Below are 72,089 nucleotides of genomic sequence, written 5' to 3'. Positions count from 1 at the left end.
CAAATTCCTCATCAAGATTCCTCCGTGTTTTCTGGGGCACCTGAGTGGCTCAGTCAGTTAAGTGTCTGACTTCAGCTCAGGTCGTGATCTCATGGTTTGTGAGTTCGAGCCGCACATCAGGCTCTGTGCTGACAGCTGGGAACTTGGAGCTTGTTTCAGATTCTCTCTCTCTCTCTTTCTCCTTCTCTCTCTCTCTCCCTCCTCTACTTGTGCAGGCTCTCTAAATAAATAAAAAAACTAAAAAAAAAAAATGCCTGCTTCTTTTCTAGATCATTATTGGAATTTAATCTATAATAGCTCGCAACCCTGCCCATGCTGTATGATCAATGCTGTTAGCAGGGGTGAAAGCGAAGAGGGGAAAAAATCAGTTGAGGAGAATTACTATCATCAAACAATATAGCGATACTAAGGAACCCTCTTATGGGAAAACTGAAATCACAAAGGATAAATAAAGGACTTCGGGCAACCACTGAACAAGTGGCCGAAACAGTAGCAACATAGAAAGAGTTGGAATCTCAAACTGACCAGGGCAATCCTTGAGTGAATTCTTTAATCTCTTTAAGCATCATCACACTCATGTTACAACTGACATATCATTACAAAAATCAGAATTTTGATGAGGAATATGTGAGGTGATATGAAATAGCCCAAGACAAGTGTGGTTCAAAATATTTTTCTCTCACTGTCTTTCCTCTCCGAGCGATTAGGTTAGAACCACAGATTGTCATGCACACACATTCAACCAGCAGAAAAACTAAGGAAATAAAGAAGAAGATACATAACATGTATTTGACAAGTATGATCAGGTAAATAACAATTTGTTTGTTACATTATTAGCATGTTACAATTAGCATGTTTGTCTACAAAGTGTACTCAAACGATTACTTTATTTTTTGGTATTATTGAATCCAAATTATGTGTACTTTTTGGATCGTGCTGTCCATAAAGGAATAGAAGGTCTTACACGTAACTACAAGTTACTATCATATGTTCAAATCTTCTCTTAGTGTAACAGAATGTAGATAAACTCACCATAGTTGACTCAGATAAAACTATTTTAGGAAGGCAGATGTTTTGAAATAAAAGAAAACAATTTGTTATTGTACATATTCAAGTATAAGCTGGTCTGTTTGTTAATAGTATTATGAAGGATGCCGTTAAACAAGAGTTGGGGACACGATGAAATTCACTGCCCACTTAAAAATGCTTTATCTAGCTCTACTCCTATGCCCCAGAAAGGGGATTTTGCTTGTAGGTAATGTGCAATTGAAACTAAAGGATGCCAAAACATTGTTATCGTAATCTAATTATCCTATGCTGCAAAAGAAGTTATAGCCCTCAAATGAAATTATATAGAAGAAATACAAAGCACACATAATTGGGGCACCTGGGTGGCTCAGTCAGTTAAGTGTCTGACTCTTGATTTCAGCTCAGGTCATGATCTCAGTGTCGTGAGTTCGAGCCCCGCGTTGGGCTCTGTGCTGTCAGCTTGAGATTCTCCCTCTCTCTCTGCCTCTCCGATGCCCCCACTCCCTCTTTCTCAAAAAACAAAAGAAAGAAACAAAATACTTAAAAACTCTCTCTCTCTCTCTCTCTCTCTCTCTCTCTCTCTCTCTGTCTCACAAACACATACGCACACACAATTAGCCTAGCACATGTGTCGTGTGACCGTTCCCAAACCAAGGTGACAAGGGTAATTCACTAACCATGAGATCGAGTGGCTGTCGGGTTAGCTTGGGCATGCATCAGGTAGCATTCCGTCCTCGGACACTCACTCTGCCAGTTTGTCTCTAGCACCGAAATCTGGAATACATTGCAGAGCGTTTACAAACCCATAATTCGAACACGTTCAGGTTAATTCTCTGCAAATATCAGGAAAATTTCAACATGTCTCAAACCTTCTACAGTTTACCAGGGAAGCGGACTTCAAATATTCACTAAGACGAAGTGATGAAGAAGTGGATCTTCAGCCCCCAGAAAAGCAGGAATATTGAAGGCTGATTTAACTTCTTCGTAAGAGTTCGGAAGAAAAAATAAGCAACATGGAATTTTATATTCCTGCAAAGCTAACACAGTATTTAGGTCCCAGGAATCGTGCATTTATTTTATGTCTACACCCGAGGACAGTTTGGTTCAGAGGAACAGAATACAAACTGACGCGGCAAGAATTAATAGGTCTTTGAAAGCTCTGTGTAATTATATTCCCAAAGGCATTTCTAGACCGATCTTAGCCCAAGTGCTGCCAAAGCCACCGTCGATAGTAATGTGCTTGGTGCTCTTGGGTATGAACTTTCCATATTTGCCTCTTTGGAAAACAACTTGGCCCGTTTCCCCTGCAGGCCCAAAAAGGCTACAGTCAAAGCAATTCGTGAAACCCTGGCTGCCCTGTGTTCTTCCAAATTTCTGAGGAATAGGAGGGAAAGTTTAGGCTGTACTAGGGTCAGGTTCTCTTTCTGGAAAATCTGAGATGAGGTAGGACAAGGAGAACCAAAGATGGCCACTTACAGTCCTTTTGCGGGGATTATCAAGATCCTTGGTGTGCGGAGCAGATAGATAAATAAAATCAATGACTTGTGATATCATACTTGGTATGAGGTTACCATTGATGACATACATGTTGAAAAATGGAAGACAAAAGAAAAGATAAGAGTAAACATCTCTTCCTCATAACTTGGCAAGGAGGAAAAACAAACATGATATGGAAAAATCAGAGAAGGGAGCAAAGAACCACAGAGCTTTTATTGTGTTTAACATCCGGTTCTTTCTCTGCTCACTGACTCTTCACATGTCGTTCAGACTCAGTCTCTTCTGCAGGCACTGAAACCAGACAGTCTCTCTCTACCACTCATGTAAAGTTTTCTCACGCAAAAAATGTCAGAAAATCAAATATTATAATGTTTAATCTGTTTCAGATCCAACAACTTAGCCAAACAGTAGCAAAAATACACTGAGAGATGATTGGGCGGATCGGGTTCATCATATTATTCAATGCTTATAATAACACATATTTTGACACAAATATTATTAGCTTTACTGGTGGATAAAAACACGGAAGGTCCTGGAGGTTAAGTAACTAGCTCAACTACCCCTAAAGATCTGAAGCAAGAAAACGTGTTGTTCTAAGTTTAGCGCTTGCTTCCAGGCTTTAAAAGGTTAAGAACCCTGAGTAAATGAAAGATTCTACAACTTCAGCATCAAGGACATCAGGACCCAGTGATTTCCAACTAGTCTACCTCAACGTTATGCCCAGTGTTGACTGAGCTGTACTCAAAAGCTAGCCTGTAGCAATCTACAGCGGGAGATAGCCAGTCGTATCTCTAACCTTGCCCTGTACACACCTTCAGAGACAGCTACTAGTTGCATTTACATCTGCCACTATTTAGCTCATCTGTCTTTATATAGTAGTACTCCTGCATAGTCTTAATATTGATGAAGCACAAATCATCTTTTTTTACAGACACTTTTGCTCCACACGTTTAGAAAAATTTTGTCTCCAATTCAAGGTCACAAAGATCTTCTACGTGTTACTCTACATGTCTTGTACCTTTACATTTCAACAACATTCATATTGCATTCATACATCTAGTCTTCCTGAATGACATGACACCACGAGTGTGAATTACATGTAAGACATGGACCCTCGAGCCTGAGGGTGGGGAATCCTAAGCAGAAGAATGGCTGAAGTAAAGCCACAGAGCTGATAGGTTCTAGAATATGTTTGGAGAATGCACGTGGACCCAGTGTACCTGGATGAAAGCTTCTGAGCTTAGGGACACACAGAGAGAAAAGCAAACAAAAGAAAAATAACTCACATGAGGTTCGGGTAGCCACGTGGCGTGCTAAAACTTCACACGTGTTAGCCAAGGTAATATTACATCTTTGCGAAGTACAACATCTTTTTAAGAGACTAATATAATTAGAGCACAATGTCAAGACCCAGAGATAAAAGCTGTCAGGAATCACCCAGCTCTCCCTGACCCTAAAGCCTATCATTATAATAACACACTTTCTACCAACCTAGTGATTTCTGAGATCGGCAAAGTAGACTCAGATAACTTACGGAAGATTTCTAACAAGCAGGAAGGTTGGATTTCATTCCAAGGAAAATGGGATTTCTTACAAACTTTTGGAGAGGGGAGTGATAGGATCAGAGAGATGCTTCAGGACATTTTTAGCTTCCTCACATGCAAGTGGGCACACGTGGAACCAGCTGGACCTTTTAAGGTGCAGATTGTAATCTGATACCCAGTAACTTGTTTCTTTGGCTCATGTGACAGCAGACATGGGTAATTTAGCCCAAGTGTCCAGACAAAGCTTATGTACTTTCTACAACACCTCAAATGTTAAATGCCTCTGCTACACAGGATCAAAAGCACGATGATTATCACTTATGTACATGAATTCTGAATGGGCCATTTTAGACCATGCCTTCCGCATGCTGGTTTTCATCTCCATGTTTCTCAGGGTAGAGATGAGACGATTCAGCATGGAGGCAATCACTGTGTAAAACCCCATATGTAGAACATAAGGATAGACACAGGGGGCAAAGAACAAAACTACCACCGTTATGTGAGAGTTGCAGGTGGAGCTTTGCAGTACCCTGAAGAGGAGCGGGTCTTAAGTTTAAATCACACGAGTAGGTAAGAAGCCAGCAGGGCAACAAAATGTCTGCCACCAACATCCCAGAATTAGCAATCGTGAAGATGCTAACCACACAAATATCTTTGCATACCTGTTTCAAAAGGGGCGTCACATCACAGATGTGGTGATCTACCTGGTTAGGATCCCCGAAAGGTAAGTTGAGTAAATTTGGTTAAAAGCAACACATTAAATAAATGGTAAAGCCTGAACTTTTAAATATGGCAATATTTTTGTTTTATTAGTAACGTGACAAACTGATTATTTGTCCAATTTCTCTGTTATAAAAACTATTGAATTACGTCTTCCTCATAAACTTTTCTACTTTTCTATCCTTCTGTATATAAGGCCTTTATAATCATCGTAATTTTAGTATTGCATCTACATAGGCTAAAACTATTCGTATATTTTCATTGTCATTCTGTTCATATAATCTGGTTACACAATCTCTTCCATTTTGTGATATTTCCTGTTTTCAAAGAAAGCATTTATTTTTGCATCTTATTAGAGATACAAATGAACACATTTCATCAAGTTTGTTTCAGGTTCTTCTAGAGAATCCTCATGTTTGTTTCAAAGATGATCTGTCATTTCCACTCATTTCCGTGATTTGTATCAGAGGGTTTTTTGATTGAAGTTTGTTTGTTTGAACTCACTTCTTGTGTAAATAAGAAAGACTCTGGATCTTATAAATAGTGTCCGTCCTCCTAATTTCTGGCATTTTATGATTCAGTTCCTGTATGGATTTTTTTAATGGACCAATATGTAGAAAATCAGTGAGTGTGTTTTTAATATCTTGAGTCATTGATTTCACTCTATGTTTACTAGTTTATTTCTTATCATTAAAAAAAATTTAAGTGTATTTATTTATTTTGAGAGAGAGAAAGAGAGAGAGTGAGCACAGTGGCGGGGTGGGTTGGGGTGGGGGGGCAGACAGGAGAGACAGAATCCCCAGCAGGCTCCACACCACCAGCCCAGAGCTCAACACGGGGCCCAAACCCATAAACGGCAAGACCACAACAAGAGCTGAGACCAAGAGTCAGACACCCAACTGACTGCACCACCCAGGTGCCCCTTTACTAGTTTATTTTTATTTCCAATGTGAAGTCCAGAGTTAAAACCACAGAATCACTTTAAATCATATTTCATTATGCCCACTTCTTGCTATGTAATTAATTTCTAAATACTTCTGGAGTTCATTTAGGTGACGATCCTATCATAAACCAAAATTTGGTCTTAAAATCGTGGACTTTAACTGTCTCTTTGCCATACAGAAGGGCTCATCGTGTGGTCTAGCCACCAAACCTGCATTTTCTAACGCAAGATAACTCCAATTTTCTTTTTCACATCACAATTCTCGGCTCCTATAATATTGTCTTAACTATGCATATAACTGATTTTGTGCATGTCAACCTGTTCATAACATCTCAAAGCCCGCAAAATGAACTAAGTTTTAAGCTTATATTCTGTATAGATGACTTACTATTTCTTTTTAGTCACTATGAAACTCCAAGTCCTATTTCTGTCACTCATAAAATGTTACCAGTGGAAAAATTACTCTGTGAGATGGTTTCCTGTCTCCCCTATCCGTATCTAGCTGCCCCTCTGTTTTTTATAAAAGATATTGAGCTCCAGTGTTTGATTGCAGACATTTCTCATGGCGTTTTTCATCTCTGAGTTCCTCAGAGTGTAGATGAAGGGATTGAACATCGGAGCAATGATGGTGTAAAACAGAGCAAATACCTTATCCTCAGGGAAAGTGGTTGGAGGCCGAAGGTAGGCAAAGATCGAAGGCCCAAAAAATAAAACTATGACAGTGATATGCGACCCACAGGTAGAGAGGGCTTTGCGCCTTCCTTTGGCTGAATGATTTCTTAAAGTGAATAATATAATGACATAAGAAAAAAACAAGACCACAAATTACACTAAGGTAACCATTCCTGAATTGGCAACCAAAAGGACACCGGTGACATAGGTGTCAGCACAGGCAACTTTTAGCAAAGGAAAAATGTCACAAAAATAGTGATCAATCTCATTAGGACCACAGAAGGGCAACCTGATTACCAGAAAAAATTGAGGAAAGGAGTGCGCGGCCCCACCAGCCCAAGCAGCTAAGACGAGGAGATTGCACCTTGCTCTGTTCATGACAAGCAGGTAGTGGAGAGGCTTGCAGATGGCAGCATAGCGATCAAAAGCCATGACGGTGAGGATTAAGACTTCAATCATTCCGAAGAAGTGCATGGTAAAGACTTGTAACATACAGTTACCATAGGAGGTGGCTTTTCTTCCCACTAGGAGGTCAGCCATGAATTTGGGTGTAATGCTAGAGGTGAAGCAGATGTCCATACAGGATAAGTGGCTGAGGAAATAGTACATTGGTTGGTGGAAAAGAGGGCTGCATCGAATCGAGATAAGGATCAGAAGGTTTCCTACCAAGAGAGCAGCATAACAGAATAAGAAGAACACAAAGCAAAATATTTGTGTGCGATGGTCATACGAAAGTCCCAAAAGAATGAATTCTGAGACATTCCTCTGACTCTCCATCTGTTTCAGACTGGCGTATATTATAAACGAATGGGTTAAACACCTGAAAAGAAAGAAAACATGAATCTTTATAAAAACAATTAGCATGGCAACAATAATTAAAATTCACTAAAAAAGTAAATTGACGCCATTGAATGAGTAAAATTAATTATTCCTGATACATAGATTTACACTTCTTTTTATTTTATTTTAGTCTAGTCTAGTTTAGTTTAGTTTAGTTTCAGTTTATTCATTTAATATTTCTGAGAGAGAGAGGATGAGAGCACAAGCAAGGGAGGGGCAGAGAGAGAGAGGGAGACAAGGATCCGAAGCAGGCTCCAGGCTCTGAGCTGTCCGCACAGAGCCCAACGTGGGGCTTGAACTCACAAACTGTGAGATCATGACCTGAGCAAAAGCCAGATGATAACTGACTGAGCCACCCAGGCACCCCTATTTCTCTCATTTTAGAAATCTATTGTAAATAATTCTATAATGGAGAAAATGATGTTAACTTTTCAACATTAACAATAATGATTATGGAACATTTAAATGTTAGTTTGATGTTAAAAAATGAGCTATTGTTAATTTTGTAAATTAGATAACAAAAAGAGTATAATTTACATCCTTTAAAAAATTGTGCACATTTTAGGGGCACCTGGGTGGCGCAGTCGGTTAAGCGTCCGACTTCAGCCAGGTCATGATCTCGCGGTCCGTGAGTTCGAGCCCCGCGTCGGGCTCTGGGCTGATGGCTCAGAGCCTGGAGCCTGTTTCCGATTCTGTGTCTCCCTCTCTCTCTGCCCCTCCCCTGTTCATGCTCTGTCTCTCTCTGTCCCAAAAAATAAACGTTGAAAAAAAAATTTATAAAAAATTGTGCACATTTTAAAATGTATGCTTTTACCCATAGGGTCAACTTTTTTTTTTTTTTTTTCAGAATGATCTGGACAAATTTCCTGTTTGATATGGGAGTATCCTTGGGAATAAAAATTTATCAAAAATATGTCAGTTTGTTCTCTATAGTTAAGAGTCTGCTTCTTGGTTTTCTCTTTTTCCTCCCCTGTGTTCATCTGTTTTGTTTCTTAAATTCCACATATGGGGATTAAGGACGGCACTTGCTGTGATGAGCACAGGGTGTTGTATGTAAATGTTGAATTGCTAGCTTCTACTCCTGAAACTAACATTACACTGTGTGTCAACTAATTACAATTTGATAAAAAGCTTGAAAAAAAAAGGAAAGAAATACATCAGCTTGAATTGTTTAATTTGTTTAAAGGATGAACTTCCTTGTCCTGTCAATAAACATACCAGTTGCACACCTTATACTAAAATAGTTTTAGGTACATTAAAAGCAAAGAAAGGTTGAACACTAAGCAGCAAATAGACTGACAATGGATTAAAGTTGTAAGAAATAAAGCCAATTTATTCATTTATCCAATTTACAGTTTACAAGTTAAATTTTAAAAAATGGTTAAAATTAATCTAAATTTGTGATGGCAAGTGATAAATGAAAGATAAAAAGAAATTGCCCAAGCATACGTGCATTGTTCATATTTCATGACTTTTCCTAAGAATTTCACTCTAGGCGATAAAATTCAACAAAGGAAGATGATACAGAATGTAGCTCCAAGACAGATTTGTTTCAACACTCAGCAACTAGATGTTGTATTAATGAATGGATCAAAGATTCGCAAATTTGCATCTTTTGGACAACCTTGAGATATTATTTATGTAGGGGGAAATAGTGTGTAGGATAGAGAGAATGCGCTCCGGGAGCCGTTTTCTCCAGTGCTGAGGACTGACCTGACACTCCATGAGATGCAAACACTATTCCACACTTTCCACCTTTGTCTGACCCGATGTAGCCACCTTATCTTGGCTCTCTGGATGACTATTAAGAAAACAGAGACTATAGGGCACCTGGGTGGCTCAGTTGGTTAAGTGTCTGACTTGGGCTCAGGACACAATCTCACGGTTCACGAGTGTGAGCTCGGGGTCTGGCTCTCTGCTGTCAGCGTAGAGCCCACTTCAGAGCCTCTGTCCCCCCTCTCTCTGCCCCTCCCCTGCTTGCTCTGTCATTCTCTCTCTCTCTCTCAAAAATAAATAAACATTTTTTAAAAACCACCAAATGCTACTGTAGCAAAACTATTTAGAAGCCATCAAATCCCATGACACACAAATTCAAACTTTTGTCCTTAAGATCAGTTTAGATGGTGAGTGGGTAATTGGTGTAGCATTTAAAATGGTCTATACTATGAGAAACGAATTCTGTTTTAAATTACCATTCAACCTCATTTCATCAAGAAGAAAAAAACTCAGTCTCTTCCCGCGATGACTTATTATTGCTACAAGGCTTCCTAACCTCTGTATTGTTCTTAACAAACCAAAAATAATTATCAAGTTCATCGTGTTCAATAGTGACCTGTTCTTAAGTAGAGGTTCATAATTTTATGATTTATTGATCAATTTTCTCCTTACCTTATTATAGTTAATGCTGATTCCTAATGTAGGAGATGGCATGCTGTGTACCTGACAGATAGATGTGTTTGCCTAAAACAAATTGACTTAAAGTTAATTGTGAGATAAGTCGGTTGGTCAACAACGTAAAATGGATATCACTTGACGTATCCAAACCCCTGATTTTCAATAAAAGAGACTCAGATCAAGATATTCTAAGTAATTTATTAACATCAGAAAGTAATATTCTGTGGAGGACAGATATCTGGATTCCCAGTCAGTCAGGGGCTGTATCCCACGCTTGTGAGCAGAGCAAGAAAACGGGGTGTTCCAGAGGCCAGCAGTGAGGGGAAACACTTTGAATCGCATCCCAATTTTAAAAAGTATGCAAGGTCACAGATTACCAATCACCCAGTCTATGTTTATGAATATTTGGGGGGATATAAACATGGGGTCTAGCCTTCTTGATTCCAAATCATTTTGAAATAATTTTAGGTCATTTTTAGCAAAATGTGTATTCCTTCAGATAGGATTTTGGCTTGTTTTCTAGATTATCACAGATGTTTCATCCACAAGCTCTTAAACTCTGATCCTGAAATCTGGGGAATGTGCTATTATAATCACTGCTATTAGTTGAAGTAAAAGGGACATGTGGATGCAGCCCAGTGAGAGGATTATTGTCGTTGAAACATGCAGTAGATTCTTGACCACATCTTCCAATTTGTCAAATAATTGAAATCATAAGTGATGAGAGGAAGAAATATTATGCACTCCTTCTAAAGGTGGTTGGAATCACAGAACAAGAAAGATGTAGAAACATGGAGAAGTATAATTACTGAATGGTGAACTGTTTTGATTCAAATTGTGCTTCTATACAGTAATAATTTGAACGTAAAAAGAAAACCAATTACCTAAATATGTCTACAATATGAAGTGAAATATGCCCTTATATTTGCCTTATTTCACTTTAAATATAGTTATTTAGAATTGAAGTGTAGAGTTTAAAATCTGGGTAATCTGGCCCATGTTCTGTGAGAAGTCAATCACCCCATTTGAGTAAAGACACTATGCAAACGTTTTTCTTACTAGCTTTTATAGGAAATTATCTGGTACAAAATAACAAAAATAGCTAGAACTTATTGAGAGTTTGTTTTGCGCTTTAACTTCCTCGTATCGTTTTATCTCACAACTGAACATATTGTGAGATAAATAGAGTTAGTTCTGTGGTTCCGATAAGAACACGAGCTTCCAGAGGTTACAAAGATTCACTCAAAGGGCTACCAAATGAGCATAAGAAAAAGAACGCTGTGCCTTCTGTGTGTGAAAGAAACAAGTTTTTACGTGTTTACTGCTGGCTTCCAGGCTTTTAAAGTAGAGTAACCCTGAGGAAATGAGAGACTCTAGCATGTCAGAATGATGGATATCAGAGCTCATGTTTTACTGGTTGTCCATTTCAGTATAATGCATCTTGTTGACCAAGCTTCACTCAAGCTGGCTTGTGTCAACACACAGAAGGAGGTAGCTGGTCATATCTCTACCCATAACACAAAAACACAGGATCATCCTTATTAGACATGTGTATAAGTGACTCACTTACAACCACAATCCCTGCATTTGTCTCAGTTCTCTGCTGAGTATTGATTTTGTTCTTTTTATCCCTCTTTTCTAATCCCCTTCTAAAACCTTCTGTTTTATGGAGTACATGGATTTACTTATAAAACCGAGATTTTAGGGGTGCCTGGGTGGTTCAGTTGCTTAAGTGTCTGACTTCAGCTCAGGTCATGATCTCATAGTTAATGAGTTCGAGCCCCACGTTGGGCTCTGTGCTGACAGCTCAGATCCTGGAGCCTTCTCTAGATTCTGTGTCTCCCTCTTCCTCTGCCCCTCTCCTACTCACGCTGTCCCTCTCTCAAAAATAAATAAACATTTTTAAAAAGATTTAAAAAAATGAGATTCCACGTATTTTTGAAGTTATTAAATATTGTTCTACAGACTGGAAAGAGAATTCTAGAAAGAACAACTTATAACTGGATAACTAAGTTATCCAGTGTGTGTGTGTGTGTATATACATATATACACACACACACACACTGGATAACATATATATATATATATATATATATATATATATACACACAAAATATAGCTCAATATATTTTTGGTGGGCTTACTATATAAAACAGTCATAATTTTTTGCCAATAAAATGTTATGAATTCTTGAGAAAAAAACAAATGATAAGAAAATATTTTGGTTTTGTTGTGTAGCATTCTTTCTGATGGGTCAAGTATTTCCTCTGACCCATCCTCAAGACCATCAACCTGCCCCCTACTACACACACACACACACACACACACACACACACAGAATTATCACACATACACAGGAACAAATATACACACTACATTTCTTTTTTTTTTAATTTTTTTAACGTTTATTTATTTTTGAGACAGAGAGAGACAGAGCATGAATGGGGGAGGGTCAGAGAGAGAGGGAGACACAGAATCTGAAACAGGCTCCAGGCTCTGAGTTGTCAGCACAGAGCCCGACACGGGGCTCGAACTCACGGACTGCGAGATCATGACCTGAGCCGAAGTCAGACACCCAACCGACTGAGCCACCCAGGCGCCCCACACACTACATTTCTGTATTAAAAATAATCCAAATATTCTTTGGAGAATTACTATATTAAGCCAGTTCAAACCAAACTATGACTAGACAGACTTGATTTCCTATGAAATAAAATGTTTATCTTTGATAAGCCACAGGTTTTCCTGGATCCATGAAGAACAAAAAAGTAATTCGATGTGTGAAAAGTTCTAAAAATAGAACTATCAAAGGAAGATTTCCTGACATTAGAGCAAACAGTATCTCATTTATGTTTTGTCCTGGACTTCTCATTGGCTCTGGGGCAGGAGTAATTCAATCGAGGAAACTGTGAAAACGATGCAATCGTTCTGCTGAGAAAGGCAAATACTTTCGCAGAGAGAAATGTCTACACAAATGGGAACCAAGACCCAGGCTATGTGATTCAGAGGACAAAGAATAACTGAAAATTAAAATAGTAGTACCTCAAATTGCAGAAAATAAGAAAAAAGATATTATAGGGGGCTGGGAGTCTGTTGGACTTCATCCCTGATTGCTACAGGGAATGTATGTTGAAGTTTTAACCTTTCTGGCATTACACATTTTATTATTAATGCATGATAGCTCATAATATAAGGGGAAGTGCTGGATATGTGAGAACAATGTATAAAGGCCAATAAAAAGAGAAGATAGGATCTTTGAAAGTAATTCATTACCTGTTAACTTCTTAATTTGCATGGGTTTATTGCTAGAAAACAGATAAAAGAAAATAAATATATACCACTTCTTTGAGTTGGCTCAATCAAACTGGAAAAACAGATAAGAAGAAACACTAATATGGGGCACAGGATTGTTTTAAAAGGAGTAGATGTACAGTTTCATATCAACAAAAGAACAGTTTCATATCAACAAAAGAACAGATCAGAAATGCTTCTGGTCTGTCCATGAGTCAGCAAAATCTTCTGGAATAAGAAAACATCAAGAGTCTGACTTAGAGGTAAGACATGAACACTAAGGCATAGTGGGGGCAACATTATAAGCAGAGAAGAGAGAAGAAATAGTCATAGCGCTGACAGACTTTAGAGTATGTTTGGAGAATGTAGAGAAGTCCAGTGCAGCTGGTTGAAAGCATCCAAGCACAGGGAATAAATGAAGAAAGGTAGAGAAAGAACAAAAATATGTAACGTTTCCAGCAGCCATATGCCCTGCTAAATCTTCACATGTGTTAGTCAAAGTAATATTGCAACTTTCTAAAGTACAATAGTACTCATTTCATAGATATTTTAGAAAAGAGGAGGCATATGAGGCACTGGGGTGGCTCAGTTGATTAAGCGTTGGACTTCAGCTCAGGTCATAATCTCACAGTTCATGAGTTTCAGGCCCATGTCTGGCTCTGTGCTGACAGCTCAGACCTGGAGCCTGCTTCGGATTCTGTGTCTCCCTCTCTCTCTGCCCCTCCCTCGCTTGCACTACCTCTCTCTCTCTCACTATCTCTCCCTCTCTCTCAAAATTAACTAAATATTTAAAAAGGGGGGAGGATGCATATATGAAGCAAATTAACAAGACACAGAGATAAAAACACACCAGAGTCAATAATCATTCAACTCTCCCTGGCCCCAATATCTTTCATTGTAACACCATGCTTTATACCAATGTAGTGACTTCTGACATTAGCAAGTTTGGCCAGGAGAAATTTTCACAAACAGTGAGAAGTTTGGATTTTGTTCCAAGGAATATAGGGTTTTTGCATATCTTTGGAGAGAGTAGTGATATGATTGGGCATGTGTTTTAGAAAGGCATTTCTAGCATTCCTCAAACCCACGCAACCATATCTGGAACCAGTTGGAAAGTTGAGTGCAGACTACAATCTGAACTGCAGCGACTTCCTTCTTTGGCTCTTCTATGTTGAGGCCATTTGGTCCAGCTTCCCCCCAAAAGTTATATGTTTTCTGTAACACCTGAAATAATATGCTCTGGGGACACAAAGTTGGAAGTGCAGTTAATAACACCTTTACTGGAAATTTGAATGTGCCATTTTAGACCACACCTTCCACATGGCGGTTTTCATCTCCGTGTTTCTCAGGGTATAGATGAGAGGATTCAGCATGGGGGCAATCACAGTGTAAAACACGGAGATTTCCTTATCCTTGTTCTCGCTCCCCGCAGGTAGAACATAGATATAGATACAAGGCACAAAGAATAAAACCACCACCATTACGTGAGAGCTGCAGGTGGAGAGAGCTTTGCGCCGCCCTGCGGAGGAGCGGGTCCTAAGATTATATAATATGAGTATGTAAGAAGACACCAGGACAAGAAAAATGAAAACCGCCACCATCCCTGAATTAGCAATCGCTAAGATACTAACAACACGAATGTCTCTGCACACCAGTTTCAAAAGAGGCTTCACATCACATACGTAGTGATCTATCTGATTAGGACCACAGAAAGGTAAGCTGAGTACCATGAGCAACAGAGCAATGGAGTGCCAAAAACCCACAGCCCAGGCCGTGAAGATCAACATGTTACACCTCTGCCGGTTCATGAGGACCGTGTAGTGCAGGGGCTTGACAATGGCAACATAGCGGTCAAAAGCCATGGACACCAAGATGAATATCTCCACACCCGCCAGCAAGTGGGCAGCGAAGAGCTGGGTCATGCAATTGTTATAGGAGATGTTTCTTCTGGCGGCGCCTAAGTCCCTGAGTAGCCTGGGGACCACGGTGGAGGTGTAGCAGAGATCCATGAGGGAAAGGTGACAGAGAAAGTAGTACATCGGCTGTTGGATTAAATGGCTGCAGGTGATTGTGAGTAAGATAATGAAGTTGCCCATTAAGATTGCCAAGTAACAGAGCAGGAACCAGAAAAAGAACAGGAGCTCCATTTGCTTATTTCCCCACAGACCCATGAAAACAAATTCTGTGACGTTGTTCTGATTTTCCATGAAGTTGAGGTGAGTCCAGAGTTAAACAGAAAGCTAATTCATCTGAAACGATACAGAACATACATTGTCAATAGCACCTTCTGAGTTTGGGGGTATTTACACACTAAAAAAAGACGCAGGTCATAGAGAATTTGTCACAGGCTCAATCTTTGAAATCCTTTCGGGTTAAGGGAGTCATTATATTTCAAATGATATTTGTTTAATTTTTTCTTTCTTCAAATTTTTACTTACATTCCAATTAGTTAACATACGATATAATGTTAATTTCAGTTGTAGAATTTAGTGATTCGTCCCTTACATACAACCCCTGGTGCTCATCCCATTGGGGTCCTTAACACCCATTCACCCATTTAACCCACCCCCACCCACCTCCCCTCCAGTAGCCATCAGTCTGTTTTCTATAATTAAGAGTCTGTTTCCTGATTTGTCTCTCTGATTCCCATTATTTTCATTTGTTTTGTTTCTTAAATTCCAAATATGACTGAAATAATATGGTATGAATCTCAAACTGACTTATTTTGCTTAGGACAATACTCTCTGGCTCCCTCCATGTCATTGCTCTATATACCCCACATCTTCTCTATCCATTCACGAGTCAATGGACATTTGGACTCTTTCCATAATTTGACTATTGTTGATAAAGTGCTATAAACATCAGGGTGCACGTGTCTTTTCAAATTGGCATTTTTATATCCTTAGGGTAAATAGTAGTGCAATTGCTGGGTATTAGGGTAGTTCTATTTTTTAACTTTTGGAGGAGCCTCCATATTGTTTTCCAGAGTGGCTGTACCAGTAGGGACTGTAAATGGTATTCACTGAAAGCATATTGTCTGTTTGAAACTCTTGTGAGCATTTTGCATTCATTTAATTCATAACAGACCAATGGTTACTATGCTGATACTCATTTTACATGTGGGGAAACAGAAAAATAGGTGGGTTCAGTTAGTCCCACCAAATCGTTAAGGTATCAAGTAGCAACCAAAGATATGAACCTGTTTCAGATGCCATGTCCATGCTCTTGACAACTCTGCCATATTACCCACTGAGCAAATGGACTTCCAGCTGTTTTCCATCTCCTTAAAAGATATGGGTTTTACCTATCTCTACCATTTACTACCTGTATAACTTTAAACAAGTCCCTCCCCTTCTCTATGCTGTATATAATTTATATATAGTGTCCCAATACACACAAACATTGCATGTATCCATTGAAACTGAAGATATATTCTTAAAATAAGAACAAAATCAAGGCTCTTAATCATAGCAGAGAAATATCCTTGATTAGTGGATAATAGTTTCAGTGATTCCCCTTTTTGACAGGTTTGGTCAAGATTTAGAACAAGGAGATACAGGAAACAGGGATTTGGAAACCCTGTTTGGGCATCTGGAAATAGGAACACAGGTTCTTGTCATGTAAAAGCTTTCCCTTTTTCCTAACCATTCTAAAGACACATATTAGAGATTGTTGTTAACAGTTAGAAACATTGCGGAGAGCTAGGTGTTCTCTGTTGCCATATTGAAGAACCCAGTGTGATTAAAGAATGTCCTGAATATTTAACGGTACATTTAGAACAGTGCAACCACTTAGACACAGTAGACGCAGGAGCAGAGAGTGAATATGTGGAAACATCACCTTTTACCCATAACCAAGCATCCTCCACAGCAAAATCATGATTTGCCTAAAAGACTATTAATGTCTATGAATTATTTTAATGGTGCCAACGGGGGAAACATATGACGTAGTGGGCAGATTCTTCATCTGATGATTGTGAAGGTGAGCATCCAGGCTCCCAAGTCTTGTTAAGTATTTCTTGTTCACACTGAGCAGTTCATTCTCCCTGATCCTACTCCTTCAGCTGGTATGTGGAACTAAAACTTCTGGATCCAAGAGCAAAATGAAGTTCATTTAAGAATATACAATAGAAGGCCTGACAGTTCTAACTCGTCAAGTCCCAAAATGTTTGGAGAGGAACAAACTGTTATATAAAAAAATAGACATCAGAACTTTCATTAGCTCATTGGATTTACCTATGGATTCTTTATTTGGCCACAATGGTATGGGTTGAACTACTCATGTTAGATATACTGTAAGTACAAGGAAAAACTTAGCATTGGTATTTATTTGTCTTGCATTCAAAACAGAGCTTAGTCAAATATGTATTTATGTGTAAATTGAGAATATCTAAACCCAACCCTTGTTTGTGGAAGAATATGATCAGTTGAAGGACATATATGGATCTACAGATAATTTTTCATAAAGCTGTCGAATGAACCTGTAGCAAGTTCAGCTGTTGGTTTAGAATGCATCCTGAACAAGACTCAACTTACATTCTTGTGCAAGATTCAACATCTCTCAACATTTGGTCCAGTGTTGCTTAGAGTACAAAGATTGAACATCAGTTGGGAAAACACAGGCCCATATAGAAAAATATTTTCCAAAGCAGAATATATATATATACATATATATAAATATACATACATATATATGTATATATATGTGTGTGTGTATTTATATATATTATATATTTATATATAAATATTTATATATATTATATACTTATATATAAATATTTATATATATTATATACTTATATATAAATATTTATATATATAATTTATATATATAATTTCATATGATCAAATTTTTATACAAGATGAATTGTTAAAAATCCTTCTTGTTTTCTCCCAATTTAAATATATATTACATATAAATGAATATATATAGAAAAAATATATAGAGAAAGAGACACACATATAATTACATATATATATATATATATATCACCATATGTATGCTTAGATGCACAGGGGGTTTGGAGTAAAGAATTTTTTGAGTCCACTTTTTTACATACCTTTTATTTAAAGAATTTCTTTCAAGAATCTCTCCTTAAACTTTAAATTACTTGAGAAATATCTCTGTGAGGAATTTTTGCAAATACACAACCATAGGTTGGAAAGGGAAAAAAAGTTTCATAAGGTGATTTGGAAGATGGATTTATGACTAAAGGACATGAGAGTCTGTGGATAATGTAAACATCCACCAAAGACAATCTGAAATGATTTTTCTGGCTTTTAAAAACTACTTATCACATCCATGAGGCACCTGTGTGGCTAGGTTGGTTAAGCATCTGACTCTTGATTTCGGCTCAGGTCATGATCTCACAGTTCATGGGTTTGAGCCTTGCATAGGGCTCTGTGCTGACAGTGTGGAGCCTGCTTGGGATTCTCTCTCTTGTTCTCTCTCTGCCCTTCCCCACCAAAAAACAAATAAATAAATTTTTAAAAATCTATTGTATCCATAATAAAGGAAAAATTGTGAAAAAGCTATGGTCTTAACTAGGTGCTGTAGTTAGACTAAAATGTTTAGACACAAAATACTAAGTAATAATATATTCTAGGCACTTTAGTAAATGTTTTTAATTTAAAAACCATTTCATCTACAGTATGACCTGATCAGCTATTATACTATTGTCCCCGTTTTTGCAAATAAAGAAACTTCAACCCAATGTTATACAAGTACTAAGCGGAAATCTGTATGTAAACCTTTTTGTGTATGATTTAGAAGCTCATACTTTATTCATTTTGCTTAATACTCTCTCACAAATACATATAAAAGCTTTAAAGCCTCAATTTTCCCTCAAATTATCCATATTTTCTCCTGAATATTCTGAATGCCCTCTCTTGCAAGTAACCACAAAGAAAATGCATTCCAGAAGAATTTAAACTTAAAGATAGGAATTTCATAAGATCAAATTTATATATAAAATGAATTATTGTTAAAAATCCCAATTATTTTCTCCAAGTTTATATATGCATATTTTTATATGAATGAATATATAATATATTATATATTTATATTTATATATATATATATGTGTGTGTATACACATATACTTACTCATCAGGAGGCTCACTTCTGCAACATTTTACGTCTCTTTGGAATGTGAAGATGATCCTTCAGGCTGTTTTGTTTTGTTTTGTTTTGTTTTGTTTTTTACTTTCTGTGCCTGTGCTATAAAACTGCAAACAGATGCGGAAGGCCCCTGACTTTCCTGTGAAGCTTCCAGCCCGATGAACCTTTCAGGAAAGCATTGCTGGGAATACCTTGAGGTGAAAGCACACGAGGGACCCGAGGGAAAAACTCCCGTGGGCATCGTACGGTGGCCAATGTGTGTGTGGTTATAATTTGAGAAACAAAGCCTATATTTTTATAAGGTCATATACATGGGCTTGAGGCTTATTTCATTTATCTCTTGAGAGTTATTACCTGAGTGATTCAATACTTCTGTAATGTTATGGCACTGATGCAATAATATAGGTCTTTGTTTTTCTTCCTCTCCTCTCCTAGAATAACTTCCTTGAAGACTGAAGAGTCTGTTGTTTATCATGATACATAATAAATAAATGTAGAATTATTTATCATTCTAAGTATAATCCTTTTGTTTAATTGGATATTACCTACTTAGGATACTGGTTAGAATTTGGAAGTGCCACAATACACATCTTCTCCCCTTATTTTGGTTTGTTTTTGTTTTGCTTTGTATTACCTCCCTCTCCACGTTGTGTGAGAGAGAAATAGAGTGTCAGTGGAACCTAATGGGAACAGATTGAATAAATCATAGTCTTTAGTTCACAGCAGAATATCCTCCCAGGTCCATGCAAGGTCCATCTAAGGTTTCATTTCATAATATATTTTTCCTTTTTGCATTGCTTATCTCCACTTCTGCTCATCCCTTCTGTTCACGCACCATACTCTAACACACTCAACTCCACTAGCCTGAAACATTGCACATTCCTTGGGTTCTCCTACAGTGGTCCACATCATGAAAATTACCTCTTACAAACTGCCCTTAAATTACAGCATTTGTCTTCTCCCTGCTGCATGACCATGACTCATACATGCACTTAGTAATACATCCTCAAGGCATGAAACAAAATTAGGTAAGTCCATTAAAAAAAAAAATGAATCCACCTTCACAGTAGAAGATTTCAATATTCCTTTTTATATTATTGATGAGAAAAGCAGGCAATATGTCAGGAAGGATAGAAAAGATCTGAATAATGCAGTCTAGGGGCACTTGGGTGGCTCAGTCAATTAAGCGACTCTTGATTTCAGCTCAGGTGATGGTCTTATGGTTTGTGAGGTGGAGCCCGGCATTGGGCTCTGTGCTGACAGCGGGGAGCCTGCTTGGGATTCTCTCCCTCCCTCCCTTTCTCTCTGCTCCTCCCTTACTTGCACGCACATACTCCCTCTCTCAAAATAAATAAACATTTTTAAAAAGACAATGCAGTTTAAAAGGATATAGATGTATATATATAATTATATAAATAACAAAGAATACACATTATTTGCTTTGTGTAGATGGAAGACTTACACAATTATTAGATCATTTTTAAAAAAAGCCTCAATATATTGTGAAGAAGCGACATTACACAAGAGTCTGAACACAACCGAAGATAGATCTAGATCTGTGTTATCATTATTTTTGTGTGAATTGTTCAAAGATGTCTCTGTCAAATACCTAGCTAGCCACTAAGCTAATAGAAGATATAGTTCAGGGCGCCTAGATGGTTCTGTTGGTTAAGTGTTCGACTCTTGATCTCAGCTCACGTCTTGATCTCAGGGTCGTGAGTTTAAGCTCTGAAATGGGTTCACACTGGGTGTGAAGCCTACTTAAAAGAGAGAGAGGGAGAGAGAGAGAGAGAGACAGAGAGAGACAGAAGTTTTCATAACCACACATAGCAAAGAATATAGATTTTAGAAAAATAATTTAGACAAATCACTCAACAAACAACCATATCCCACAAAATATTTCTCTCAGAAAGTCAGAGCAATACCAAGATGCTCACTCTCACTCCTTATATTCAACATTTTACTAAAGATTACCAGAGAGGGATGCATGGGTAGCTCAGTTAGTTAAGCATCCAACTTTTGGTCTCAGCTCAGGTCTTGATCACAGGGTCATGAGTTCAAGTTATGCATTCGGCTCCATGCAGTGTGAGGAAAAAAAACATGTCACTTGCAAATATGTCCTCCAATCCCATATGCTGCCTTTTAGTTTTGGTGATTGTTTCCTTTGCTGTGCAGAAGCTTTCTTTCTTGGTGAAGTCCCAAAAGTTATGTTTGCTTTCATTTCCCTTGCTTCCAGAAACATGTCTAGTAACAAGTTGCTCTGGTCAAGGCCAAAGAGGTTGCTGCCTGTGTTTCTTTCTATGATTTTGATGGTTTCTTGTCTCCCATTTAGGTCTTCCATCCATTTTGAATTTATTTTCATGTATGGTATAAAAAAGCAGTCCAGTTTCATTCTTCTGCATGTCACTTCCCAGTTTTCCCAACACCATTGGCTGAAGAGAATGTCTTTTTTCCACTGGATATTCTTTCCTGCTCTGTTGAAGATTAGTTGACTATAGAGTTATAGGTCCATTTCTGGGTTTGATTTTTATTCTGTTCCATTGAACTATGTATCTGTTTTTGGGGCAGAACCATGCTGTCTTGATGACTACAGCTTTATAACACATCTGATAAATGTCTAGTATCCAAAATTTATAAAGAACTTATCAAACTCAAAGTAAATTACCCAGTTAAGAAATGGGCAGAAGACATAAATAGACACTTTTCCAAAGAAGACATCCACATGACTAACAGACACATGAAAAGATGCTCAACCTCACTCATCATCAGGGAAATACAAATCAAAACCACAATAATATACCATCTCACATCTGTCAGAATGGCTAAAATTAACAACACAAGAGACAACAGGTGCTGGTGAGGATGAGGAGAAAAGGGAAGCCTCTGATACTGTCTGTGAGAGGGCAAACTGGTGTAGCTGCTCTGGAAAACAGTATGAAGTTCCTCAAAAAACTGAAAATCGAACTACTCTATTACCCAGCAATTTCACTATTAAGTGTTTACCCAAAGGATACAAAAATATGAAATCAAAGGTGTATATACATCCCAATGTTTATAGTAGCTTCAACAACAATATCCAAACTATGGAGAGGGCCCAAATGTCCATAAATTGATGAGTGGATAAAGAAAATGTGAGACTTGTAATTGTATATATACATACAATGGATGTATGGAATATTAGTCAGCCACCAAAAGGAATTGAATATTGCCATTTGCAATGATGAGGATGGAACTAGAGAGTACTATGCTAAGAACAATAAGTCAATCATAGAAAGACACATAGCACATGATTTCACTCACATGTGGAATTGAAATAAAACAAATGAACATATGGGAAGGTAAGGGGAAAGAGGACAGAGGGAAACAAACCACAAGAAGTTTTTAGCGATAGAGAACAACCTGAGGGCTGACAGAAGGAGGTAAGTGGGAGTGGGGTTAGATGCATGATGGGTATTAAGGAAGGCCCTTGTTGCGGTGAGCACTGGATGTTGTGTGTAAGTGATGAATCACTGAATTCTATTCCCGAAGACAATATTGTACTGCATGCTCACTAAATAAAGTTTAAGTTAAAAATAAATAAATAAATAAATAAATAAATAAAATTTTAAAAATATTTTTACTAGAGAAATTAGATTTAAAAAATAAATGAAAGGCATCTTATTGAGAAAGGAAAAAATAAAGAAGTTTCAAAACATTTTTTCTCTTTTTATTTATTTTTTTTAAATGAAATTTATTGTCAAATTGGTTTCCATACAACACCCAGTGCTCATCCCAACAGGTGCCCTCCTCAACGCGCATTATCCACTTTCCCCGTCTCTCATGGTTTGCCTCCTTCCCTCTCTGTTTTTTCCCCCTTCCCTCCCCCATGGTCTTCTGTTAAGTTTTTCAGGATCCACATAAGAGTGAAAACACGGAATCTGTCCTTCTCTGTATGACTTATTTCACTTAGCATAACACTCTCTAGTTCCATCCACATTGCTACAAAAGGCCATATTTCATTCTTTCTCATTGCCACGTAGTATTCCATTATGTATATAAACCACAATTTCTTTATCCATTCATCAGTTGGTGGACATTTATGCTCTTTCCATAAGCATTTTTGAAAGAAATTAAAGAAGCCTTATAATAAAAAAAATCTCATATTCATGGATTAGTATAATTAAGATAGCAATACAGCTCAAAGTGATCTACAGATTTAGTGCAATTTCTATCAAAATATCAATAACCCTGTTGGTAGAAAGAGAAAGTTGACCCTAAAATTCTCCATAATTTGTCTCAGAAATAGAGGAAAGAATACTAAGCACATCATTTTATGAAGCAGCATCGTCTAAAGGTCCTCACATTACAAGAAAGAAAATGGCAAATAAATATCTTTTACAAACATACGCACAAAGATTTTAAACAACATACTAACAAATGAAATCGGTCATTTTTTAAAAATAATAATTTACTGTGACCAAGTAGAGTTTCTGCCAGGAATAAAACATTCAACATTCAAAAAACAATCAATGATTTTCACTGAATTACTAGAAAAAAGGAGAAGAAACACACGACCCTTTTAATAGATGCATATAAAGTGACAAATTCCAGCTTAGGTTTATGATTTTTCAAAAAATCTTTAAACAAATAAAGAATAAAGAGGAACTTGCTCAACCTGATAAAAGCATCTGCATAAAACCCACAACTTACATCTTACTAAGATTGGAAGCGACAGTCTTCCCAATCCCCATTTCATTTCTGCATTGTACCCTAGGCTCCATCCCTTGCAATAAGGCAAGGAAAAGAAATAAAGGACTCACAGATTAGAAAGAAAAATATTGAAACTGTAAAAATTTATGTATGTGCAGATGACACGATTGTATAAGTGGAAAATGTTAAGGCTCTACAAAAAAAAAAATCTAATAGATCTGATCAGTTAATTTAGCAAAGTTACCAAATACAATGCCAATCCAAAAGATCAAGTGTATTTTTATAATAACAACAATTAGAAATTAAAATTACAAATAAAATGCTATATAAAATACTACTAGAATCATGACATTTGAAAATTACATTTTCAAAATATATTCAAGACCCATATAGGAAACTCAGAAGACACTACTAATGTGTGAAAATAAATACATAAATAAATAAACAAACAATGATAATGGATTCAAAGACTTGATATATTTACTACATTAATTTCATAATTTCAATAGAATTCCAGTAAACTCCCGACAGAATGCTTGGAAAAACTGGCAATCCTATTCTGAAATTGTATTCTATTGTATAGAAATATACAATATTAAAGGAATCTAGAATAACAAATCAATCTCAATAAAAAGAACACAGGTAGAGAGCTGATTCTATCTAAATAAAAAAAAAGCCTTATTAAGCTCCTGTAAACAGCATTGTGGTATTGATATATACACATATAGATCCTTGAAGCAAAATACACTGTCCATAAATACACCTCAATGGGTGAATTTTTTACAAAAGTATTAAGTAATTTAGTGAGGGAAAGAACAGACTCTTTTTTTTCCCAAAAAAACTACGCTGGGTCAATTGGATATCCATCTGAGAAAAAACCAACCTCCCCTACTAGCTCCCACCACACACAAATATTAACTCAAAATGAGTCAGAGATCTAGGTGTGGAAGGCTAAACACATAAAAATACTAGAAAACTTATTTTTAGCCTTGGAGTAGATCAATACTTATTAAGTATCACACGATAAGCACTGTAAGAAAAACTGAAAGTTGAAACATTAATATTTTAACTCTTCTCCTGGTCAGATGTTATCTTATTAAAAATGAAAAGGCGGGGCGCCTGGTGGCTCAGTCCGTTGAGTGTCCAACTTCGGCTCAGGTCATGATCTCACAGCTTCTGAGTTCGAGCCCCACGTCCAGCTCTGCGCTGACAGCTCGGAGCTTGGAGCCTGCTTCGGTTCTGTGTCTCCCTCTCTCTCTGCCCCTAACCCACTCGCATCTGTCTCTGTCTCTCTCAAAAATAAATATTAAAATTTTTGTTAAATGAAAAGGCAATCCATGGACTAGGAGAAAACTATATAAATATATTATGTATAAATATTTTATATTATGTACAACTTATATGCATGGCATTATATATAAGTTATATATAAATATATATATAATTTTTAATATATAATTTATAGTCAAGTTGGCTAACATACAGTATATACAATGTGCTCTTGGTTTCAGGTGTGGATTCCATGATTCATCGCTTACATACACCACCCAGTGCTCATCCCAACATGTGCCCTCCTCAATGCCCATCACCCATTTTCCCCTCTCCTGCCCCCCCCATCAGCCCTCAGTTTGTTCTCTGTATTTAAGAGTCTCTTATGGGAAGGAGACAAACTATAAATATATATTTTATATTTATTACATATATATATAAATAGGTATGAAGAAAGATCTATATCTAGAATGTATAAAGAATTTTTATAGTCATAAAAAGCCTACAACTGCCATTTTTAAATTGTACAAAGGACTTGAAGATAATTTTTTTAAAAAAAATACACAAATGGTGAATAATATGAAAAAAAAATGCTCAACCTCATTAGTCATCAGGGAAAGCAAATTAAAACCACAATAATATAACACTACAAACCTCCTAGACTGACTAAAAGGAAAATAATTAACAATAGCAAGTGACAAGAATGTGGAACAATTCTGGTGGTTAAAATTAGAACTTTCTGCCTGTGTTTTGATATCACTTCACAATTTTAATGTTGCCTAGTATTCCTTACTGACCAGACCATAAATCCCAGCGATTACTAACTGGGAGACTTAGAATTTCTGTTTACTTTCCATAGCCCTCTGATGAATATGACCAACAACTTTTGGAGTCAAGTTCTTTCATGGCTGCCATTCCATTGATTTTATGCCCTCACTGCTCTAGCACTCAAGCAATCAGGAACAGGTTTACAGAAAAGTGTTAATATTGTTAAGAAGGCAGAAGTTCTGTCTGTGACACGGGTCAACAGATTAACTCCATCACAGGTCCCCACTCTGGAATTATGTCATTTTCATATTCCCATGACATCCAGCTTTCTTGGAAAGCTGGATTCACATAGAGAACGGGAATTCTCGTAAGTTCAGGTTCCAAACACAGGGAATGCAATTCCCTATTCAAAATCAGACATTTCTCAAACATGTCTCTTCAGCATACCTACTTCTAAGACAAAGCCTTTCCGTCAGAGGGGATAATTAATTCCAGAGAGAGAAAGCAGCAGTTAAAAGACAAGGTCCTTGAGCCTTTATGGAAACCTCTTTAAATATCCATGCAGTGCAAGGTGAAAATATTTTGGAGAAGTTACATCTTCAGAGCAAGTTTCATTATGGTAGGAATGATTCATTTGAAAGTGTTTCCTCCACACTTCTTACCTCTTGCCTCTAGGACCAGAGCCATCTGTAGGTCATTTCTCCACAGTGTGTCAAAAGAATTCACTATAAATTTAAATCCCAGGCTTTCTATGAACAATTTTGGGGCTTTAGGCTAGAAGGAAAGATTTGGACTAATAGAAACACTTTCTGCACAGCTATTGATTTGTTACTGAATTACCTAAGTAGTCTCAGTCTGAGTGTGCCATAACTTTCATAGTGTAAGTTTCTTATCCAAGAAGAGGTCAGTTAGAAGATGGGATTATTTCTGAAAACCCCCAAACATCATTAAGATAATCTAAGAGTACAAGGTAAGTTTTTCAACAGCGTTGAAGCATCTTAAAGAGGGTTACCTTCTCTATATAGTAATCACTATGTTTCAACACTTTTAAGTATAGTAATATTTTATCCTCTCCCAAGTTCTTCAGAAGATAGTTGATAAGTGTCATTGGCCTAATTTGGCAAATGAACAATCTGAGGCTCATAGAGATTATGAAATGTTGTAGGACCCAGCTCTCTGATCAACCAGGCACTTGGTATTGCACGAGACCTCTCCCTTAACATCCAAGACAAATCATGAGCATGAAAATCAAATGTAAATACACTCCAAACACAGAAAAGACATACATATGAGTAATACATTAAATAGATCATCTGTCATTTAGCCCAAGCATGAACAGGGACAGCCCTTCCTTAGATTAACTGCTACAGATAATGTGGGTCTCTGTGCCTTCCTGAAAAGTAAAATTAGAGATTAATCTTCCTGAGCTTGTTGCATGGTCAAATGTTTTTCTGTATTTCGTTCAAAATGCCAATTCTCCCTATCTCCTAGGTGCAGGCACAGTCACAAAAATTGGTGTAAGTTTTTTGTGTGCCCACAGTAATGTGGTGGCTATGTTCATGTATATTTCCTCAATCAATTCTCATAACACCCGGGACATGGATATTATCATTCTCATTTTATACCTGAGGAAACAAGGATGTAGGGTGCCAAGAAATGTACCTGGGATAAAAGAAGTTGCAAGTGGAAAAGGCAAGATTCCAATATGGTCTCTCTAGTTCTACAACCAATACATTACACTTAACAACTGTGGTAGTCATTTTCAACATTTAGCAGAGTCTGGGGACCCATGCTTGCAAGCAGATTGGGAAGGGAGGAAATGGGGCTGTGGAAGAGGCCAAGGTCAAAGGGATATTCAATGAAAGCAGCACCACATTTTTGTTAATATTTAGTGATTCTGATGTATTTAGTGATTTTGATGTGTTGATACTTGGTGATCATGTGTGTGTGTGTGTGTGTGTGTGTGTGTGTGTCTGTTGATGAAATTGCTTCATGAACACTTGCTTCTGAAGTGGTATTAAAGTCATTATAATTATTATGGTCATATCAAAAAGAGATAACGAGTTCAGCATTGTTTGTAATAACATAACAACGTAGGGAATGGATTAAAATTTTGGAAGAAAAAAGTCAACAAGTATAATGTGATATAATCTTGGCTCTGCCCTTTATTCTCTGCTTGATCTTGGACAGGACCCTTAACTTCTCTATATTGTATTGCCTACTGTATACAGTAAGTAAAATAATAGTGGTAATCATAGATAGATAGATAGATACATATATTGTTTGTTTTTTAGAGAAAGAAAGAGAGAGAGCACGAGCAGTAGAGGGTGAGAGAGGGGAAACTCAAGCAAGGCTCCCCGTGGAACCTGACACGGGGCTGGATCTCACAACTGCGAGACCATGACCTGAGATGGAACCAAGGGCTCCGCTTAATGAATTGAGCCATCAAGGTGCTCTATCATCTCATGGGTTTGTAGTGACAATGAAACAACCACATTTCTGCAAAACCAGAACATAACAAGTATCCAGAGATATAGTATCATTTTAGTTAATAGTATCATTATTATTACTGTAACATCAGTCTCTGAGATTGTTTCTACATTTGCAAAATGGATGAAATAATGTAAATCACACAGGTTACTACCATGCCATGCATATAGCAATAAATCATTAAAAATATACTTATTATCTATTATAATATTACTGGCATTTGGTAACGTGCATTATCAATTACTTTATAGTGACTCCTAGAGCCCTTTATAATATTCTCTTAAGAAATACCCTGTTACACTTTTTGTCAACTATTATAAATAGTTTGGATATGGGGCTTTCTTTCTCGGACTTCCATCCCCTTACTGACCCTCAGCCAACTTCATCCAAGACGCACAAAGGTCTTTACAAGAGTTGTATCCAAGATTCACCCTTCCCCCAACTCCTCTTCGCCCTCTCATTCATATTCTCAATTACCTTCCATGGTTCTCCATTTCCTAAGGATAAAGGAAAAATTCCTAGCGTTGCATTCATAGCCTTTACATCCATTTCCTACCACTTTTTTCACACTTAGCTGCAATATGACAACTTCAAGATAGGCCTTAAGTCTTTTCAGATGAGGAGGTGTGCACAGGTGATCTCCTGCCTGTGTGTTTGCAAAGTTTTTCATATCAATGCTCTTAACAGAATCTTCACCCAGGAGATAATTTAAGTCATCGTCAAGAACTCAGATCTTACTTTCTATCTCAAACAAACCTCGTGAGAATCCACAACTCTACAGAATCTAGGCATTTGTTATTTACTAGATGAAGAGCCTCAATAAATTCAAGGTTGCATTAATCAAAAAAGCTTTTTTCTTTTCAGGTAATGCAATCAACCATAATATGAAATAATGGACAATAGGAACAACGTGACGGAGTTTGTTCTACTGGGGCTCACAGAGAATCCAAAGATGCAGAAAATCATATTTGTTATGTTTTTGGTCATCTACATCGTCTCTGTGGTAGGAAATGGGCTCACCGTGGTCACTATCACTGCCAGCCCATTATTGGGGTCCCCCATGTACTTTTTCTTGGCCTATCTCTCCTTCATTGATGCCTGCTATTCCTCTGTCAATACCCCTACACTGATTGTAGATTCATTCCGTGAGAAGAAGACCATCCTATTCAATGTATGTATGACCCAAATCTTTGGGGAACACTTCTTTGGAGGTGCTGATGTCATCCTGCTTACGGTAATGGCCTATGACCGCTATGTGGCCATCTGCAAGCCATTGCACTACACGACCATCATGAATCGGCGGGTGTGTGGCCTGTTAATGGGAGTGGTGTGGGTGGGAGGCTTTCTTCATGCAACCATACAGATCCTCTTTATCATCCCATTACCCTTCTGTGGCCCTAACATCATAGACCACTTTATGTGTGATCTGAACCCTTTGCTCAATCTTGCCTGCACTGATACCCACATTCTAGGCCTCTTCGTTGCTGCCAACAGTGGATTCATCTGTCTGTTAAACTTCCTCCTCTTGATGGTCTCCTATGTGGTCATTCTGCGCTCCCTCAGGAACCACAGCTTGGAGGCAAGGCGCAAAGCCCTCTCCACCTGTGCCTCCCACATCACGGTGGTCGTCTTATTCTTTGTGCCCTGCATATTTGTGTACATGAGACCCGCAGCTACTTTATCTATTGACAAAGCAGTGGCAGTGTTCTACACTACGATAACTCCCATGTTAAATCCCTTAATCTATACCTTGAGAAATGACCAGATGAAAAATGCCATTAGGAAATTGTGTAGTAGGAAAGCTATTTCAGGGGAGAAATAAATATGCGCGAAGCACAACATTGATTCAATGGAAGCAAGGATCGAAAAGACATTTTGGATGATCTCAGCAAGGAATACCTATAAGATATAGAAGGAAAAAAATGACTGGTATGAATCATAGATTCTACATTACAAAGAGCAGAAATGGGTGCAAGAAAAAGACAAAAAAACTAACCCAGGATCACTCTTTGCATATTTGGACAATTCTACCAAATTGGGGCTTAGTTTTCCTAGCTTCATTCATGTATATGGATTCATAAGCTTTCATTCTAATTAAGAAATTAAAAATTAAATTCTAATGTAAAATTATATTGGTATTGAGCATCAATCTCTAGGACAATCCAAAGAAATAGGCACTGTTGTTATCCCCACTTTATAGGTGAGGAAACGGAAGGGGGAAGTATCAAAGTAGGTATATGAGAGTCATTATTCAGAATCTACCTGATTTATAAGACCGTGCTTTTACACGCCCTGATACAGCACCAGGCAAAAATGATAGAAAGATAATTATAATAGCTACCATGAACTAAAGGCTATGCTGGATGCCACATATATAATATATAATATGTAAAATATGGTATACGTACACATGTCATATTATTATATACACATATTAATATCATAATTACATATAGTTATTTATACTATTGTATATGATATTTATATTATTTCATTAACTATAACTAAATTCTAAGAACTTTTCATTAATAACTTAACTCAATTTTATAGAAAACTATAACATAGTTTATGATAATTAGTTCACTGTAATATTGTGGTATGTACTCATTTAACCTCTAAGAGCTAAGTGAAGAATATTATGCCATGTGTCCAAATTTCCTTGCAGACCTCAGAATCATTTTGTATTGTTCACGTCACCCATCTTATGCTGATAAGCCATAGAAAATGCAATGACTCAAATAAAAGAATATTGTAATGTCAGACAGTTTTATTTTTTAATATACATTTATACTCTATAAAGTACATACCTGATAACTCAGAATACCTTCTACAAGTAGAATAATGTATAGTGCGTGATAAATAGTGAATAAAAAATAGAAGTATAAAAAAAGGTGAACAAAGTCAATAAAATGTAGAGAAAAAAATACTGGTGGGTAGAGAATTTTTTTTCCTCATTTTATCTGATTCCGACTCAGAATTCTGGCTAGGTCTCTAGAGAAGCCACAATTTGTTTTTTACTTCTGCTTAAACTGGGTAATGAGAAAAAATTGAACCTGAGATGCTCAGTGCGAGAATAGCTTACCTTGATATTCCCCCTGCTCTCAGCAAGATTTCATTATCTTATGAATGTGAGCTGTTTCTGTTATTTTTCTCTGTCAGTTAGATTACTTTTAGGTAACATTTCATTATGAAAAGGTGTTTTTAAACATATGTGGCTCCCCCTACACACAAAACAACTTCAGGATAAATATATCCCATTTATTCCTTCCATCCCTCCCTCATTAATCAACAGACATTTCTTGAGCCCAAAGAATAGATCAGACAGATTGATAGTTGCTGGGGCTTCAGTGGTGAATAGAGAGGAACCCGGGTCTTTCTTCACAGAGCTTAGGATCCACTGAGAGGCACCCGGAGGGGAGCAGAAAATGACGACACCGTGTTATAAATGGTAAGATAGTGGCAGCACAGGGTGCTATGAAAGCATGTTGGAGGGACACACGACAAAGACTCGGGTTCAGGAAAGTTCCCAAGATGAAAGGACATAAAAAATGAAACTTCAAGCTTGAAACCAGGTTTGCAGAATGAACATGTATGCATCAGGGGGAGTGGGAGCATTCCTACCAGAGAGAATATATAACCAGGGCCAGAGGGTGAAAATCAGTGTGCATGTGGTTGTTAATTCATCTGTTCATTCAACAATTGTTTATTGAGCTCTCACCGCGCGCCAGGCGATGTGCTGGACAATGAGCTTAAAAATGGTCAGCAGCATGACATGAACCTGTATAGACAGGAACAGGGAAGATGAAGACTGGTCTCAGAATCATGTTCAATCTTACCGCTAAATACCACGGGGCAAATACGGAAAGACCTTTTAAGCCAGTGAGTGATGCACTTTAATATGAGTTTGAGATAACTATATGGGTTGTCAGTGTAGGAGGTATAATCCACGAGGAGCATATTACACTCCAAAATAACAACTTGAGTTTTCCAATTTTTAAAGACATAAATCTGTGGAATACATGTGGGAACGGATACTAAAAATATAGGATAGGGGCTCTTGGGTGGCTCAGTGGGGAAGCATCCAACACTTGATTTTGGCTAAGGTGACCCAGGGTCGTGGAATCCAGCCCCGCGCTGGACCCCATGCTGGGCTCCACACTGGGTGTGAGGCTTACTTAGGGTTCTCTCTCTCTCTCTCTCTCTCTCTCTCTCTCTCATTCTGCTTCTCTCCCCTGCTCCCACTCTTTCAAAAAAAAAAAAAAAAGGATAGGATAATCATGGGAGAAACAAAATTCAATGAAGCCAAGTTTATTTGTTTGTTTGTTTATAGAGAGAGCAGTAGAGGGAGAGAGAGAATCTTAAGCAGGCTCCACACCCAGCACAGAGCCCCACTCAGGACAAGACACAGGACTTGATCTCACACACTGTGAGATCATGACCTGAGCCAAAATCAAGAGCTGGATGTTTAACTGACTGAGCCACCCAGGCACTCCAAACCAAATTCATTGATATGGGCTCACTAAGTAGAGATTCTTTATTTATTTATTTTTATTTTTTTTTTTATGTTTTTATTTATTTTTGAGAGAGAGAGAAAGAGAGACCAAGCACTAGCGGGGAAGGGGCAGAGACGGGGAGACACAGAATTCGAAGCAGGCTTTATCACAGGTATGTATATATAGAAAAAAACATAGTATGTATAGGGTTCAGTACTATCCAGTTCCAGGCATCCACTGGGGATCTTGAAACACATTCCCCCAAAATAAAGAGACTGCTGTATATGTGATCTGACCCAAGCAGGAACCGAAGGCAAAATTACATGAAAAAAATGGCCAAATGTTACGGTCCCCACTTTTGCTACAATGCCTTCTTTCTCCCAGCCTACACCCAAGGCCTTATGGGCGGCTGGGGGGGGGGGGGGGGGCAGGGGGTTCACTGTGATCAATTGACAGAAGGAAAAAAGACTTGGGCCTTACACAGATAATTGGGCTATTAGATAATTCGACTTGGGCTGTTATACAGATAATTCTGCAGCAATATGTGGGCACAGCTCAAAAGTGAATAGATGCAGCACTATAGCCCCATTATGGAAAATCCCTAAAGGTCAATGGCATAGGGAAATTCTTTCAGTGAGTAGAATTTCAAGCAGTGTACCTGGTTCTTCACTTTCATGGAAGGAGAAATGGTCAGATGTGCAATGTATACTTATTTATGGGTTTTGGCCAATGGTTTGGCTAAATGGGCAGGGACTTATAAGAAACATTATTGGAAAATTGGTAACAAGAAAATTTGAGGAAGAGGCATGTTTGTATACCATTATGAATGAGTAAAAACACATGAAGATATTTATGTCCCTTGTGAATGCTCACCAAACACTGACCAGCAAGGGAGGATTTTTAATAATCAAATGGATAGGATGACCCATTTTGTGGATACCAGTCAGCCTCTTTCCCCAGCCACTCCCATCATCTCCCAATGGGCTCATGAACAAAGTGGCCATGGTGGCAGGGATGGAGGTTATATATGAGCTCAACAATATAGACTTCCACCCACCAAAGCTAGCCTGGCCATGACAACTGATAAGTGTCCACCAGCAACAGAAACAACATTGAGTCTTCAATATGGCACCATTACCCAGCATGATCAGCCTGGTTTCAGGTTGATTACACTGGATTGCTTCCATCATGGAAGGGTAATAATTTGTTCTTACTGGGATAGGCACTTGTTTGGATATGTATTTGCCTTCCCTGCATGCAATGCGTCTGCCACAACTACCATCCATGCCTTAAAGAATTTTTTATCCACCATCATAGTTTTAGATACAGCATTGCTTCTTATCAGTGATTTCACTTCACAGCAAATGAAGTGTCACAATGGACTCATGTTCATGGAATTCACTGGTCTTGCCATATTTGCCATTATCTTGAGGCAATTGTCCTGATAAAATGGTGGGATGACCCTTTACAGAATTAGTTATAGTACCAGCTGGGTGGCAATACCTTGCAGGGATGGAGCAAGAGTCTTCAGTTCTCTGGAAGGCCATGTGTGTTCTGAATCAGCACCCATTATATGCTGCTGTTCCTCCCATAGCCAGGTCCTGTAATCAAAGGATAAAAATGAGAGAGGCACCACAGATTGTTATCCTTAGTGATTCACTAGCAAAAATTTTGCTTCCTTTCTATAATGCCATTTTTGTATTTCTTATTTTCTATCACAGTATTTAACTTACTGAATATCAAGAAGAAAATAATCACCCCAAAACTTTACCTTCCCTTCTTGTGGAGAGTTTAGTGCATTTTCAGTTGTATGCAGGACAGTTGTATAATGTTAGGTGGAATTGTGACCTTGTGTTGTCTTTATTTAGAGATTAAGTATGGCTTAAGGTGATATGTATAGGTGCTAGGTTGATAAACAATGGACTTGTGTTGGCTAATTTTATACGTTAACTTGCCTGGGCCACAGGGTGCACAAATATTTTTTTGACTATTGCTTTGTGTCATGAGTATGAGGTTTTTCTGGCTGGGATTAACACTTGAATTGATAGACTGAATAAAGCAGATTGCTTTCACTGATGTAGGGTCCTCATCCAACCAAATGAAGACCTGAAAATTACAAATGGCTGATCTCCCCTGAGTAAGAGGGAAGTTTCCTGCCCATGAGCCTTTGAACTGAACCATTATCTCTTCCTGTCTGATGGCTGGCACACTGACACATTACTCTTCCTCAGTCTACAGCAGCCTTCTGCCTCCGGACCCTAACTGGGACATCAGTTCTTACTGGTTTATAGCAGTTTCTGGTCTTTAGGCTCATAATGGGACATAGGCTGTACAGCTTTTGCACTTTCCATATACACAAAAGCCAATTCTTGATAATAAATCTCTTCACATGTATGTGTGTGTGTGTGTGTGTATACTCTGAAAGATACCACATTTTTTCATGGATCAGGAGATTCAATAATTGTTTAGATGTCGATAATATCTAAAACAATACATATTTAATATAACCCCTATAAAACCTCAATGATAATTTTACAGGTAGAGAAAATTCAGTTGAAAGGTTCATCTGGAACCTCAAGTGATCTTTATCTTAAAAAAATTCTTGAAAAGAGAAAGCTGTATGTCTCACATCTCCTGATTTTAAAGCTTATTATAAAGCTATAATAATCAAAACAGTGTGGTACTGGCATAAAGACAGGCACATAGACAAATGGAATCGATTTGAGAGCCCAGAAACATACCATCATAAATATGGTGAAAAGACAAGGGTGCCAAGATCATCCAAGGGGAAAAAGAGTTTTTTCAACAAACGGTTTTGGAAAAACTAGATATTCATGTGGAAAAGAATGAAGGTTGACCTTTAACATATACCATATGCAAAATAAACTCAAAATGGATCAAGACCTAAATATAAGAGCTAAAACTATAAAATGTTTAGAAGAAAATATAAATGAAAAAAAAAGCTTCAGGACATTAGCTTACACATTAAGTTCTTGAATATGACACCAAAACACAGGCCCAGAAGAAATCAATTAATTAATTAAACTGCCTCAAAATTAAACATTTCTACATATCAAAGGTCAATATCAACAGAGTAAAACAGCAACTCGTGGAATTCTGACACCTCAGTATCAACAAAGGACTTGAATAAATATTTCTCAAAACATACCTGTATGCAAATGGGTAAAGAGCACATGAAAAGATACTCAGCATCAGTAAACACTTGTGTACACACTGTTCATAAGAATATAAAAATTGTGGGCGCCTGGGTGGCTCAGTCAGTTGAGCGTCCGACTTCAGCTCAGGTCATGATCTCACAGCTCGTGAGTTCAAGCCCCCGTTGGGCTCTGTGCTGACAGCTCGGAGCCTGGAGCCTGCTTCGGATTCTGCTTTGGATCCCTCTGTCTCTGCCCCTACCCCACTCACATTCTGTCTCTGTCTCTCTCAAAAATACATAAACATTAAACAAATTTAAAAAACAAAAAAATGGATATAAAAATGGTGCAGCCACTGTGAATCACACTATGACTTTCTTCAGAAAGTTAAAAATAGACTGACCATGTGATCCAGGATTTCTACTTCTGGGTTATAGCAGAAGAATTGAAAGTGGGGACTGGAAGAGATATTTGTACACTCAACGTATGAATAAATAAAATGTGGCATACATCCAACGGAATGTTACCCAGCATTGAAAAGGAAGAAATTTCTGAGCCATGCTAAAACACAGATAAACTTTGATGATGTTTTAAATGAAATAAGCTGTTTATTTTTAATAAACTTTATATTTTATAACAGGTTTACATTTACACGGGAATTGTGGAAATGATACAGAGAATTCCCATATACCGTGCACTCAGTTTCTCCTGTTGTCATCTTACATAGTATGGTACATTTGTCACAACTAATTCACTTGATGTGAACACATGATTTTTAACTTATATCCATACTTTATTCAGGGTACAGTAAAACCTTGGCTTGTGAGCATAATTCATTCCCAGGAACATGTTTATAACCCAAAGCACTTGTATATCAAAGCAAATTTCCCTGTAAGAAATAATGGAAACTCAGATGATTCATTCCACAAACCAAAAAATATCCTTATAAAAATGATTATGATACTGTAATATAGTACCAAATAATAAAGAAAATACAACATATAAGGAAAATAAACAAATTAACCTGCACTCACCTTAGAAAATCTTCGTGGCTGGTGTGAGGGTAATAAGAGAGTGGAGAATTATTACGCAGAATGACTTTCACTATCAGTAACAAAATCACTGCTATCTATTGGCTCAATGGAATCTTCTTCTGCATCTTTTGCTAGCATGGATGTTAACTGTAGTACAATATTAATAAGCACTTGTCATATACTGTATTTGCTATAACTGTCAAAAAGACAGCAGAGGAAAGGGTCTGTATCTGCAGGCAGCCTGACCTAGAAGGAAGCAAAGGATTCCTCAGCTTACTCTTCTATAGAAAAGCAAAGGACTGTCCATAGATGCTTTGAAGTGACAAAAAATACACTGGTTCCAGTTGTGGGCACCTTCCAACCTCCTGAAAAATCACTGATTTCTACCAAACACCATGGCATGAGACCAAGCATCTGAGCATAGGAGATGATCACCCACAATCCCACAGTGAGAGACGGAGAGAGAGAGAGAAGAACCATTAGCTCAGTTGTGATCATGTGATGTGAGGCATGATGTAGTACTTGTATTGCAAGACATTCCTCGTTTCTCAAGTTAAAATTTTATTAGAAATATTTGCTTGTCTTGCAGAACACTCACAGAACAAGTTACTCGCAATCCAAGGTTTTACTGTACTTTGTTTTTAACTAATGCCATTTTTCTTCTCCAGAACCCCATCCAGCATGCCACCTTACACTCCATTGTCAATGTCTTCTTCAGCACTTCCAGACAGTGACAGTTCCTCCAACTGTTCTCTTATTTATTTATTTCAAGTATAACTAACATTCAGTTTCATACTTTATTATATATTAGTTTCAGGTGTGTAATACAACGATTCAACAGTTCTACACCTTCCTCAGTGTTGATCATGATAAGTGCATGCTTAACTTTTCTTTCTTTCTTTTTTTTCTTTTTTTTTTTTTTGGTGAACTTGACGTTTTGAGAACTAGCCAGACATTTTATATAAAAACTTTCATTTGGGGTTTGTCTGATATTTTACTCAAGATTAGACTGGTGTTGTGGGTTATGGGGAGAGAGGTCACAGAGGAAAAGTGCCATGTTCATCACTTCATACAAGTGAGTATATACTTTCAATGGGACTCATCACTGTTGATGTTAACCTTGATCACCTAGTTGAGCTCGTGTTTGTCACATTTCTTCTCCTTATAAATTTACCTCCCCACCCTGCCCCATTCCACAATGTGCCTTTTGGAAGGATTGAGAGTTATCCTATGACTCTTTGAGTGCAGGGTACCTACATAATCATTAGGAATTCTTTTTTATGGGAGATTTGTCTATTACCCCCTATTTATTAGCTATTAATTTCATTGCTACATCAATATGAACTCATGAATTTTTAATACTATGAGTTATAGTTCAATTCAGTGTCATTTATTTTGTTGCTCAATTTTTTTCCTGCTTTTGGCACTAGGGGCTATTTCAGTTTGCTCCTGTGTCCCCTTGGCATATTGTCATCACAGCGTGAGTGTACGTGTGTGTGCATTAGCACTTTCTTACTTTCTAGCATTACAAGGTATTCCAGTTCATCTTGTACATTCCCCACCCCATACCTAGAGTCAGCCATTTCTTTAAGAAGTCCCAATTCATTTTCTTGGATAATGGAATCAGGAACCACATCTTGGACACTGGATTATAGATAATATTTTTTTCTTATTCCAGTCAAAAGATGACATTTATGGTTCAAATAAACAGCTTTAACTGCAAGAATATATCACCTTTTTTCTCGTAATCTAATTATATTAAATATTAAGTTCTTTATCACATCTAGTTCATGCTTCTTAATTAAAAGGGAAGGGACACTTTAGGGAATGACCTTCCCCAGACTCTATCATCATTCATATTTAAATACTACCATAGGAAAAGGAAAAGAGAAGCATTTCCCAGTCAAAATTCCATGTGACCGTGGATTTCAGAAAGTGTGGGATAAATCGGAGACCGATTTTGTCTTCTAGCATGCAGGTAAGAACCTGAGTCTTAGTGACATTGAAGAGATCCTGGTTCCAGATAATCAGACAGAACTTTAGAAACACTTTTTTTTTTGTTCTTTTTAATTCTCATTTGAGTAAATAGTGGCCAAATTACCTTGTGAAGAAAACAGAACAACTGAAAGTCCTAACCTTTACATAAGCTCTTATCAAAACCAGTAAGATTTTGTGTTGGGAATTAACTTAGTTGTATTTAATACCCAGGGAAAATTAATCTGATCAATGCCACAGTATGCATCTAATACATAAAAGCCATTTGTGGGAAGGAAAGAAAGTTTGGTGAATTTTCTGGAAGTACTTTACAATGGGAAATATGTATTTATGGGAATAAAATAAATGCACAGCAGCTCCTGACATAGAGATAGTCAATTGGAAATAACATTTTTTGAGTGTTCCAGTAAATGCTCCATGTAGATGATGGCTTTATTTTGGATGGAGTAGGCTTCCCTTTTCAGTGGTAACTGAGTATTGAATAGGACCAAACACTATTGGGTTGTATCAGTAGGAAATTCTCTTAATTATTCCATTCACTCAAAGAATACTTATATTAACTAGATACATTTTTTCTAGGTGCTTAAATCCAGAAGCAAACAGATAAAAATTACCTGCCTTATGTTGCTTCATTCTAATGTAAGTCACTCTTATACTTATTTTTATGTGAACTATACAAATGTTTCAGTCTCTATCAGGTAGATGATAGATAGATGATAGATAGATAGATGATAGAGGATGATGATAGATATATACATATATAGATGATAGATAATGGATGATGATGATGATGATGATGATATAGATAGATGATAAATAAGTAGATGATATACAGATAGATATATGATTGATAGATATAGATATAGATAGATGATAGATGATATAGATGGATGGATAGATAGATAGATAGATAGATAGACATAGGTATAGATAGGATAGATAGATGATAGATAGATGATAGATGATAGATAGATAGATAGATAGATAATATATAGGTGTTTTTTAATAATACTTAATCGTTAGAAACCACAAACAAGTTTTCATTACTGTTTGCTGAAGTGTTTGACCAGGAGCATATCTGGCAAACTCCTAAGACTTCAGGAGCACATGTAGCGAATGGCAGTGTGGTGGTGCATGATGGGGTAAAGAGCCTTAAGTCCAAAACTGTCCCTATAGCCGAATCACCCTCTTACTCAGACTCCTCAATCTTACTCTAGCTCTAAGAATCTTGCTGTTCCCACAGCCTACATCAGAAGGCAGTGTTATGAATGAGTCATATGTCAATGTGAATAACAAACCATCTATTAAGGTGTTTAAAAGCTTTATTTTTAATGCAACATGATTATAACATATTCTCACTCATGAAAGACAATATTTTAAAAGGAAGGTCATCCCCCTAACTGTGTTACCAAGAATGCAATTTCCCCACCCTGAGGCCACATATATTATGCTATTTTGGTACTCTCTCAAATACAATTAGTTGATATGAGTCTATACATGTGTGATATTGTTAATAAAAATATTACTGACCTCAGCAGACAGTCCTGAACTCTTTTACTTTACAGCATATTTTAGAAATCATTGCATATTGTGTTGACAATTTCATTTTTTATCAGCGATTGCATAAAATACCATTCCCTGATTCATTTGGCTCCATTGTGAGGGGCATTGAAGTTGTTTCTCATTGTTTGCCAACATGGAAAAGGCTGCTATGATTATCTTTGTACCCATGAGTGGGATTATCTGCAGCAAACAGAATCACCAGACCTATGTGTAGGTGCAGTTGAAATTAGCATCCATGTTGAAAATCACTCCCTGAGAGATTGCACCCACTTAAACTCCTACCAAAAATGTGTGGGGTTGATTGTTTCCCATATCGTTTTCAGCACTGTTTGTTAAAAGACATTCATCAAAAAGGTCATTTTGTTAATCTGATAGTTGAAAAGATATATAACTGGAATTTAAATTTGAATCTATTTAACTATGAGTGACATTGAGTATCTTTTCCCATGCTTAATTATTTTTAATAAGAAGAGTTCCTTTTGCCCTTTTGCCCATTATTCATTTGTGCTGTGTTTTTAAAGATTGATCTCTGAAACCCATTTATATTTGAGAAAACTATGCTTTGTCCCGAATATATGTTGTAAATATACTTAAATGATTTGGCACCTTCTAATTACCTTTTAATTGTGCTACTATTTGGAAGATATATGTGATGAGAATAAAAAAGGATTTTTCCATTGTTTGGTATATATAAGGAAATATTTGTTTCCTTCCTGTGTCTATCTTCTCTTACTGAAGTCTGGGTATGGGACACTCAAGAATATAGATTCCAAGAATTCTTTTGAAAAGTTTCAAATATGATTTGGAGCTTCCTTAGCTAATTTTCCAAATCCCTGGTGCTTAAGATAACATGACATTTGAAAAAATATTTTGATTTATGCCAAATGTTCTCTATTTATCCTTAATTTCATTCTCAATCTCTCCTGTGTCTCAAGAAAATTGGGCAGCCTGAGTGACTAAGTTGGTTAAGTGTCTGACTCTTGACCTCGACTCAGGTCATGATTTCACACTTCGTGAGTTTGAGCCCTGCATCCTGCTCTGCACTGACAGCACAGAGCCTGCTTGGGATTCTGTCTCTCCCTTTCACTTTGCCCACCCCCCCTACCTCAAAATAAGTTTAAAAAAAACTTTAAAAAATAATAATTAAAAAAAAGAATGTATGATAAAAGACCCATAAAAATTCTGAATGAAGGGACAACATAATATAGTATAATTATTGTATAACTGTAAAAGTACAAAGTTTAATGATAGATACCAAATTTAGAACTGTAAGCAACTAGAAATTATTGAGTGGGAAAGTAACAGGAAATAAATTTAGTCAAGGTAACAGATTAAAATAAGTTTCACAATTGAGTGGACCAATTGATTGAATGATCACTGTTAAGACTGTTTCTCTCTCTCTCTCTTCTCTCTCTCTCTCTCTCTCTCTCTCTCTCTGTGTGTGTGTGTGTGTGTGTGTGTGTGTGTTTAGGTTTTTGTTAAGGAAAACACTCTCAGTGTTTCTACATCATTCCTTCAATGTTCAGAATGTTTACTAGAAGAGACTTTATAACTGAACTACCAGGTTCAAGTAATAGGAAAGTACAGCATGTAAATCATGCATAAGTTGTCTCCATTTTGCAACATTCTATTCTCATAGGTCCTTGTTGTAAAGTAAAGAAAGACATTCAGCTCAAAAAGATACCCTCTCATAACAAATCCCCTAAATTAATGTTTATTATGCCTGAAGAATCAGGTACTCTTTCATTATCGACATATTTCATCGTTTCCATAAGCAGTCAGGTGAATAGATTGTGAATATTGTGATTTCCACTTTATTCCAAAGAAAACGAGAGATTACCCATTGGTAAGTGAACCTTCCATGATCAAGCATATAGATTTGACCTCCAAATGGAGAATTCATTTCATACTTTTTTCTTTGCAGATCATTTCTAAACTGCGCTTTCTCCAGTTTGCCTGAAATTATGCAGCAAAATAACAGCGTAACTGAGTTTGTACTATTAGGATTGACCCAAGATCCTATGAGACAGAAAGTGGTATTTGTAATCTTCTTCATTTTTTATGTGGGAACTGTGGCAGGGAATTTGCTTATTATTGTGACCATCAAGTCCAGCCGGACACTTGAGAGCCCCATGTACTTTTTCCTATTTTATTTGTCCCTTGCTGATTCCTGTTTTTCAACTTCCACAGCCCCCAGACTAATTGTGGATGCACTCTCTGCAAAAAAAATCATCTCTTACAATGAGTGTATGACTCAAGTCTTTTCACTACATTTGTTTGGCTGCATGGAGATCTTTGTCCTCATCCTCATGGCCGTTGATCGCTACGTGGCCATCTGTAAGCCCTTACGTTACCCAACCATCATGAGCCGGCAGGTCTGCACCATCCTGATTGTTCTTGCATGGATAGGGTCTTTTATACATTCTATAGCCCAGATTATCCTGGCCTTGAGTTGCCTTTCTGTGGACCCAATTTGATTGATCATTACTGCTGTGATTTGCAGCCCTTGCTGAAACTTGCTTGCATGGACACTTACGTGATCAACACGCTCTTGGTGTCTAACAGCGGGGCCATTTGCTCAAGCAGTTTTGTGATATTGATGATCTCATACATTGTCATCTTGCATTCGCTGAGAAACCACAGTGCAGAAGGGAGGAAAAAAGCTCTCTCTACTTGCACTTCCCACATCATTGTAGTAGTCTTATTCTTTGGTCCATGTATATTTATTTATACACGCCCCCCAACCACTTTCCCCATGGACAAGTTGGTGGCCGTATTTTATACTATTGGGACACCATTTCTCAACCCACTCATCTACACACTGAGAAATGTAGAAGTGAAAAATGCCATGAGAAAGCTATGGCATCTCAAAATTACCTCAGAAAACAAAAAATGAATCGAGAGTTTTGGTTGATTATTTAATCTGTACAGATAGCAAAGCTGATAGTGTATGTTCCGACTTTCCCAGTGCTCTCTAATATAATCCATCTGATTTCCTTACTTTTTTCAGTGCTTCTGCCCACAAGCTAGTAGCTTCTTTAATATTGCCATCCTGTTTCTTTCTTTTCCTGAGAGCTCAATTCTAACATTGCCAATTGTGAAATATTCCCCACATCTCAGTCTACACTCTGGTTTGATAAGAAAAAAGATATTGACACAATCACAACTGTTCAAACAGTGAGCATCCATAAAGTATAGCCTGTTCTCTATGACTTGTAATTCTGACTATAGCACATTTCAGATAGGATATCCTGTTTTGTCTTGAACACTTTCAGAGCAAAGGATTAACTTTGTGTGTCAAGAAGTTCTTTTAATTCTATCATTAGTTTCACTTTTAAAAGTTCCACGTTAGTGAACCAAAGCCAAATATATATATATACATATATATATATATATGTGTGTGTATATATATATATATATATATATATAATTTTTCTTGTTGTTTTTTGACTCTTAAGATAACGGAGGCATTATGTGTGAGATTTTTTAAATGTAGTGTTACAAAGGCCTTGAGATATTCTGCTAGTTTGTATGATTGGTATATAGGAATTACAACAAGAGAAATCTATAACCCTAAGAGGGAAAGAAGTAAAATAATATATGTTGTCAAGATGGAATAAATATTTCAAAATACACAAGAGATACAACATATTTTTTGAGATTGAAGTACAGAAAGGTAGAGCCTAGCTTGAAGGAAAAAAATGGATGATATTATTTCATTTAAAGTTGTATTGTGTCAATGGAATAAAAGAAAGTATCAGAGGCATTCAGAAATACTCACTAGACTTGTCTCTAGTTAATAGAGGCAGAGAGAACCCACTTTTGCAGCAGGAGGCCTCTTTAATTCTCTATTTGTTCTTCCCTAGTAAAGGAGTAGTATGGATTCTCAAGTTAGGACTGCCAATAGAATTTCAATGCCCATAGTGGGCAGAGCAGATTAGCAGATGTGCCTTGATTACTTGCATGCCAAAGTTTATATCATGAAGCTTTAAGATTCATTGATTACAGAGAATACAATAATTCAAAGGGATACATGCACCCCAAATTTTATAGCAGCATTATCTTCAATAACCAAACTATGGAAACAACCCAATTGTCTATCAACCGATGAATGGGTAAAGAAGATCTGGTACACATACACAACGGACTATTATTCAGCCATCAAAAAGAATGAAATCTTGCCATTTGCAAAAACATGAATGAAACTAGAGAGTATTATGCTAAGTGAAATAGGTCAGTCAGAGAAAGAGAAATACCATGACTTCACTCATATGTAGAATTTAAGAAATAAAGCAAACCAGTATGGGTGGGAAAGAGAGAGAGACAGAAGAAAAAAAAAAGAAAAAGAAAAAAAAAGAAACAGACTCTGAACTATAGAGAACAGAGTGATGGTTATTAGAGGTGAGGTCAGTGGAGGGAATGTCAATGGGTAAAATGGGTGATGGGGATTCAGGAGGGCACTTGTTGTGATGAGCGCTGAGTGCTGTATGGAAGTGTTGAATCACTATATTGTCCACCTGAAACTAATACCATGCTGTATGTTAAATAACTGGAATTTAAATAAAAACTTTAAAAAACAAACAAATAATACAATTCATTGATTTCAGTGTATTAAAGTGTATCACATCCTTGGTAACTATTACAAGATTCCATTTTATTTTGGGGGCACCTGGGAGGCTTAGTTGGTTGAGAATCCAACTCTTGATTTCAGCTCAGGTCATGATAACACGGTTCGTGGGCTGAACCTCACCTTGGGCTCTGTGTTGACTGTACAGAGCCTGCTTGGGACTCTCTCTCTCTCTCTGCCCTTCCCCACTTGGGCTTTCTCTCTCTCCTCTCTCTCTCTCTCTCTCTCTCTCTCTCAAAATAAATACATAACTTTAAAAAATTCCGTTTCACTTTTAACGCTGTTCATTATTTAACTGGGAACCCTTTCCAACACTAATATTTTATTCTTGTCAAAGATTATTTTTTAAAAAATTCAGTAAAATAACAAGTTTTCAGTGTTCTCACTGCTTTTTGCTTTCTGGGATATTATGAAGCTTCATGACTGCACTAGTGGTCCCAAAATTGGCATGTTGACATACAAAGATTATATATATTTAAGTGGTACAAGTTGATTTTTTGAGACGCATGTAATGTGAAAAGATCACCACAATCAAACTAATTAGCACATGTCTTTTCTATATAGTTACCATTGTGTGTGTGTGTGTGTGTGTGTGTGTGTGTGTGTAAGAAGATTTAGTGTAAGATCTATCCTTTTTGCAATTTCAAGTATACATTATGGTATTGTTAACTACAGTAACCATGCAATATAGTAGATCTGTGGAATTTATTCATTCTGCATAACTGAAACCTTGTACCCTTTGGCCAACATCTCCCCATTTCTCCCAATGCCATTCTACTCTCTGCTTCTGTGAATTGAACTATATCATTTCCACATATAAGTGAGATCATGCAGTATTTCTCTGTCTGTGTCTTTCTTGTTTCGCTTAGCATCAAGGCCTCCAGCTCCATCCATGTTATGCAAATGGTAGAATTTTCCCCTTTTTAAAGTCTGAATAATATATATCACACATTTTCTATATTGATTCATCACTCAGGGATGAGGTTGTACCACACCTTGGCTATTGTGAATAATGGTGCAATGAACCTAGGAATGCAGATAGCCCTTCACAATCATGATTTCAGATCCTGTGGATATATACCCAATGTGGAATTGATGGATGGTAGTTCTATTTTTAATATTTTGAGGAACCTCCATACTATTTCCATAATGGCTGTACCAATCTACACACCCATCAATGGTCCACATGGGATCCCTTGTCACCACATCGTCAGCAACATTTCTTATCTCTTGTCTTTTTGATAATAGTCATTCTAAGAGATATCAAATGATATATATTATGATTCTGATTTGCATTTCCCTGATGACTTGTGATGTCGAACACATTTTGATGTACCTGGTGGTCATGTGCATGTCTTTGGAAAAATATCTATTCAGACCCTCTGAAATCAGGGAACATGAAGGTCCATGGGAAATCTCCACAACTTCTATTCAATGTACCTGTGAACCTAAAACTGCTATAAAAAATAAAGCCTATTATTTAAAAAAGAAGATGTTAAAAGAAGGTAAAATTGAATAATAGATGAAAATCATCTACTCAATTAGCTCAAAATAATATAGAAAAGAAATAAAATAAATTATAAAGGGGACGAAAAAGTAAACTACAATAAGATGAACTTATTCCAAAAAAAATAACAATTACATTAAATGTAAATACATTGCTCTTGAAAGACAAAGTTGTCAGGATAGACAGAATAGTCTTTAGCAAAGAAAAGTAATCGACTAATGACACACACCTCAATATGATGAATCTAAGAACAAAGAGACCATACACTATGAGTAAATGCTATGATTCAATTTACATGAAGCTATAGAATAGGTACAAAACACTAAACATTGAAACATAGTGATATAGGGGAGTGGGAGGGAGGGGAGGGTGATGATTATTGAGGAGAGCACCTGTTGGGATGAGCACTGGGTGTTGTATGGAAACCAATTTGACAATAAATTTCATATAAAAAAAAAGAAACAGTAATACAAATAAGGACAGTAGTTACATCTGGGCGAATTAACTGAAGAAGAACATGACAGAACTTTCTGGATTAATAAAAGTATTCTAGATCTTTAATTTGTTTTTTTTAATGTTTATTTATTTCCAAGGCAGAGAGAGACAGAGCATGAGTGGGGGAGAGGCAGAGAGATAGAGGGAAACCTAGAATCTAAAGCAGGCTCCAGGCTCTGGGCTGTCAGCACAGAGCCTGATGTGGGGCTTGAACTCATAAACTGTGAGATCATGACCTGAGCCGAAGTCGGTTGCTCAACCGACTGAGCCACCCAGGCACCCCAATCTTGAATTTGTTAATGGCTATGTGAGTACATACATTTACCAAAACTTATCAGACTATATACTTAAAAGGTCTTCATTTCATTGTATGTAAAATTCATCTCATGAATAGAATTGTATTACCAAAAAAAAAAAAAAATCAATCAATATCTCTAAGTCCTACATCCCCCCACCCGAAGTGCCTATCAAATCTAGTGAAAATTTCTACAGGAAAAAAAGCAGAACAGTGATGGTTATTAAGAATTTAATTCCCATGAGTGGACGATATAAAATATTTTATTAGAAATTAATACATAATGTGACTTTGCAAGATGCATTGGCTTCACCAAACTAAAAACCTTTTGTACTGAAAATTATGTCATCAAAAAAGTGAGAGCCAACCCACAGAGTAGAAGAAAATACTTGTGTCTGATAAGAAATTTGTTTTCAGACTACATAAATAACTCCTACCCCTTAATAATAAAAAGATAATAACTCAGCTTAAAACTTGGTAAAATATCTGAATAAACATATCGCCACAGAAAATATACAAATGGCCAAAGGCACCTGAAAAAATGTTTAACACCTTTGGTTAATAGGAAACGCAAACCTCAGCCATATAATGCGATACCACTTTATACCCACTAGGACATCTAGAATCAAAGAAGACAGAAACTAACAAGTGTTAGCGAGGATGTGGAGAAACTGGAGTTCTCATAAATTGCCAGTAGGATTGTAAACTGGCGCAGCCACTTTGCAAAGCAACTTGGCGTTCCTTAAAAGTTTTAAACATGTATCAACAACAATCTAGCAATTCTACTTTTAGGAGACATTAAACATATATCCACACAGAAACTTGTACGCCAGTGTCCATAGGAGCACTATTCCTAAAAGCTGAAATTGAGAAACATTCTACATGTCAATCAACAGATGGATGAATTATATATTCATAAGATGGAGTTTTATCCATCAACAAAGAGGAAAGAAATACTGATGCTTGCCACAGCGTGAATGACACTTATGCTAAGAACATTATGCTAAGTGAAAGAAAGAAGTTACAAAAGATAACAAAGCATATAATTCCTTTTATATGCAATGTCTAGACAAGCAGATCTATAGTGGAAGTGGATTAGTGCTTTCTGGGGACTGCTGATGATGGTGAGGGAGAGGAATAAGAAGTGACTGTGAATGGGACAAAGCTGCTTTTCAGGTGGCAGAGATGTTGTAAAATTAGATAGTGTTGATTGTCTCACAGTCTGCTATATTAACAGCTATTAAATTATATACTTTAAATAAGTGAATTGTATACTATGTGGATTATACCTCAATAAAGCTATTAAAAACAGATACTATTATTACAAATTTATTTCCCATAAATAGAAGGTATATAAATGACCTATTAAAAATCAGTGCATAACAATGACTTTGGATCTCTATTATGATTAAATGGTGAGCACTGTATTGATCTTTTAATTTGTATAATTCATACAGAATGACTCTGAGAAATTGTATTATTGGGAAATAAATAGCATGTGGAATACGAAAAGACCAGATGGGGCACCCAGGTTTTTCAGCCGGTTGAGCGTCCAACTTCAGCTCAGGTCATGATCTCATGGTTCGTGAGTTCAAGCCCCACATTGGGCTCACTGCTGTCAGCACAGAGCCTGCTTCAGATCCTCTGTCCCCCTCTGCCTGTGCTCCTCCCCCGCTCATGCTCTTTCTCTCTCTCTCTCTTTCTCTCTCTCAAAGGGGTATAGGTGGGAGCCAAACATTATAGTCAGAAGATCTTGACAGGTTCAGCTTTAACTGAACAGCTCCAAATTTCTGCCTTCATAAAAATGAGATATTGCTCTCCCTTTGAATATCGTCATTTGCAAAGGTGGATGGATCTTTATGGGCATTATGCTAAGTAAGTCAAACATAGGGACACCTGGGTGGCTCGGTCAGTTAAGCATCTGACTCAGCTCAGGTCATGATCTTGCTGTTAGTGAGTTCGAGCCCCTCATCAGGCTCTCTGTTGTCAGCACAGAACCCACTTCAGATCATCTGTCCTCTCCTCTCTCTCTCTGTCCCTCCCCAGGTAATATTCTCTCTCTTTCTCTCTCTGTCTCTCTCTCTTTCTCTCAAAATAAATAAATAAATAATGACTTAAAAAATAAGTCAAGCATAGAAAGACAAATACCATATGATTTCACTTATCTGTGGAATCTTAAAAAACAAATCAATAAACTGAACTTGTAGATACAGAGAAGAGATTGGTGCTTGCCAGAGTGGGGGATAGGGAGGCTGGGTGAAATGGGTGAAGGTGGCAAAAAGGAAGGAACTTATAGGTATAAAATAAATAAATATTACATATGGGAATGTAATCATGTACAACATAGTGTCTACAGTTAATAACACTCTATTCTTTATTTGAAAATCGCAAAAGGTAGCTCTTAAAAGTTTTCATCACAAGAAAAAAATATAACTATGTGTGGTGATGGATGCTAACTAGACTATTATGGCGATCATCTTGCAATATTGAATTTATGCAATATTAAATCATTAGGTTGTACAGCTGAGACCCATAGTAATGTTATTTGCTAGTTATAGCTCAATTAAAAAAAAAGTGGAATCTATCTCTCCATGCTTTTATCTGGACTAAACGTGTGTGACACAGATAACCTTTAACCACATGAGAAGAATGAGGCAAAAGTGATTTCGATTGATCCCTAAAGGTTGACTTGAGAGGTCTTGAAGCTTTTACTTTTGTGAAACAACCATTGCCCTAAAACAACTGTGGTATATATGGTAGAGCCCAATCTATGCTCCTGGAGAATGAATGAGAACTGGCATATCTGAGCCAATTGCTGAATGTGTGAATGAGGCCATCTTGGACCAGGTACTCCATTCAAACTCCATTTGCACCATTCAGAGTGTTTCCAGGTGAAAAGAGAAGAAGGACCACCCAGCTGAACCCAACCCCAACTGCAGAATCATAATCAAATAGATTGCTTTTATGCTTTTAAGTCTTTAAATTTTGGTTTTGCAATTTAAAACCACCAATTTGGGGATTAAACTTTGTGGCTGTAAGCCACGAATTTCTGGCCTAGTGTTTGCCAGTCTGTAGCAGTAGATAACTTACACACCTCCTAAGTTCACACAAGGCAGAAAGCGGTAGATAAACACTACCGTGTGGGGGGACTGTCACATGGATAGAGTTCTTAAGACTCCTGTGGTCTGGGAGACACAGAGATTCCCTCAGTTGAAACAGAAAGTGTTTTCTATTCACATCTCTTACCAGTAGGAAAGAGATACAGTATTTTATGGGCCTTTAAATTTGGGAAGTGACATATACTGTATGTGAGGGTGCTATTCCAAATCTTTCATCATGTGACTCTAAAGATGATTAGTTTTCAGGAGGATCCACTGACAAGGGCAAAGCAGGAAAGAGTCAAGTCCCTTTGGGGTGGAAGTGAATGTCACCTGAGCAGTCAAGCAACTGAGAGCTAACAGCTGAGTGTGAGGTGCATCAAGCAAGATTCCCAGATTGTTATGTCATCCAGGGTCCTGAAATTCTCTTGCCCGTAGCCCGAGGTGCCTTAACAATGGCCTGCATTTTATTATGATATTAAGAGACCATAGACCAAGAAATTTCTGGAAACTATTCTCCATCTTTAGGTCATTTGTGAGCCTGACGTGACAGGACTTTGGATGTGAGCCACATGGATGTGAACACTTCTGAAATCCTACCCACGGACATTTCCTATTGTTGCTGAGGTAGAAGAGACTGTGTGACATGATTGGAACCTAAATACGCCCAGTGGCTTTCCCACAAAGCTCGCCTCCTGCTCTGAATGCCCCTGCTGCCAGTTCAGACTCTGCCTTTTCCCACAGCTGCCGGAATAGTCAGTGACATGGCCAGACTGCAGTGCAAATGGCCCACTGTGGGGTGAACTTTGGCCAGTGGGAAAGGGAAGCCAATGGGTACATTCTCCCCCTTTGTGGCTATTTACAGATTGGAAAAGGAACATACAGTCTCCCTTAAAAGGTCCGGTGAGATCAAAAAATCCACTGTGCAAGTCGATACACTCCATCTAAGAGTAGAAACAAGTAAGGGTCTGGGATATTGGATGTTATATGGAAAAGGAAGCAGGAGGTTTGATGAGTAGGAAGGAAAAAGAAAGACCAGCAAGAATGAGGAGAAAGAAAGAGTAAGGAACAGGAGAGGAATAAGAAAGAATATTAGTGGTCAAGAGTCAATGTTAATGGCTTACACTCAAAAAGTAAAAGACTGAAAGCCTGCAGTACGTTTGTCCCAGGTACGAGCTAGAAGTAAACTTCCCACCAATTTCTCCAGAAATCAGCAGAGATTCAATTAAAAAGAAAAACAGTGAACCCCAGTGACACTATTGAATCAACTATTTTCCAATCAAATAGAACTTTCAAAGGAGTAGAATTATAATTCAATAAATAACCCCCAAATCGATATTTTAACATATGTGTTACATTAAGTATTTAATACATTTGCATAGTTAAACATATTAATCCCATGAACAAGATATCAATCATACACGGTTACTTGTGTTTACTGAAATGCTTTGGATTAGTGGTAGGGTCCTAAATGCAACAACTGACTGGTTTTTAAACTTAGCAAATAAAGAAAAATTAAAAAAAATTTTAACACATTGACAAGATCATTGTTAGTTCTCTATCGCGGTTCTGAATATGGAGGGAGACTTTGGGAGAAAGCCTTTCCCCAAGGTCATTAACATTTTGCATCATTCTCTGAATGCACCAAATAAGAAGCAGAGAAAGGAGCATTTGTTGCCAAAGATACTGTGAAATTGCAGGTTTCAGCAGGTGAGAGACAGAACCAGGAATGAGGAAGAGCTGACTTTTACCAGCCCTTGAGTTTTGGAGGTCAGAGATTCTCTGATATTAATTATGCACAAAGCAATTCCTAAGGCATTACTCTCTCATGGATAGCCGCACCCAAATTATCTCAGAAGAGATACAAATATAAAACAAAATTTGAGCCCTGAACAATACTGGTGAGAATTTTTTCTTCTAAAACTTAAAATAAAAAGGGTTATTGAAAAGGGGAGTTAAATAAAATTGCTATATCTTGAAAACCTGTAAGATAATTATGAGACACTGTTCTCAGAAATAAGGGGAGAATAAAATCGTTAAGACGATGATTAGATAATAAAGTGCATCTACACATGATTATAAATTACATATATTTATAATCATGTATAAATTATGGTAGCATGATTGTGAACAAGAAAATAACAATAATTTCAAAAGAAATGGAGGCATTGTCATGTTTGAAATGCTCAGAAACAAGAGGAAGAACTTATTGGAGATGAGTCTTGATTCAAAGAGAAATGAGTTCCTTTAGGACCATATATATAGACTGAATCAAAGAAGGATAATACCCAGGCTGTGTTTAAATGCCAGTTTCTTCTAAATGAAAACCAAGCGACATAATTCAGTTATCAAAAACTATTATCAAGCCCTCTTGAAGGGCTCTCTCCAGGAGAAAATAGCTGTTTTGTTTTGTTTTGTTTTGTTTTGTTTGTTTTTGTTTTGTAATTCAGAAAGAAAAACGAAGGAGAAGGAACATGTAAAATCAGGGACGGTAATCTTGAGTCTGAGTCTGAATTAGTATCGCCATTTCAATTTTTTACCATTGTTATGATCATCATTATTTTGTGCTGAATAAGAGAAGACACGCCTGTAATGACTATTCTGTTAGCTCTAATACACAGACTTGAGGAAGCACAGCCTCTTAGTTTCCCAAAAGCTGGAAGTAAGGGGCACCACACCATGTTACTGCAGAAAGAGAGTGGAGAGCACAGACTTAAGTAGAAGCCGAAAGTGCTGCATGTGACAGATCTTGAGGGGATATGGCCTCAGATGGACAAAATTCCTAATGATGAGCTAAGACACTGTGAAATCCCACCCTAACCTACAACGAAAGGAATCATTTCCGTCTGTGGCTCAGTTTGGGGAAGAACTTGTACGTTTAAATCAAAACTATTGCACGTAGCCCTTTCCATACATACGTTCTGGTGACCTCACTAGAGTTCTGGAGGTCCCAGCACTGAAGATGCAACTTATATCGTCCTCTTCCTAAATTGATTTAAAGCATTTCCAGTGATGACCTCTTTGAAATATGTAAAACGTCCTCATTGGGAGAACTGATACATAACTAGCACGAAACCTGAAAGATTAAAAGGATGCATGAAGGAATTAGTGAGATTAAGGGCGGAGTCCTTCCTTTTCTTTTCTCTTTATCTTTTTTACTGTTTTTTAGCTGGCAGACAATTGTTTAAAATAACTAGGGCAGGGACGCCTGGGTGGCTCAGTCAGTTGGTTAAACAGCAGACTCTTGATTTTGGCTCAGGTTCTGATCTCACGGTTAGTGGGTTAGAGCCCCCAACTGGCTCTGCGCTGGGGCCTGCTTGGGATTCTCTGTCTCTCTCTCTTTCTCTGCCTTCCCCCACCCCTCTCTCTCTCTCTCAAAAATGAATGAATCAATCAATCAATCAATCAACCAATCAATCAATCTACTAAGGCAAAGTAATCTCCAGGGAATCCTCAAACACTGAATCTAAAGATGAGAATTTACCCCTAGATTTCACTTCCCCTCCTTTCAAATCCAACGGGTTTTGATGTGTCTGTAAAAGTTCCTTTCAAAAAAATTGTTTTAATGTTTATTCATTTTTGAGAGACAGAGATAGAGCACGAGAGGAGTGGAGCAGAGAGAGAGGGAGACTCAGAAAGCAGGCTCCAGGCTCTGAGCTGTCAGCACAGACTCCGATTCGAGGCTCTAGCCCACTGACCGTGAGATCATGACCTGAGCTGAAGTCGGACACTTAACCGACTGAGCCACCCAGACGACCCTCTAGCAGTTTCTTTTATTGCTTTATCTTCTTTTTTATTTTATTTTATTTTATTTTATTTTATTTTATTTTATTGCTTTTATCAGGGTTTCATGGCTATTCTAGCTGACAGAACTGAATTGATTTCATAGTAGAAATAACTGTTCATATGATAGCGTATAACGAAATTGAAACTTTCTTATTTCACAAATGGGATAACAGAAGCCCCTGAAACTAAATAATTTATCTAGAATTACAGCACCACTGTCTCAGAATGAGATAATGAGAATTTTAGTCCTCTTTTTAACTACACCCATCACCACCTCTTGGCTATAAGAGCTTGATGTCAAATAGGGGACCATAAATTCATGGACATAAAATTCAGAGTTTCCTAAGAAGATGCTGTGGAGGTCACCCACCCCCAACTACTTGAACACTCATGGCGATATTCAGAAGGGAAAATATGGTACATGTTTTCATTTCTGTGACAAAAATAAGGCAAGCTTTTCCAGATATGTAAATTTTACCATATCCCCCAACACCGAATTGTTAATTAAGTTGAGTGCCTTATACAGGATTAGAATTAGTAAATTTCTAGAAACAAGCAGATTTTTAAAAGCTTTTAAAAGGGTGAGATTCTTGGTTAGATGTATGGCTTACAGAATTTGCTTTATCTCTCTGGACTTTGTTTCCGCATCTGAGGTGAAAGAATGGGCTATCAGACGGACGCAAGACGATCAAAACATGTACACCTCAATTTCTTGAGTATGCATGCAAAGCAGGAGCAAGTACCCATTTTTCCATTTTCAACTACTGTGATTCTCCATTTCTTCTGAGTCAGAAATAAATGTCTTTTTTGCTTGTTATGTTTCTCTTTCAGGTAATTTCGCTGTCTCTTGGGAACTTGGCATACTAGACTAATTCCATGGAAAAAATAAACAATGTAACTGAATTCATTTTCTGGGGTCTTTCTCAGAACCTAGAAGTTGAAGAGGTTTGTTTCGTGGTGTTTTCTTTCTTCTATACGGTTATTCTTCTGGGAAACCTCCTCATTATGCTGACCATTTACAGGGGCAAGCTTTTCAAGTCTCCTATGTATTTCTTCCTCAGCTACTTGTCTTTTGTGGATATTTGTTACTCTTCGGTCACAGCTCCTAAGATGATTGTTGACCTATTGGCCAAGAGCAAAACTATCTCCTATGTGGGGTGCATGTTGCAACTCTTTGGGGTACATTTCTTTGGTTGCACTGAGATCTTCATCCTTACCGTAATGGCCTATGATCGTTATGTGGCTATCTGTAAACCCCTACACTATACGACCATCATGGGCTGTGACAGATGCAATAAAATGTTGCTGGGGACGTGGATAGGGGGGTTCTTACACTCCATTATCCAAGTGGCTCTGGTAGTCCCGTTACCCTTTTGTGGACCCAATGAGATCGATCACTACTTTTGTGATATCCACCCTGTGCTGAAACTTGCCTGCACAGACACATACATCGTTGGTGTTGTGGTGACAGCCAACAGTGGTACCATTGCTCTGGGGAGCTTTGTTATCTTGATCATTTCCTATACCATCATCCTGGTGTCCCTGAGAAAGCACTCAGCAGAAAGCAGGCGCAAAGCACTCTCCACCTGTGGCTCCCACATTGCTGTGGTCATCATCTTTTTTGGTCCCTGTACCTTCATGTATATGCGCCCTGATACTACCTTTTCAGAGGACAAGATGGTGGCTGTATTTTACACCATTATCACCCCCATGTTAAATCCCCTGATTTATACACTGAGAAATGCGGAAGTAAAGAATGCAATGAAAAGACTGTGGGGCAGGAAGGTTTTCCCAGAAGCTAATGGTAAGTAGTGGAAAGCAACGATTTAAGCTGGATGATCTTAAATTTTCTGATCTGTTCAGTGAAAACAGTAATAACAACAGCACAGGGTTTATTTGAGGAACAAAAGAGAGAATAACACATTCTAGACAACTGAGGTATTATTTATCGTCATTATTAATTGATATTATATTTGTTCTAATGTTTCATAATTAGATAAATTTTCTGAAATATCGAGGCCAGAGGAATTTTATTAAACTCACAAGTTCAGCATGATCTTACTCAGCACCATTATTTTCTCTTCCCCATTTTGGCCTTTCTGCCATTGTCTTTAAAGATTGAGAGCCCTCTGTGAAGCATTTAAGGCGGTTTTCTAGCATTTAGAACTGTGATTGAAAAATAGTGAGCACTCAAAATGTATGTGTTGCATGCACAAAAGTATACTTGAAAAATAACAGAGATCTGAGCTACAGAGCTCTGATATAAGTCCTCCAAAATACAGTGGAAACTAGCCTAGTGAGGCCACAAAGAGAGGTGAGATGTGTGCAGTGTGTGAAAGATAAAACACGCTTGAAAAATGAAAGACTGTTCTCATCTTCTGCTTTTGGGAGAAAGCTTTCCCTGTCTCCTTTTCCTCTAGGACACATTTTCTTTACCCGAACAATCTGCAAATTAGGGAAAAAATTACCTCCAAGATCCCCATTGTAATTCTAACACCCCATTAATATGCTTCTGCTAACTGACTTTGACTTGCCTGTAGCCAGCAGTCTCCATTAATGTAAAGTGACTAAAAGAAAAACTAAAGAAACTCAATGAAAGCAAAGGCATCTGTGATGAGCAGGTGACCTGATTCCACCCACAGGGCAAATACAACGTTGAAATGCGTGGTTTGGAAACTGTAGTTCCTCCAATGTTTGAACAAAGCAGCTTTACTGAATTCAGTGAACCATTCATCGCACATCCCTCCTTCACATCACACAAACGGAGATTTATTTTCCTATAACAAATGTACACATCACTGATTATCCCTCTCATTGTTTTATTATTTTTGCACAAATCTGATTATTCAATTACTGCCCATACCTGGGTAAGTGTTTATGGCTGTGGAGTGTATGTGTATGTCTGTGTGTGTGTGTGTGTGTGTGTGTGTGTGTACATGTTATGTTGAGAACTGTACACAGTGCTTTAAAAAACTATCTCTGATGTTGATACATTCAAAGAAATAAAGATAAGAAAGATCAAAGGCGGCACCATAATTAGAAGTTGTAATTAAAAAACCCTCTCCGTGGAACCACACAAATCCATGTTTATTGTCCCAGCTTGGAATCTCCATGCACTTCCATTTGCTCACTTTTTAATGGTTAGGTCAGTGCTTCTCAAACTTGTCCAATCATGGGAATCATCTTGAGAGACTTTGAACAGATAACAGAATCTGTGCTGACAGTTTCTAATATGCGAGGCCATGATTAAAGGGTATTCAAAAATCTGTATTTTTAACAAGCTCTTGCCATAATTTTTGTACAGTCAGTGGCATATCTTAGCACTTAGATTTAGAAACACTGGAACTAGATGATATTTGCTGTTCTTAGAGCACAAGAGATCTGTGAGCCAATAAAATCCACGAAATCCTATATTTGAATATATGCCCATGTCTATTCTACTAAGCAATGCAAAGGGAGCTAAACTTGAACTAAATTTAGGAATCAGTGGAATACATAAACATTATCCATTTGTAAATTTCCTCCACAATACTCTTCCCTTCATGTCTTGGCACTAATAACATCTTGAATACCAAGGGATGTTAGTTCTATTGAAGGTCTGACATCCCTAAGACAGTAAAAGCTGACAGATTTATTATTCTCAGGGGCCAAGAAGCAGGACATATGAAATAGTATTCAAGTTTTTACCAGTGACTTTATACATTTATATCTGTTCACAAAAGTTCCCCAGGGTCATTCCCAGTCAGAGGAGCTCGGAGAGTCTACTCTTGGTTCCTTGGAAAGAGATGACCAAGAATCATTGGAACCTAGACTCTCCCCACTTCCAATAGGGGTGAGTCTGGCTTATAAGATGACTTTATCTCATGTGCCTAAAACCACAACATTGGCTGAAAAACACTGGGGTTTTATAGTTTTTGTAGTTTTACACCCTTGCTGTTACAAATGCTGTTACTCAGATATGACTCTGAGTAAAGCCTTCGTTGATGAAAATAAATGGCAATGCTTCTCACTTTCCTGATGGATAACTTAGTTTATTTCATAGTGGAAAATAATAAAAATGTGTCTCCTTATGTCTTCTAACCAGCGGTTATATTTCTGTCCCCAAGCACAGCAAAAGCATTTGAACACATGTCTTCTTACACTGCTCAATGTAAGATGCAAAACTAGTCTTCATGTTTCTCCATATTCCATCCTCTTTTTTTCATTTAAACATATCCGGGAGATTAAAACATTTGTCACAGGTCAGAACCTCTAGAATTTCACCATTTTTATAATAACTGAATGGGAATGCCTCATTATGACAGTGTTTTGATTATGTCCATACCTTACACAGTGACCAGTGTTGTTTTGAGACACAATGCAACTTCATCACTCGATCCAAGTCTTCAAAATAGTCTTTATTTCACATTTGATTATTTTTAATGTTTTCTTTTATTTATTTTCGACAAAGAGAGAGACAGAGCGTGAGCGGGGGAGGGGCAGAGAGAGATGGAAACACAGAACCTGAAGCAGGCTCCAGGCTCTGAGTTGTCAGCACAGAGCACAACATGGGGCTCGAATTCGTGAACCACGAAATCATGACCTGAGCCGAAGTCGGCCAACTGAGCCACCCAGGCGTCCCTTTATTTCACATTTTAGTATTAAAAAAAATCCAGAAGTTAAGTGCACCATAGTGTAAAGAGAGACAGACAATGCCAAACTTCTGTAACCATCAATGTTAACGACAAACATCACATGTATAGAACATAAACTTTCAATTTCAGCAAAGACTAAGATAACATTTCTATTGTATGCATGAGAAAAATAGAACTGCATAAAGTACACTGATCCTACCCTTAGATCAGCTGAACCCCAGCGTTTGCAAAGACACACTAAATGCTTATTGTATAAGCGACAAGGATTGCAGTGGCTCGATATGCCGCATTATTGAGGGGACTGATTCAAGAATAAATAGCATAGTCAAACTATAGAAGTGGGAATTCTGAACCGTACTCTTGAATTAATAAAACCCCCAATATATTGAGTGTATGATACCTTGAAAGGAACAGTATAAAAGGCCAAGCCAAGAGAGGTTGGCATGAGGCACATAGCACGTAACCTTGGTTATACACATAGAGGACCAATACTAAATACCTAAGCATGCAGCCAGCCTCCTTCCTACTATTTCATCCATGGATAATATGTAGGAAAACAAGGAAGTATTTACCGTTCTTGGGTAGGTTCCTTTCCACCCCTCCTTTGTTGATAATTTATAAGAAGAATGCTAACAAAAGATACAGAAGAGCCATTTTCAAATAGTCTTCTGAAAGGCCTGTCTTTGGAGAAAAAACAAATAGCAAATTTGTCACAAAAAGCAAATTTAATTCATTACCAGAGAATGTGGCCTATATATGTGTCAAAAACAGGCTTATTAAAAAAATAATAAACACCAGATTTAGGCACCAGCCCACGCAGCTCTAGACATTTCTGTTCACCTTGACCTTTCTGAATTGGAGAATCCCATCAGGAGATAATCACCAGGACATCAACATCAAAACAAAATCCTGACTTAATCTGCCTTCATCTTTCTTATCTCCTTTTCAATATATTTCATTATTTTTCTGCCTCCCCTTATGTTCTAAATTCCCTGATTTCAGGCATTACACGTCAGGGTCTTTTGGGAAGAGAAAAACTATTGCTGAAATCATCATCAACTATGGCTAATTTCCATAAATGGACCCTTCACCTTAAAACCCAGGTTCCTTCAGACCCAAGGAAATATGGGAAACAAACTGATGGTTGCCAGAGGGAAGGTGGGGTAGGGGCTTGGGCAAAACGGGTGAGGCTTGCAGTTATGGAATGAATATGTCATGGGAATAAAAGGCATAGCGTAGTGATTATAGTCAATGGTATTATGGTAGCCGTGTGTGGTGACAGACGGTAGGTACACTTGTGCAGAGCACAGCATAACATATAGACTTGTGGAATCGCTAGGTTGTATGCCTGAAACTCATGTGACATTGTGTATCAACTATGCTCCAAAAACAAACACAAAAACACCCTGGATTTTTGTGCACAAGAGACAATAATAGTTCGAGTAACTAAAACTCAATTTCTTTGTGACGACTTGGTGAAAAGGATGGGGCACTGGAAAATGACAGTTCTGTGGCCTCTCATACTTGAAAGCTTGGTGACCCCACTCTTCTCTGGGCCTCCATTCCTCTTATCGCGCTAGTGGACGACCCTCGATGATGTCAGAGACCCCTTCCAATTCACAAAGCTCGAATATTCTTGTACAAACTAAGGAAATACCTCAATGCACCAAAGCTGGTCTTGGCCAATGCCCCAGTTTTCAGTGAATTACCTCTGCTTCTCAATCTAACCTTCTTTATTTCTCGCTGGTATAGGGGCCTGCCTGGATAGAAATGAGACAGTTTTGCGTTGCGCGAAGAATTGTGAAGAAAACGTCAAAGTATGCCATCTGCATAAGCAGCAGTGAAGATTAACAAAATGCACCCCAGGGATGTCCATGTCTCCGGCTAGGTGGCTTCCTAAGCTCGGGGTCTTCTGCAGGACGGGAGGTTTTCCCTGTTGCACAAGTACAGAAAGCATCAATTTGAATACTCGTGAAGGATTTCAAGATGAGGTGGAAAATACGTCATGGAATTACATTTAAAGGAGCGCAGAGTGATATCCATGATCTAATTTGAAAGTTCTAATTCCTGGAATACACCATCAATAGATACTAAGAGTTAATTACAATAACTTCCATAAGTACAGTGTGAATCGCATAATGACATGGTGTTACATTATTTGTGTATGTAAAGAGTTAAAATATACCATAACACTTGCAAATGTGGTGAGTTGCTTTATTTCTTTATTGTAATGGGTACCTCCAAAAAATGGAGTGCTTAGGACCCCTCTCTCTCTCTCTGTCTGTCTCCCTCTTTCTGTGAGGTGTCTCAGTCAACAATCTGTTTCCCAAAGCAAGACATAACTGTCAAACCATCCAGACCTTACAGTGTGCCCTAAAAAAACTACTATAATGCCCACAATGACTGGGACCATGAAGGACAGACCTATAATGTTCCAGAATGCCAGACATAAGTTCCAGAATGTCAAAGCTAGAAGGGACTCGGAGGTCATGGGATCCATTCCCCTTATACAAGTTCGGAAAAAGAAAGTAAGAGAAAGAGGGTGGCTGAGGGGCCTTCTCTCTTCAAGTCTTGCAACATTCTTTTTAAAGTTTATCTATTTTTGCAAAAGAGAGAGAAAGCTGTGGAGAGGCTGGGGGTTGGGGGGGGGTGCGGCACAGAGGCTCCGGGGCTCAAACTCACAAAGCGTGAGATCATGACCTGAGCTGGAGTCGGATACTCCACTGACTGAGGCACCCAGGTGCCCCAAGTCTTGCAACATTGGAGGACAGCACAGCACCTCACTGCACCTGTTGTATCTGTTGACATGAGGATTCTGTAGATAGAAAGATCCAGGAAAGGGTTTGAACACCAGAGACTTCATTTCCCTTCAGACCGTTTGCGCCAACACCACACTTTCCTCATGGCGTTCTTCATGTCTGTGTTTCTCAGCGTGTAGATGAGAGGGTTGAACATGGGAGCAATCATGGTGTAAAACAGGGCAAAAACTTTGTCATTACTGACAGAATCAGCCACGGGGACATACGTGAAGATGAGGGGCAGGAAGAACAGGAACACAACAGTGACGTGAGAGCTACAGGTAGAGAGGGCTTTGCGGCGGCCCTGAGATGAGCGGGTCCTCAGGGTGGACAGGATGATGAGGTAAGAAATTACCAAGGCAACAAAGGTCAAAATGGACATCACTCCTGTGGTGGTAATGATCGCAATAACCAACAGGCTAGTGTCCATGCAAGCCAGCTTCAGCAAGGGGAAAACATCACAGAAATAGTGGTCTATCCGATTGGGGCCACAGAAGGGAAGTTCGACAATAATCAATACGTGGAGGATTGAATGGATGAATGCTCCGATAATCGAGGCCATCACAATGATATAGCACACCGGTCTGCTCATGATGACCATATAGTGAAGGGGTCTGCAGATGGCTGCATAACGGTCATAGGCCATGGCCACCAAGATGAAGATCTCAGTGGCACCAAAGAAGTGGGCATAAAACATCTGGGCCATGCAGCTGTTGTAAGAGATAGTCTTCCGCTGGGCCAGCAGATCTGTGATCAGTTTGGGGGCCACTGTGGAGGTGAAGCAGACATCCATGAAAGACAGGTAGCTCAGGAAAAAGTACATGGGCTGTTCACTGAGGCGGCTGCCCCTGATGGTGAGAAGAACGAGCAGGTTTCCGGAGAGAATTGCAATATAGCAAAGCGAGAACAGCACAAAGCAGGCAATCTTTGCATCCTCATCACTGAAAAGTCCCAGGAGGATAAATTCTGTGATGTTTTCATGTCCCATTGCTCCTGTGGGTTTTATCATTTAGAGGGGAAAGTTAACATACTTGAAACATCACTGGTTTATTTTAAAAGTCATCCATTTATTCAATAAATAGGTACAGATTATTTATGATGATACACTCTAATAAGTGCTAAGGGTCGAGCAGTGTATAAAGTACATGCAATCTCTATCCACAAGTGGATACAGTTCATTAGAGTAGACATATACTAACAATAATAGCACAGATAACTAATTGAAATGATAATAATTCCCAAAGTTTCACACTTACTATGAGCAACATGATGAATGAGGACAAGATGAATGTTCTTTTTTAGGTCAAATTTTGAGATGCAATTTCTGCATTATATTTTCAAGAGTGATTTTTGAATCTCCGGTGTGTATAAAAATGGCACTGAGGTTATCTGTTCTTCAAGGGTGGTCCTATCATTCTCAGCCCTTCCTGGTGACTAACTGTGTGCTAAATCCTTAAAGTTCAGGAACATCATTAGACATCGATGAGCTCATAATTTTAAATATCAGACCTCTAGGTGACAATTTCAGAAAGTGCCTTTAGAACCTTTCCATGAACTTTTGTAAAAACGAGGGAGGGAAAGAGCCACGATGAGATCTTTGGGGAAAAGGATTGCTCCATTGCATGGGGTTCTGGTATATTTCTGGCTTCCTGAAATTGACCTCATTTCCCAGTTTACTCTCCAGTCTAACCCAGAGGTTCTCACTGTTTTTGTTTCACTGTTTCATGCTTTCTGGGGCTTCCCAGTAGGACAGTTGCCTTGGAGGGGCAAATTGCATCCAGAGATTGTTTTTCACTAGATCTGTTCTACTACTTTGTATCTCTTGGAATTGAACCGCTTTCTTTCCTTCACAGGCTCACAGGCCCCAGTCCTGAAATATGTTAGTTAAAAAGGACATGTTGCTCTGGTACAAAGTGTTATGCTAACTCTTACTTCCTTTTGGCAACTTTATCTAAAATGTATCACAAAACTGCTACACTCAATGCTCACTTTTATAAAACCTCCACCTCCACACTGATAAAAGGTGTCAGCCTGTTTATGAAGGGTTGTAATGGTCATGGAGCAATGCCTTTTACTTTCTGTGAGTTCTTATGAGATTACTTTAGAAAAATGTACATTTGGCATAAAAAGAGATTTTTTTTATTTTTTGAGGAGGGGGAGAAGAGGGAAAAGGAGACAAAAAATCCAAGGCAGGTTCTGTGCCGAGCATGGAGCTTGATGCAAAGCTCGATCTCACAACCAGGAGGTCATGACCTGAACTGAAATAAAGAGTCAGATTTTTAATTGACTGAGCCATACAAACACCCCACAAAGAGATTTGTAATAGAATTTTAGGGAGTTTGTGGACTTTCGGATTGAATTCCACTCATGAACCCCAAATTAACACCCTATGGTCCAATTTCTTGCAAAAATATCTGGAAATATCACCACCACACAAGCAAAACCGTGTGTTTCTGGGCTATGGTGTGATTGGTTTAAAATAAGCGGTGAACGAGTATTTTATCTGTAAGCTATCTATTCTTTCTTGAAAAAAAGAATTTCTGGGGTGCCTGAGTGACTCAGTCGGTTAAGCTTCTGATTTTGGCTCAGGTCATGATCTCGCTGTTAGTGGGTTCGAGCCCCACCTGTGGCTCTGTGCTGACAGCTCAGAGCCTGGAGCCTCTGCTTCGGATTCTGCGTCTCCCTCTCTCTGCCCCTCCTCGGCTCACACTCTGTCTCTCAAAAGTAAATAATAAGCATGAAAAAAGATTTTTAAGCAGAGAATTTCCTTATTGAGTACATAATGGTATTAAAAGATATAAAAGGATTGAAACAAGTTAAAAGATTATACCATGTTTATGGTTAGGGAAGATCAATATAGGAAAGATGTCAATTCTTCCCAAATTAATCAATACACTCAATAAGGGGAACAAAAATTCTGATAAAATTTTTCATGAAAAACTGATTTCAAAATTCAGAAAGAGTTAACATCCAGAGTAAGTACGTTAATTTTTTTAAAAAGAGCAAAAAGAATAGACATACTTTTCAGAATTGAAGTATATTATAAAACTATGGCAATTAAAAAGTTGTGGGTAGAGACATATTGCTGGACTTGAAGATGGTCAATAAATAAACACATATATACTGGAATTTAATCTATATTTAAGTTGAAATTTCAAATTGATATGAACTCCAGAGAATTCAAAATGATGTGAATTTTAGTAACTGATGTTAGGACGTTGACTCTCCCTCTGAAAAAAAAATATATATATCTCACAAGGCACAAAAAACTATAATTCATGTGGTTGAAAGATACAAATGTATCAAACAAAACGAGGAAAAATATTTGAGAAATAATTAGAATGGGTTTATAGCTTATGTAGTAACAGTTTTTAAGCAAAGCACAAAAAGAAAACTTATTTAAAAAATAAAATCTATTTAAAATTCCTATATGACAAAACTTCCTATAAACCAAATATTTTTAAAAGTGGCCAATGGGAGTAAATATTTATAAATTTAGCGAATCAATCATATAAAGATAAGTAGGCCAATTTTCTCTATTTTTCTCTAAAAGAGCAAAATGTTTGACAAGGCAATACACAGAAAGGAAATTACTGCTGGCCAAAAGTGTATATAAAAATATTCAACCTATGGGGAGCCTGGGTGGCGCAGTCGGTTAAGCGTCCGACTTCAGCCAGGTCACGATCTCGCGGTCCCGGAGTTCGAGCCCCGTGTCAGGCTCTGGGCTGATGGCTCGGAGCCTGGAGCCTGTTTCCGATTCTGTGTCTCCCTCTCTCTCTGCCCCTCCCCCATTCATGCTCTGCCTCTCTCTGTCCCAAAAATAAATAAACGTTGAAAAAAAAATTAAAAAAAAAATTCAACCTCATTAGAATCAGGAAAATACAGATTAAGCAAGAATGAGATACTATATTCCCACTCATCAACTTCATAAAAGATAAAATTCAAAAGGCTGTCCATGTAAAATTTTGATGAAGGACCCAGCAAAACTACCCCAGAAAGCAGAGAAAAGGGCATTCTTTGCAGATTTAAATATGGAAAATAGATGTGATCTAAAACCTGGTAATAGAATGGAAATAAGGGGTGGTATCTTCCTGTTATGGAGAACTAGACAAGCTTAAATTTTGATCCCTAGGAGACATCTACCATGATACAAATCACTAAGGTATATTTTTGAGTGGAAAACATAATCAGGTGCACAAAAATAATCACAGTATGATAACATGCATGTTAAGAAGAAGGAGGAGGAGGAGGAGGGGGAAAAGAAGGGGGGAAGGAGGAGGAGGGGGGAGGAGGAGGAGGAGGGAGGAGGGGGAGTGCTTATAAATTAATAGGAAAAAGTGTGGAAGGAAAGATTTACTTTTCAGAAATAAGGGGGTGATGGCCAAAGGGGATTTCAGTATTATACAATGTTTTAATTTCTTTATTAATGAGATGATATTTCATTATTACTTCTGTAATTTAAGTTAATTTTAAAACTCATCATTTTATGGGCACCTTGGTGGCTCAGTTGGTCTGACTTCAGCTCAGGTCATGATCTCCCGGTTCATCAGGCTCCCTGATGTCATACAGGCAGTGCAGAGCCTGCTTCAGAATCTCTGCGCCCCTCTGTCTGCCCCTCCCCAACTTGCACAATCCCTAAAAAAATAAATAAATATTTTTTAAAAACTCATCATTGTATAATATGGTTTAAGAAGAACACAATACATAATGAATGAAATTAAACAAAAATGAAACCTTTACCAGAATTCAGTAAATTTATGACTCATCACTTATTACTGCATTGTTTCCTCAATGACTTTATCAAGTGTAGACATAAACACTCCTCCTCAAGCATTTTACGCATTAATGGTCATAAAAAAATGTAAATATAACTAGATGGATACATAGGTACCCAACTTCCATACTCCCCCATGAGGAGATATTTGATATAAGGAAACAGGAAACACATCTACAACTGCACCTACATTCACACTAATATCTGCATCTCCTTTACACCTATATCTGGATTTTGTCTTTATCTCAGCATTAGAACATCTACTTATACTGTTACAATCCTGATAAAATGTAAAGACATTTCAAGACCATTTGCTAACTATCGCTCTTACCATTGAAGATTCAAGTTCATAGTTTGCTCTTTTCTCATGGCTCCTTGTTTGTTGCACGAACACCAGCTTTTATTTTGGTTTTAACAAAAGGAGACAATAAGTCTGCAACAGAGATTGCCAAATAATCAGGATTTACCGCACAAAAGGTTAACAGCCTTCAATATGTGTGTACTCAATAGAAATGCCACAATATTGAAAATTTCTGCTTACCTGAAATCTTCGCCTCTGGTGCAACAAGTTCATTAAGAAAATCTACACCAGACAACATCCTAAAAAGGACAGTCAGGACACTGATGTTCACTCCACCTTACCCCAACCTCTAAAAAGGGGAATAAAAAAACACTCAACCCTTGACTGCCAGGATCATCTTGGTGTCCTTAGTCTCACAGAAAATATTTCTTAGGATACAAGACTGACTGGCTAGTTCCTAAAATAAAATTGGCAATTGTATTTGCAAGAGAGACAGCTTATAGAGGGAGAAAGTGTTTGAATTAGGCTGAATGCGTTCCGGCATACAGTCCACTAAACCTGAATGGTCTCAGGCAAGTTACACACCCACTGAGCCTTGTTTTCTTCATCTGTAAAACAATGATAATAATAGTACCCACCACATTAGATTTTGGGGAGAATCGAAATAATAAAGTCATATAAAACCTTTAGGTACAGGTATGTGCATCTAATATTGTAAGAATTAACTACATATTAACTTATTATTAATTGTAAAAGGACTAATATTCTATAAATGCTTCACCATTCGTAAGACAAGGGGAGCTCTGGGAATAATTTTTCCTCAATGAGTTTAACATGCCACTGAATATAGATTTCTACAAAAGTTTTGACAACTAACCGTTACTGAAAATCCCAAACGAATGACCAAGACTTGGAGTAGCTTAATAAGATTTCCCATTTCACAGACAGGAGAACGGAAATCAAAGTAAAAATTTATTCATGAAGACGTCCAATATCCTACAATATCCTACAAAAGATAATCTCTTATTATTTAAAATAAGTGAATTAAACACTTCAAGAAAATAATTCTTTTATCCCTCTATTTTACTTAGGTCATTTAGTACTTTTCTGCATGTTTTTTTTTTTTTTAATTTTAATACTAGGGGCACCTGGGTGGCTCAGTCAGTTGAGCATCTGACTTCGGCTCAGGTCATGATCTCGCTGGTTTGTGGGTTCGAGCCCCGCCTGGAGCGCTGTGCTGACAGCTCAGAGCCTGGAGACTGCTTCAGATTCTGTGTCTCCTTCTCTCTCTTAACCTCCCCTGCTCATGCTCTGTCTCTCTCACTCTCAAAAATGAATAAATGTTAATTTTTTTTTAATTTTAATGATATATGTATGATCTATCTTTGTTACAGAAACATTCATCAGTTTAATAATTGGAACTTCCCTAAGTGTGATCACTGAAATTTTCTTCCATACCACCCCTATTCATTTCAAATATCAGGGATTATTGCTCAGTATTACAGACCTGTGGCACAGTAGGGCAAAAACTGGAGGTTCTTGTCCTGATCTGCCACTCCCTGCTTATGTGATTTCGGAACAAGTTCCTCAAATTCTTTGGGTATGTATTTCCTCTTATGAAAATAAGGAATAGTAATTTTCATGGATTCTTCCAGCTGCAAAGAACTAATTCTTTAGTGCTTTACTAGCTCATTTACCAGTTTATCAAAATTATCCATTAATTTTCCATCATTTTCTTACTATCTTTATTCTCTTTTTTTAACTGATCCAATTATTTGATTTTTTCCAAACTTTTATGTTTTTTTTTTTTTTTATCATTGCTTTTCTATCCAAAGTAGAGCACACAGCATTCCACCATTTCTCTTATCCCCCTGACCTGGCAGCTTAACAGTTTCAAGTTTGAAACCAGGATTTCAAAATAGCCTTCCTAGTTTTCATTTTCTGTTAGAACAGACCTTTTAAAATTGTTTTGTAAACTATTAAAATGAAAAATTGTTACATAAAGTAGGAGCCTAAAAGGTTATAAAATGAATCCTTACCAGGAAGATATTTTAGAATACTATTCATGCAAAAAAAAAATCATAACTACCTTAGAAAACAAGCAGATTAGTATAGATGATCCTAGAGCTGTTCAGCGAAATGACAGAGGCTCAGGCATGCAAAAATAGAAAAGGGAAGAAAAAAGAAAAGATGGAAACAGACAAAAAGAGAACTCACATATTTAGTATCAGCCAATTCCAATTAATATTTAAAGGGATATATCCTTGTCTTCTTGAACTCATGACAGCAGATGAAAAAAAAAATCTCTTCTAAATCCAAAGAATAAGTAGATCTCAGGAACAAAAAAAGCAATGAGAAAAAAGTCTCATGCTTTGTAGGTAGTTTTCAAATTATATTTAAAATAAAAATACATCTTAAGGATGGCTGGGTGGCTCTATCGGTTAAGCGCTGGACTTCGGCTCAGGTCGTGATCTCAGGATTCGTGAGTTCGAGCCCCGCGTCGGACTCTGGGCTGACAACTCAGAGCCTGCAGCTTGTTTCAGATTCTGTGTCTCCCCCTCTCTCTGTACCTTCCCTGCTCGTGCTCTGTCTCTCTCTCTCTTTCTCTCAGTAATAAATAAATGTTAAAAAAAATTAAAAATAAAATGAATATACATCTTAAAAACTAACTGTATGTCAGAACAAGAATGAGAATTATATCCCAAAACTGAAAGGAAAATTCCAAATGCATCTGGGCCTTTCTGTCTTGTCGTTTTGCCCTTCCATGCGGTAATGAGCAGCAAGGTCTACTTCCCTAGATGCACTGGGCTTGGAGACTCTTGGAGAAGCTGCAGGGGAAGAATCAGGAAGAGTATTTAAAGGCACTGGAGGGACATCGGTGCAGTGTCGATGGCAATCCTTATGGGAATTCTTGGACAAGACTGCTAAAAATAAACTCTGGTGATTTTAATCTGCTATTGCTTTGGCTTTTCCAAGGTGCTTTCTATAATAGATGTCTTTTAGATTTCCTCAAATATATGAAGCTAAACATCAAACGTAGCTTTTATGGTGGGTGGCCTAAAAGTTTTTAGAGTAGCCTTATTATTTCTATGCAAGGAATAAACCCTAATGCATTCATTATATTTATTGAGGGTCTTCCACTGCTTCTTTTATGAAGGCCAATTATTAATACTGAAGGGATAAAGAAATTGTGGTTTATGTACACAAAGGAATACTACTTGACAATGAGAAAGAATGAAATATGGCCCTTTGTAGCAACGTGGATGGAACTGGAGAGTGTGATGCTAAGTGAAATAAGCCATACAGAGAAAGACAGATACCGTATGTTTTCACTCTTATGTGGATCCTGAGAAACTTAACAGAAGACCATGGGGGAGGGGAAGGGGAAAAAAACAGTTACAGAGAGGGAAGGAGGCAAACCATGAGAGACTCTTAAAACCTGAGAATAAACTGAGGGGGGTGGGAGGGAAGGGAAAGTGGGTGATGGACATTGAGGAGGGCACCTGTTGGGATGAGCACCGGGTGTTGTATGGAAACCAATTTGACAATAAATTTCATTTAAAAAAATTAAAAATAAATAAAAATCAATACTGAAGGTAGTCAGCGTTCCCTTAAAATGATTACAGTCAAACATAAATGTCCCCATTCCCACAAAACTTATCCTCATTGTATCACCTTTCCTCCATCTAATTCCATCCCCCAAGTCATCCCATAAGACTCCCAATACCTCATTTCACGAGATCATTTGATTCCCTTTTCATGGGTAGTCTGAGGTTTTTTTATTATGTTTTGGAGTTTTGTGCCTATCCTTTAAATATTGGTGTTCTTCTCTCATCTTTTCAACAGACTATTAACTCAATGAAAATAGAGTCTATTCTTTCCCATATTGTACTTAATAATTTAAATTTTAATGATGAAGTGTAATCGCAATAATTGATAACAGTCATTACAATATGCTAGTAATTGTGCTAAGGGCTTAAAAGGGATTTTTAAAATTTAATGCACGTAATGACCCTATGGGATGATATTATTAATGTTTCCACAAAGCCACAAGAGATCATTGAAAAGGCTAGGCAGCTAGTAACTAGCATAGTAGAATTTGACCTTGGCTAAGATGTTTTACTAACCCTACAATGGCCGTGAACAGTACTACCACACTTTACACAGACCAAGTACTTATTTAATATTTCTCGATTTTTATTAAAATAATAAAATAATATCCTGCAAAGTTCAAAATTACACTTACATTTTCAATTGTGTAGTTAGGAGTCATACTTTGTTTCCCCAACTAGTACAGTCCACTCATCGTGGAGCCTCAATTTCACCAACAAAATAAATAAGATAATGTTTATATCTATATAATGTTTGATTATTTGATGATGGCAAAGTAACAAAATTTCAAGGATTTGTTGTTAATTTATTGAACTACACTTATAATTGCGTTTCACTACCTAAACAATTTAATTGTTGTGCTTTTGATAGAAACATTGCAAGGAGGAACAGTTATCCTTATGTGTCCACATGCGTGTGCACATGCATTTGTGCAAGGAAATGGTAACAGGAAGATGGCTGAAGGATGCACCGTAGTAACAATGTCAAAACCCAATCATATATGCATCTTTTTTGCAAATTTTGTTTTAATTTTTATTTTTGAGAGAGAGAGAGAGACAACGCATGAGTGGGGGAGGGGCAGAGATAGAGGGAGACACAGGATCCGAAGTAGGCTATAGGTTCTGAGCCATCAGCACAGAGCCGAATGTGGGGCTTGAACTCTGCGAGATCATGACCTGAGCCGAAGTCGGATGCTCAACCAACTGAGCCACCCAGGTGTCCCTAGTCAGATATGCATCTTAAGTATTTAGAAGAAGAGCCCACTTTATGTGAGATGCATTTATCAGATGTCCGGGATGACTTCATGTTTACCATTTCAGACATTGAAGTCTGAGGGTCTGAATTTGAATCCCAGGTGTGTCTTTGACCGGCTATGATTTTGGGTAAGACACTTATCTTGCTGGAATTTAGGTTCTTCACCTATGAGTACAATTATTTTACCATACCTAAGTAACATGTATTCACTGTTATTATTATCATTTATTTATTCATTATTATTATTATTAGAAACTTTCTGATGCAATTTCTGAAGAAACTTGGAAATATCTATGGGACAAAGCATTCAGATCACAATCTTTAGAGTGAAGGCATTGACATTTAAGGATGAAACAAGACAAATAGCTCAATGAGCAAAACTCTGTGATAATGAAATTTCAG

The 72,089-nt window shown here is 37.6% G+C and overlaps 6 protein-coding genes across 6 annotated transcripts; 3 read left to right on the top strand and 3 right to left on the bottom strand.

Annotated features, from left to right (window-relative positions):
• Window positions 1–2,798: 2,798 nt before the first annotated feature.
• LOC125146546 (olfactory receptor 4P4-like) lies at window positions 2,799–7,182 on the bottom strand. The gene is given in 2 exon segments (XM_047823257.1): window positions 2,799–2,854; window positions 6,282–7,182. Coding segments are annotated over 2 exon segments (957 nt in total).
• A 7,025-nt stretch (window positions 7,183–14,207) lies between these two features.
• On the bottom strand, window positions 14,208–15,137 carry LOC125146800 (olfactory receptor 4P4-like). The gene has a single exon (XM_047823651.1). It carries the CDS (start codon window positions 15,135–15,137, stop codon window positions 14,208–14,210), a length of 930 nt encoding a protein of 309 aa, XP_047679607.1.
• Window positions 15,138–29,158: 14,021 nt separating this feature from the next.
• LOC125176634 (olfactory receptor 4C46-like) lies at window positions 29,159–30,088 on the top strand. Its single transcript, XM_047878390.1, has one exon. The coding sequence runs from the start codon at window positions 29,159–29,161 to the stop codon at window positions 30,086–30,088; it is 930 nt and encodes a 309-aa protein (XP_047734346.1).
• Window positions 30,089–42,470: 12,382 nt separating this feature from the next.
• LOC125176785 (olfactory receptor 4C11-like) lies at window positions 42,471–43,402 on the top strand. Its single transcript, XM_047878630.1, is given in 2 exon segments — window positions 42,471–42,954; window positions 42,957–43,402. Coding segments are annotated over 2 exon segments (930 nt in total).
• An 11,773-nt stretch (window positions 43,403–55,175) lies between these two features.
• LOC125176741 (olfactory receptor 4S2) lies at window positions 55,176–56,126 on the top strand. The gene has a single exon (XM_047878543.1). The coding sequence runs from the start codon at window positions 55,191–55,193 to the stop codon at window positions 56,124–56,126; it is 936 nt and encodes a 311-aa protein (XP_047734499.1). The 5' UTR covers window positions 55,176–55,190.
• Window positions 56,127–61,807: 5,681 nt separating this feature from the next.
• LOC125146832 (olfactory receptor 4P4-like) lies at window positions 61,808–62,734 on the bottom strand. Its single transcript, XM_047823733.1, has one exon. It carries the CDS (start codon window positions 62,732–62,734, stop codon window positions 61,808–61,810), a length of 927 nt encoding a protein of 308 aa, XP_047679689.1.
• Window positions 62,735–72,089: the final 9,355 nt, after the last annotated feature.

This window comes from Prionailurus viverrinus, chromosome D1 (assembly GCF_022837055.1).
Source record: "Prionailurus viverrinus isolate Anna chromosome D1, UM_Priviv_1.0, whole genome shotgun sequence".
In the NCBI taxonomy this organism is placed as follows: Eukaryota; Metazoa; Chordata; class Mammalia; order Carnivora; family Felidae; genus Prionailurus; species Prionailurus viverrinus.
The sequence above is the reverse complement of the archived record's forward strand: the minus strand, read 5'-3'. Positions and strand labels throughout refer to the sequence as shown.

What these genes read in the sequence shown, in the direction of transcription:
- LOC125146800 (XM_047823651.1), bottom strand. Translation starts at nt 15,137, where the DNA reads ATGGAAAATCAGAACAACGTCACAGAATTTGTTTTCATGGGTCTGTGG.
- LOC125176634 (XM_047878390.1), top strand. Translation starts at nt 29,159, where the DNA reads ATGGACAATAGGAACAACGTGACGGAGTTTGTTCTACTGGGGCTCACA.
- LOC125176741 (XM_047878543.1), top strand. Translation starts at nt 55,191, where the DNA reads ATGGAAAAAATAAACAATGTAACTGAATTCATTTTCTGGGGTCTTTCT.
- LOC125146832 (XM_047823733.1), bottom strand. Translation starts at nt 62,734, where the DNA reads ATGGGACATGAAAACATCACAGAATTTATCCTCCTGGGACTTTTCAGT.